This window comes from Anser brachyrhynchus (genome assembly GCF_964034855.1).
Source record: "Anser brachyrhynchus genome assembly, chromosome: 7".
In the NCBI taxonomy this organism is placed as follows: domain Eukaryota; kingdom Metazoa; phylum Chordata; class Aves; order Anseriformes; family Anatidae; genus Anser; species Anser brachyrhynchus.
This window is the reverse complement of record NC_137701.1, coordinates 35,695,883-35,766,624: the sequence shown is the minus strand read 5'-3', so window position 1 is coordinate 35,766,624 and position 70,742 is coordinate 35,695,883. Positions and strand designations below refer to the sequence as shown.

The window sequence follows — 70,742 nt, the reverse complement described above, 5'->3', positions numbered from 1 at the left end:
ATGACTTCACAGCCCTGTTGCAGAATAAGGTCTCTCCATCCACAGTGCTGCAGCCAAGTTTGTCGAGCAACACGACCCTGCAGCCCCAAGTTTGAAAGCTGGTATGTGTTTGCAGCTTGATAATTAAACCAGAAACATATCACAGTACATATTCTGCTCTTCCATGAGGCATTGATATCCAACCAACAGTCCCTTGATAATTCCCCCATGAATAATGGGCAAAGTGTTCCGGTGCATATAAAACAGAGGAGCATTTCATTACCAGATCCTCTGCCTCCTTGCCAGAAGCTACCAGCCAATAAAATGGAAAGGAGAGATATAGCTTGTGGCATCTGTCAGTGCAAGTAGCCTTTGGTTCAACCTGGGCAGTTATAAATATTATATTAGAAGTATTAGCAAGAGCAGATTGGATTGCGGCAGGTCCAGAATGAGACAGCCCGAAGGCTGGCAATAAAGCAGGAAGAAATGAAACGGTTTGGCATGGGTATCTTCTGCTTTGCACCAGGCAAAGAGTGAAGAGGAAAGGGGGAAATCTTTCTCCTTGATTCAGCTCATTCAGAGCGTTGTCTAGAGGAGCCACGCTCACCGCCTTGGCAGAGGTGAGCCGTTCGCACCAGGACAGGCAGGCACCAGCTAGCACCACGACATCATTCTTGTAAAATCGATTTAATTACACTCATCACTGCTTTGTGCTTTCCTGGCAGTATTTCTCTGTGTTTAACCAAGTCTGCCATTGATGAGGGCTCCGTTGGCACTTCGGGCTGGAGCTGGAAGTGCAGGCTCAACTGGCACAAGCTGTGTGGGTGAACCCAGGCACATTGGTGAGGGACAGAGTTTGAAGACATTCAGGGATTGAAAGATGAAAAAAAATAGCTGCTAACTCCTCTTGGTTTCACACAGTGAGAGCTCCTGAAATTGCCATTTAGCTTTTATACTCAGCTTCAGACACCATAACAATTTGTAAAATCTTGTTCGAGCCTCTGCATCTTGGTTCCCCACTTATATCACAGAGAGAAAATTATTTCTCTGGTGTGACCTTTTGTGAGGAGCTAACAAACTTCTGACACGGGCCATAAAAGTGCCTCAGCTAAATAAGAAAATTAATTATACACATTGAAATTCTGATAACTTTAAGGGGACAAATAAAATCAGGGAGCATATTTCATATTCCTTCCTGTCCTTTAATTTTAGCTCTTACTTGTAAATAAAAATTGTTCATCAGAAAGTTTTATTGTAAGGTTCATGGTGTTACTTAAAAAAAAAAGAAAGAAAAAGAAAAAGAAAAATCCTCTAAAATTTTTCCTTCAGCAATGAGAGAACAAAGCTGGCAAAAAAGCACTGAAGAGGTGGACATTCCCACACCATTAAATAAACCCTCTGCCTTGCTGTGCACAAAGGATTAGGAAAGACAGATGCCAGAAATTGGTCTAGACTATATTTCCCTAGAGGCACTGGGGGATATTGAGGGAAATCACAATCATTCCATAACATGTGATTAAGGAATCAAGATATATACTTTGGTTCATTTTAAGGATGCAGCGGACTGGATGTGACCACCCGAGGGCCAGAGGAGTGGGGAGAAACCATCCCCATCGACACCTCTGTAGCATGGGCTTGCATCGTTTGCTCTACAGCTTTTTTACCCCAGCAGAAATGCTCCTGTAAATGAGAACAGCCTGCACCGTTTTGGACGGGAGGCTATTATATAAACAAGTGTACTGCACTGGCTCTCTGGAAGGACTTTCCTCCCATTTCCAGTTGGTGTAGACGCAGGAGCACTCGGCACAAAAAGGCACTTGGATGTTTCTCTCTAAGGGTGTGCACGAGCACGGCTCAAACAGGTGCTGGGAATGGCGAGCTGAGAGGCTGCATTACTGTTAGCTCCTACCTGAGGGTAAAAAGCAATATGCTGCCTGACCTTAGGCTGAGAAGAAACACTGGCTACCAAGCAAGAAAGCATCCCCGACCTCTCTGCTGCTGTTAACCCCCTCTGGTGTTGCACCTCCTTATAAACTGTACCAAGGCTAAGTTGTGCTTGCAGGGCTGCAGCCTCCGTAGGCAGGACGATGCTGTGCAGGGCAGTGTCGGTGTCCCTCCTGCAGCACAGGGTGAATACAGTCATTTCCCTTCTCTGACTTCTCCTTTCACACTAGGCACTGCTATTTGTGCTTTGGCTCTCTTCCTAATGACTATATTATTAGCTCTATTTTCATCTGCTCTCAGCTGTTTATTTTGCATAGAGTTATTTTGGCTGCTCTGCCTCTCACAAATTGAGTAGCTGAACCAAGTCCATCACCGCTGCCAGGGAAAGCACGTCGCTCTGTCCGGCCAGCATCATTTTCTGCCTCCCATGTGCTTCTGCTCCCTGCCCACACCAATGTCCCGGCCACCACCCTGCTGTGCTACCCAACCCACGGCAGCACAGCGAGGAGCGCAGTGACCATATGGCCTGGGGCAGCTGGGCCACACGAGTCCCCATCCATAAACCCCGCCTGCACTTCTGAAGGCGCAGAAGGTGTTTAATATGTTATGTGTCACTTTATGGGCTATGCCAGTCTTAATTACGAAGCCTGACATGGAGCACAGAAGCTGTCCTATTGAATGCGCTCCCTGCAGGAGCAGGAGGCTGTGTCCCTCGCTCAGAGCATGTTTCCACTGGCGTCCAGGACATCTGAGCAGAGCAGCTGATGCTCTTCTCTTTTTGAGTTGTTTGGTCCTTGTTTGTCACCAAACCACGCAGCCTGCCAGTGCTCTGGGGAGGAAGGATGTCGGGCAGTTCCCTAGCAGCAAGCACAGCACAGGAATTTCCTCACTGCCTACGGAGAAGCAGAGAGGGATCGAGTGGATAGAAGCAGCAATGAGTGATTGCCATTCAGGTCTTCTCTTCCCACTGAATAAAGATAAAAGCTGAAATAAAGCTGCCTCAAATGGCAGTGACGCTGGGCAGCTCATGCAGCATCTCCCAGGTTTGGGGAGAGGAAGGAGCACAGGCTGTGAACAGGGTGGGCTGCTACAAGAGGGTCTTAGCTAGAAAAGAGCTCTCCGACACTTTCACCCCTCAGCATCCACCTGGGCTGTCTGGTGACTGAGAGAGAGCCCCCTTCCTAGGATGGAGAACTGCATGGAGGCTGCGTGCTGCTTTCAGTTTGTAACGACACAAAATCAGTTGGAAGAGCCTGCTGGCTTCCACAGTCAATCTAAGAAGATCTCTGAGAGAATGAGAGAAACTGGGAGAGTTTCCATTATCCCTGGAAACCTCATCAAAGATAGGAAAATGGTTATAAACAACCCTCTGACCCAATAAACACTTAATAACAATAACCCTGTTGCCACTCATTTCTCATGTCTGTGTGAGAGGATGCTGTTCTGTCACAGTAAGGGTATCTCTCGATCTCTGTTCCACCCTTCCTTTGCACAGACACACAGACCTGTGTGTGCTTTGGATTGCTTTCATAGAGCCAGCCCTGGAGCACAGCTGCTGGCTGCTGTCCGTGGGGTGGGAACATCCGAGGGGCAGAAATCACAGCGGGTAATTCCCTTTCCTATAGACTAAAGCAAAAAAAAAATAAAAAAATCCTAAAAAAAATCCTTTTTCATAAATGCAGGGTAAGAAGCTGGTGCCAGGCCATGCTCCCAGGCTGCTCGGTCAATGAGAACACGCCTGCTGATTTTGGGAAGCTGTGTGCCACGTGCCAAGCTTAATGCTGTGTGGCACCAAGTGCCCTTATTCTGCCCTTGTTTGGAGTGTGGTGCCTTCTGCTAGCTGTAATCTGATAAATAAATAAATAAACAAACATTTTTTTTTTAACATCTTGAAAAAGCCCAGAACAGAACAAAGTTGGGAGCAGCCCTTCCTGCTGCTCGATACAAATCAAGCTGCTGCTTTCACGTTTTTGCAGGTTCGCTCCAGGACTCCAGCTAAGTGAAGTCAAGGCAGGGTTTGTAATGCACAATTTAATCAGTGAATTTGTAGATCTCAAAAGGTGTGCTTAATTTAATATTGTTTCTAACGGCTATTGTCTTCATGCTTGCTTGTTTCCCCGGTGTTTTTCCCTTTTGTAATTATTCGAATGGGCATTTCCAGGTGCACTGCATATATTAGCAAGCACTTTCTTTTTACTGAGTGAGATGCTTTAGTGTTTATTTCTTCATTGCCCTAATACTTACTTTATTGAAGATCCTAATTCTTCTAAAGGAGAAAAACGAACACTTCTCACCCATTTCTGCCTCACTTTTCTCTTCCACCTTATGCTGCCCTTGAAAGAAGAAGAGCTGAATTCCTGGCCAGGGTTAGACCAGATTCAGCTTAACTGAGAAAAGCAACACTGCAACGGGCTGCCTGGTGAGCTCCAGGCAAGGGGCTCATTGCCTGTCCTCCCCCCTTGCTGGGATACCCAGCTAAGCACTCCTTGAGCTAAAAACCATTCCCCTGGCTGTCAGGAGCTCAGGGCTACTCCAAGCTCTCTTGAGGCGCCCACAGTGCCCATTTCCTGCACCCCATTGCCATCCATTACTTTTCATGTGCATTTCTCCACTTCTTGACAACTCTTCATGCTGTCACCAAACAGTATTTCCATACACGCACAGCATCCCTTTACTGCATGGTAGGCTAATTTTCAGACTAGTTTATTAGCGTTATTACAAACATGGCTCTTCATCATCTATTAAATGGTCCTGCAGTCACCATGATCCTGCACAAAGCCTGTAAGGAAGCACTTGTTTCACTAAATTACCCTGCAAATGTCAAACTTGCTCTGTATTATTAGCTGTACATCTTACATCCTCTTTATTAGGATTTTGTGTCTTGAGGGTGCCCTGTGGCGTATAGATTTTTTAAACTACAAACCAGTGTCATTTCGCTGTTTAAAGGAACATTTAATTAAACTGGATTCATTGCTTGCATGGGGCAAGTTAAATGAAAACTAAATAGATGGCATATGATTACATGTTATTAAGAAGAGCGACTGCTCCAGAGACCAAACTCTTTTAACACAACATTAAGCTGAGCTCATTTCATATGCACAGGTTAGCTCCGGCCTGTGAGGGGACCATATTTCGAGATCAGCAGAATGGTTATGGGCACTGAGCAGCTTTTAAGAAAATGCACGTTTCAGGGAAGAAACCTTTTCTAAGCTCGACTTCAATATGCTAATGACAGAAATCAAAGTTTCCCACAGATTCTAGGTAACCTTTTTTAAATTAGCACTTTTATAATATCAGATGGAAGTAAATGATAAGATTGGCTTTATCTATTATCTCACTAGCTGTAAATTAACAAAGAGCCACAATGAGTATAAAAATAAAATTGAAAGTATTTTGTAAGCTTCAGTCATTTGATCACATCATGAATTTTTAATGGTTTCTAGGAAAGTAAAAGAGGAATCACAATTAAAACTCTGTTACACAGTTACTCCATTTATGTTGATACAACCAGGAACACACTGTTATTTTTAGAAGAGCACTCACAAAGGCTCTTTTTCAGGTGTCCTAAGCTGATTTTTGAACACTCGCCACCCTCCTGTCCTTCTCCATCCCCATCCCCAGTATTCACTATGGCTGTGAGCCTCCAAAGCCTCCAGCAGTGGCATGGGATTTGGTGGGCAAAAGCTGCCATTTCTTACGCAAGTCACAGCCATTGCTTTGCCATCATCTACCAGCTGCTCTGAGGTTAGGATTGTCTTTGGGGGTTTTGCCTTTCTTTTTGGAGGGTTTGGGTGAGTGTCACTGCATGTCACTGGCCAGGTGTCATGGCCCAACAGACCAAAACACGTGGAGACTTCTCTCCCTTCCCTCCTACGCACACGCCTTGCCCGCTGACTTACCTGCTATTTCCATTAAAACCACAACGGTGACCAGCTCCAGCTCTCTTCAAAAGCCACATAATGACACCACATCTATTTTCTCTGCTTTGCAAGTGAGCATGCATTGCCAGAGCTCCCGCGGTGCTGCTCTCAGTGTGGGGTTCACAACAGAAAGGCATTACACCATTGAGATCTTATATCTAAAACTGGAATTGCCCATTTCCTCCCAAAAAGTAACTTAAAATCAGGCTGCTTGGCATGGAGGTACTGGTGGGATTGGCACTGCGTGTCTCTTGCTACACGTTTCCCAAGCACAGCTGTGTTTTGTACAAGCTACCTGTGTCAGCAGTGGGGACATTGCTCTTTGGGCTCACAGGGCTACTCCGGGGACCGTGCTTGCCCCACAGAAGGCGAATGCTCCCTCCAGGCCGACCCCCCCTGCCCTCTCTGGGTGAATATCTGATCACCCGGCCCTGCCCTGCTCATTCACTTCCAGCAGAAAGATTTTAAATCCCCTGGGTGTGAAGATGCCTAAGGATCAGAATAAATACCTAGGTCCTAAAACCATCAGGGCTCAAATCTCCTGCTCAGCCTTAGCCACACACGGGTGTGAGCAGTTCATCCTGCTGTCCTCAGCCTCCTGGCACGGCCCAGGCCACCTTCCTGCCCTGAGCTGCAGCCCTGGGGCTCCTCCGAGGGCTCAGACTGCAGAGCTGCGTGTTGCAGAGGGATAACCAAAACAACGCTCACCCGTAGCCATATAGACACGAGAAACTGAACTGCAGCACCTCTCATTTTAACTAAAAGATAAGTAAAAATTGAAACAAGTAACACAGTCTTAGAACAAGTCTGCCTTCTAAATGGAAGTGCAATCGTCCAGAGGTTGAGCTTAGCCAGCAATAACTCCCGGGCTTTGAAACAGGCTTTTTAGACTGAGACCCCATGTCTCTTTTGTTCGTTAGCACAAGCCAGCCCTGGGCACATCATATGGGCACAGCTCTGAGGCGAGCTGTAGCCAAGCTGGTAATGAGCAGGGATGTAATTAGCAATGTTAGAAGGGCTGGATTGGGCAGATGGGAGCTGAGAAGGCTGCGCTTGCTGTGAGGCAGCCTTTTATATGTGTTGGCCTGGGACCTACAGCAACATGTGATGGATGACCCTACACATCGATAAGCCATTTGAACAGTAAACCAGGACATCTGTGCCCCTTGTCTTGCTACAGGGTGGTTGTACCCTCTCCATAAATCATGCCAGAATGAGGTTTCCCTGGGTAATTTGGGTTACCCTCTTCTGCCATCTGGGCCAGCTCACCAAGCTTTAAAACAGCTAGGGGAAGTGAGGTTCACCTGCAAGACAAGAAACCTCAAATTTCTTTTGCCATGGATCTTCGCCTCCCAGCTTCTGGCTTCTGCCTTAGAGCAAATGCTGTCTCCAGACACAGCCTCAAAGCCTCTGTGGGGTGACAGGAGGAGTTGCCAGGCCCAGACTTGTAGGAAGCAGAAATACTGTAAATTTTGTGCTGCAAAGCCTTGCCTTTGCCAGAGTACAGGCTTTTAGCATTGTGGGTTTTTTTAATATTTTCCACTGTTATCATCCCATCTCATCCCATTCCATCCCATCCCATCCCGTCCCATCCCATCCCATTACCTGCTGCCAAACATTCAGTGTTACAGCAGCCCACAGGTAGCTGCACATCTATTTCATGGTTTGCCTTCTGCCCTGACAGCAAATCCATCTGATCAGCAGTTCACCTGACTTATTTTGGGAAAGATCCCAATCCCAGTAGCAGCTTCCAGTGGAAACACTCTGAGACTTGTAAGTCTCAAGCTTTCTTGGATTTTGTTTTCAAGAAAGCTGTAATTGCATCCAGCCTCACATCACAAAACCCAAGAGAACCTGTTTAATATACACGGATAGCAAACAAACTTTTACTCAGAATTTGTTTAAAGTGTTATACCAATGCACCACTGCCTGTGTCTTCCCTGGGACTAAATGCAGGATGTCAGAGCTCATGGTCCCACGGGCTGTGCAAGCACAGCTTCAATTAGCCAAATGATTGCCCTGTGTTAGATACCGGTCGTTATTAGGAAAAAAAAATGAAATTCAGAAAATAGAAATTTAGTCTGTAAAACAAGTGACACTATTTATATGCCATGATGTATTATCTCTAGCAATGGTCATTTCTGCTTGGGCTAAACCAAGCTCTAAATGGTTAGGCAGTCACAGTTATTTAGTTAGTGTTTCTTCAGCTGTGGTTACATATTGGGACCTAGGAGAAAGTGTCCTATATCTCACACATGCAGGGCAATTGAGTATGACTGTTTTCCCCAGTATTCTCCCAAATACTTCAGGTCAGAGACTTCCCGTACTGGATGTTGGATGTTCTTCCTCAAAACACTTCCCATCCACCACATCATTGCCTTTTCTTGGGGGGCTCACCCACCCTCCTTCTGGGTTTCACAGACCTGAACAACAGCAGCTGTGGGGGAGGATTTATTATTATTGTCGTTATTATTATTATTTGCTATTTTTACTACAGGTGCACCCAAAAACCACCAACCAAGCTGAGGACTCAGTTGTGCTAGGTAATATGAAAACAAGCAGCAATCCCCAAAGTTTTTAAAGTCAGAAACTGATATCCTATGAAGACTAGGCACAGTGAATCTTTCAAATACATTTCTATGCAGAGCAGGGAAAGTTGTTCCTGCTTTCATTCCTCTTTGTTCCTGATGGCAAGCACAAAGTGCCAAACACAAAAGCTGGGTGTGACTGTGTAACTTTATCCCAGACAGAATATGTGTGCAAATCCTGCCACATCCTGACAATGACTCCTGAGCAGTAATTCCTTTCTGAATCAGGAAAATGAAGACCTGGGCAATGCTCATTATTTAAAATACCAGCTCTGGGTTGGCAGAGATAACTGCAGCAGGCTCATAGAGAGGAACAACCCCAAACCCCTACCATCAAAGGTACTTTGACTTCCTGACAGTGCACGGTATTCACGGACATGCCCCAAACTCCTTTAAAGCAGTTCGACTCTTGAGCTTGGCTGAGTGTGCTTTGAAGCAGTTTGTTCTAAGCAAGTCATGTTCACTGTCCTAATCTGACGTGAAGCCTGATGGAAAAATCTGTGATCGATTATAGCAGCAGGACAAAGAGATATGAGAGGGAAGCAATGCAAAGGAACAGATATCAATCACTGGTTTGCAACGAGCCCAAAGAAGGTAGCTGGTGGTATTACAGAATTTGTAGGCAGTGTAGCACATCTTTTTGCTGTGTGTAGGTAAATACTCTGGGCTGCAGACTGTTTGTCTTACAGACAGACTGATTGGGTATGAAAAGTGGATTTTGAAGCATGGAATTTGTTGGAAAGGGACAAAATAAACCATTGTTTTGTTACCTTGAAAATACTGCTGCACGTAATGAGTGTTTGTAGCTGTTTCACAGCTGCTTGTTGCAGTTATTTTTTAAGCTTCTACAATATTTTTTTATATATTTAACATTTTTAAATGACTGAATACGAAATACATGTTGAACAAATTTGTGTTGGATATGAACTAGTAGACATGATTAACAAACTCTTTAATGATGAGTTAGCTTTTTCCTGTTGCTGGACAAGATCAGACTTCAAAGCAAATTAAAAATGTGAGTCCAAGCACTGATTGCAATGTGGGCAACAGATATCTTCCTGTCAGCCTTAATAAAAGCAGTTGTAAGCTTTCAATGTTAGTCCAGTCCACCCAGTTCATGTGTCTTTCTGTCTTTATCTAATCTAATATATAGTCATGAGATAAATTACAGAAGCATATGATAAATTGCATTGCTATTCATTTTTGGCAAGATCACCTATACTCCAGCCACTAATTCATCTCTGCCAGGATCCACAGTAACATACCAGGTCCTTGGAACAGCCTCCAAAAAACGTCATTTCATTTTCTTTAAGAAAACAAAGAAATTATATCTGTTGGAAAATATTCTATTTATCTTCACCAAAATAAGAATCTCACTGACACTTTTGCAAAATCACTCTGGTATAAAACATCAAAAAGTATTTATGGCATTAAGAGTCTCAAATATTAGGTCTTATTCTATTAGAGTGGGAAAGCATGATACAATTGAGGTTTAGGGATTTCAACACAGGAATGACATCACCAAAGGATGATATGGTTTAGGGAATTCAGCAAGTCATGAATCGGTTATTTTTTATTTTATTTTATTTTATTTTATTTTATTTTATTTTATTTTATTTTATTTTGATTGTTTGGTTTTGGTTCTGTCTAGAGGCTTGATAATTCAGCCAGAATACACCAGACTAAGAAATCTGTGACTTGCCATGTTCACTTACAGCAGTTATCCACTCTTGACCAACAGCACCATCCTGAGTCACACCAGGACCAGCCCAGACCAGCAGATTCATGCATCGCCGTTAACCACCATCCTCATTCACCTGGGAGTGGGAAGAGGAATGAAAGCTAAGAAGGAAGATACCTTCTTTTCCCTTTCACCCATCAGATCCAGCTCTGCCTGTCATACAGACTGGTGGGTAGTGAAGGCCTGTGGTGAAGTGTCTTTTGTTGCGCAAAGACATTCTGAAGACTTGAACATGAGGTCTTGGGAGGTACAAAGCAATGAAGGCTGACTTTATGGGTTGTAGGAGAGCCACCCATCACCACCAGCAAGATGGGGCACACAGGTAGGACTGCACCACAAAAGCTAGTCTCAAGCCCTCGTTCCCACACCTGGTGTGATCTGTGGGACCTGCTGGGTTGTCCTGAGATGTCCCTCTGGACCAGCCCCACATCCCTCTGCTCCACCACCAAGGAAGAGGGAAAGCATCAAGATGACATCAATGTTGTGTGGAGGAGACATGTTAATGCCCACACCCTGGTGGGGTGCCAGCCCCAGCAGTTGCTTTCTGCTCCTTGGAGTTGCTGCTTCCCCTGCTGACAGCTGCCTCTTCCTCACCCTGCTGTAAATTGCTGTGAAATGGTGCCATGATCCAGTCAACAGCTGCTGAATCTCACCCAGGAGGCTGCTGCACCTCAGTAGTAAGTGAACTGGGTTTGCATATCAAGATTGTAAAGCAATTTGGAGCATTTTGAGGTGGAAGACGCTATGGATGTGGAAAGGTGATCGCTATATTTTCTGCAAAATCTGTTATCAACCCCATGAAAACACAATCAGTACTGCAAGACAGAGCATGAATTGAAGGATGATGTGAAAACCTGGCCCTGATGGTGGGAAGGAAAGTTTTCCTGGTGTTTTCAGGGAGTCAAAGGCTTCATCCTACTGTATTTTGGAGCCATTGAGGCATAATGGTTACGTCCAGATAATTAGATGTATTGCTATAGGCACTAGAGAAATGTGATAGACAGATGCATTCAGCTAGCTAGATCTCCCCTGGTGTAGCGAGCTGAAGTCAATTACGGAGTTAAATTGGGAAAGGTTTGACCTGATGTCATTTATATCTTGAGTCATAATTAACACTTGAAGTTCAACTGTGTGGCAATTTTCTTTTAATAACACTTAAACCCTATATAGTGCTCAAAGAATTGCATAGACATGATGAAGGATGGCTTGAGTGGATGCCAGAACTTCAACTTTAGTAATTAATCCTTAAAACCCCTTTGCAAGGCATATGGGCAACATCATTCCTCTTCAGTTTCTCCTTTGAAGAGAAGCAGGGCTCGTCCAGTGTCCCCCCAAAGTCCTGCAGAGAAAGTCTGAGGCTTTTTCAGCTGCTAAACTCAGCGAGCTCCCATCTTTTTGTCTTGCTATATTTTTAAATTATACCAAAATCTTAAGAAAGATTATGGACAAATTGCTTGTCAAATTGCCTGTTTTTCCAATTAGAAGCTGAGCAAATGCAGAAGACAAAATCTTCCACAAACACGGCTCCGGCTTTTAAGACTTTCGTGTGGATGAAATAGGAATGGTGCCGAGGGACAAAACGTGCTCTCAGGCTGAGACCTTGTAAGCTGAGTTTCAGCTCACTGCAGATTTTTATGGTCAACTTATAACTCCCTGAAAAGCGGGGGTTTAAAATGGAAGTGCTGACAAAACTTTTAAACTACAACAGTGGAAATGGCGCTGCAATAATTTATAATCTACAGGCAGCTCTTGGATTTATTATCACAATGACAAATGCACTGTCATTGTTAATAGGATATTTCCCAGCAAGGACTTCTTGTTATGCAAGCCAGGTTCACTATGTCATGCAGCATGATAGCAATAAAGTCTACAAGAATTTGTAATGAACTTCAATTACTAATAGATTATGGTTAATGGGAAATATGTGCAGTAAAGATATGGGTTTTTATATGCGCCTTCTGGTACTCTACAAGGCAATGATTTATGCTACAATTTATGTTAACATTCTCCAGTTCGAAAAAAGCCTAAATTGGTGGAAAGCCACTCCATCCATAACAAATATTTAAGATAATTTTGCACATCATGTAAATGAAGATGTAAAATTAGATATTAATCCATTTCATTTTAGCATTTGTATTTTTATTAAAAATGAAGACTTTGCCCTACTGTGTAACGACATTAAAAATCCTATCATGGGTTGCAAGCATGAATTACACTGATGCCGAAATGGCGACAGCAACTGAGCTGTAAGTGCATTTGTTTAGTTTGCTGTTGTAATTAACGGAGCGGCAAGAGTATTTTTCTAGGTATGATTTAAAGGCACAGTTCTGAAGCTGCTCCCACAGATGTATGCGATGTGGGAGGGATGTACATGTGAAGACCAGGCTCTGTCGGAGGACCTCAGTCTTTTCCTTGCCCACTTTTCTTTCCCCCAGCCCTCCCATGTGGAGAAACTGCTTGGAGCGATGCCTCCTCCACCAACACGGGGCTGACCCCTTTCTGCCCTGCAAACCGCCCATGGAAAGGTCCTGGCACAGCATCAGGACCCCCACTTCTGCTGGGTTAGCTGTTTCCATGAAGAGTTGTTTCTCCTCCTCCTTGTCCTCCTCCTCTTCCTCCTCCTCTTCTTCTTCTTCCTCTTTGTCCTCCTCCTTCTCCTCATCCTCATCGTCCTCCTCCTCCTTTTCTCTCCCTCTAGCTTTTTCCCCTGAACCCCTAATATAATGTGTTCAGTCCAGGCTTATGTGCCTGTGAGATGAAAAGAAAGAAGGATGTCTTTCCTTTATTTATTTATTTAATTAATTTTTCAGAACCAACTCTGACAAAAGGCACGTATAGATACAATGTTTAGGGTTATATTTGCTGAGCCATATTTCTGTAAAATGTTTACATTTCATGTCTAAAACTTATTCAGCCAGAAAGGGATATCCGTGCACAAAGAATATGCAGGAGGATCCTTACTGGTGTGTCTTTAATACAAGTAGCACGATACCCTTTTTGTTTCAGTCTGATTTATGCCAGTTTAAGGCCATTGCTCTCAGTAAACCTCTGCACAGAGCACATAAATACCCCCTATAGGTATACATTCACCTTATAGGGGTGTGAGTGAGGCAGACCTGGCCCGTTGGCCTCCACAGATTTGCAAAGAGCAAGATCTGGACACTTGCCTTTGGAATAAAGTTCTGCAGGTTGAGGTAAGACAGGCTTTTGGGGAGGAAAACAACTAATTCAGTGTGGAAAGCACACAGGTAAGCTCAAAATTGCCGTGTGAATTGAAGTCCGTAGTGGGTCTGGACTCCCCAGACATGCTCTGGAGCGGCAGCATCTTGCTGTACAATTAAGGGTGATTCTCGCATGAAAATGTGGCTCTTCAGGCTATTATGAAGTCGTTTGAGAGATTTACAAAAAATCCTTCTTTTTTTATGGTCAAATGAGCATAAAATTGTCCTTCCGCACACTCATTTCCTACTATGTAATACTTGCAGCAGTTACTTCTTGAAAGTATGTGTGTTGCAAATTTAAAATTAAAAATAATGTATCCCTTAAGGGTGCTATTCTAATTCAGTTTTTCCCCAGCCCCTCAACAGAAGCAGATGCATACACAAAATGGACTTCACTGCATTTCCCACTGCCACCCTCATCTTTTTAATGAAGTTATCCTTACAATTCAAAGTCATGGCAGAGGATGCCCTCCTCAATGTAGATAAGGAGTTTTCTTCTCCAGCTTGGGGTGAAAGAACCTTTTCCCTAGTGAAATGTCCTTTTTAAAAAGGCCCCCATGCAATACCATGCACTCAGCAGGCACTCCCTTTGTCATCCTTTGAATCTCCTTTTTTATTTTTTTTTTCCTGGCCATAATGTCCTCTTTTCTCCCCAGATCTTCTTTGTTGTCCTTCCTCTCTCCTTCCCAGGCAAGAGGTGGGACCATTGCCAAATCTTTGGAACAAACTTCCCCAGAAAACTCTAAAGCATTTGTTTCTGGTGTTTTGACCTCTGTTAAACCATAAAACAACAGGCCACGCATGTGCATCCTGTTGCTGGCTGTAGTTCAGCTTTTCCTTTTGTTACGGCCTTTCTGTGCCTCCCCAAGATACGTCACTTCTGACAGGGCTGTGTGGCAATATTCAGAGGTCACTGCCTCCACAAGCACCATTAACAAGAGGTCGTTGACAACACAAAAGAGCTATGGAAATAACTGTAAACTTTAATGTGCTTTCCATTAGAAATGCGTGCAGGAATCTGTCCTAATGAGAGATTTTTCTTTCTCTCCCTCACTGGCACATCACTGTAGCAGCTTAGAGATATGCCGAGGTCTCCTAATGCAAGAATCTGTGCACCGGGCTGTGTAAAAGTGGCAATAGATTTTCTTCGGCTCAACAGCTGAGAAATATTGTGGAAATGTTCTAAAACACACTGGAATTAATATTTGATCACTAGGAGAATTGCGTGTTTCAAATAATTCACTCTAAAATGAATATAAATGGCTATTAGTGCCTGATGCATTCTCTTGTAAATCACCTCAAATCTTCAATAATCTATATTGTTTCAGAAATGCATATGCAAAACTAAAACATCACTTCATGCTACTAAAGCACTGCCTAAATAAACCATTTCTACCCTGGACCAAATACTTTCAATGGCAGAAATCACACCTGTCTCACTGGATACACTGAGTATTCATGCTATTAAAGTCGTTCTATGACTGTATTGTATTCCATTATGCATTGTGCCCCGTAGAGAGCACAGCACTTCTTAAACCCATGAAATCACTCAACAAAACAAATGCATCAGCTCTGGGAGCAGAGACAGCCCTGAAGAGAGAAGGGGCTGAGGAGGAGAAGCACCTTCTTGCTGAACCCCTTACACGATGTGCCGGGCAGACCAACCTGATGTGGTTCCACTGGCAAGGAAACAAATCCCACTGAAACTTGTCACTTGACTTCAGGGTTTATTTTTACATCTTCCAAGCTAGAAATCTCACAAGGCATGCACGGCCATTGCTGCCAGGCTAGTTAGAGGCTACAACCAGAAGGTTTGTGTGTTTAATTAAAAATTAGAAAAGGCCCCGTGTAACAGCAGCAGCTGATTCCTAACCAAGGCTTTGTATCAGGACTTGTCAGCAAAATCCACCTCTCGAGGTTGATTGTTACCACTCCTGTGCCACAACCACCTTCAAACCCTTCCCTCTTGCAGTACCAGTACAGACCTGGTACCCAAATCACTTTTATGACGTCTTGCAAGAGTCACTGAGAAGTTGAAAATTGTGTATTTGGTCTGTAGAGAGGTTTTAAATGAATATGACCTAATCATGTATTCCTGGCTATTTCTTATCCATCAGCCAGAAGAAGTGGTCTGGTTTCTGCAGTGTTTGAGTTGGTGGTCCAAGTTACATCTGATTACACAACATCCATATGATAAAGCACAATTTACTGCCGAGTTACAGGTTCATAGATTAGTACAGAATTAATCTCACTATTAAAGTTCACGTATAACAACAGATGTTAGTAATGACTTCTTAACAGGCTACAAGAAGTAAACTAAGTAGAAGTAAACCAATCCATTTATAAAGAATGTTTTAGAAACAAAATGTGTTAATTCAGGGCTCAATCACTATTGCACTCAGGTTGTTATTGAAAAGCACCTTCCCATTTCTTTTTTCGCTGCATCTGGGCTTTTTTAATTCTTCCATTATCTGATGCTTTAGCTCAGGAGGAGCAGTTTTAGAAAAGTTACATGTTTCTGTCAGGAAATCCAGCAACAACTCCCCATCTGCGTCCCCTTCGGTAAAGCAGCTGGTTATGTCCATGTTGGATGGGAGCTCGTGGAGCTGGTACTTCAGCCCGGCTGAATCCAGCATCCTTTTGATATCAGCAGAGGACACATAAGTGCAGAGGTCATCTAAAGGCAAGGAAGATCCGTACTTCTTCCACAGTGTTTCCCAACCACTGTTTTCTGAGAAATAAACCATAACAAAAAAATGATCAAAAAATTCTTCATAGTGTTTTTTTTTCCTGAGCATTTGTTTTTTCCTGCAGCTGTCTGCAGAGTTGGGGCACATGTCCTGGGCCAGAGGGGAGGTGGCTGCCTGGCTGCCCCATGCCTCTGGGCTGGGGCTGTGGGAGGTTAGGGACATGTCACCAACCCCCAGCTCCCTCTGAGCCCCCAGCTCAGTGCACACAATCTTCCCCCCTTCCTCTCCCAACGTGCTCCAACTCTTTTCCATGCATGTGTGTCATTGCAGTGGCAGACACCTCTGAGAGGCATGCTTCTATAGTACACATATTAACCACCAGATATTTACTAACATCTTGATTTAAGCTATTAAGTTTAAATCAGCCACCAATTTGGCAGACCAAATACTTTCCCATTCCTTCACCCAATTACTTCTTGGTTGAGCTACATGAGAGCTTCATTAAAACACCTATTGCCAGTAAACTATCTACCTGTAACATGAAATGCATGGGGTGCAAAACCCTGGTCACATTAACCATGCAGCTGGACGTGTGGTCAAAAAACCCATCCTCCTGGCCTGCAGCTTTCACTCCCATGGTCAGCTGCTGTCAGGCATGGGCAGTGAGCAGGGCTCCCCTCATCCCAAGCAGACCTCCCCAGTGGTGCCAGAAGGACGTCTGGGCTGTGTTTTATTTGGGCTGCTCAAAAATGAAGAGTCAGGGAGGAAAAGGCTCCTGTAGCACCTCAAGCACCTCCAGAAGAGAGCCCATGCTAAGCCCACACACATGCTCACTCCTCTTCTCAAGAGAGATTTCACGAAGAAAACCAGCTGGGTAAGCTAAAACCTTCCCAGAAGCATCTTCGCTTCTTTGTTTTCCCTCACCCTGGATCTGTGCTTCAGCACTTCTGCTACAAGCCATTTATAAAAGGATCACCCAGAATGACTGGACAGGATGAAAATAACTTTGAGCCTAATGAGCAGCTCTTGAGAGTTATGACTATAAATCTCCATAACTGCTAAAACCAGTTGCTCGGCGGTTTTGCAAATGCTTTATCTGCAAACAGTTATTTATAGTCAAATAAACAGTTTGGTGTTTAGAAGGGCTACAATATTTTCTTTCACCTGGTGGAAATTGAATGCAGAGCGTTAATTGCAGAAAATTTGCTGGTGTCAGTGTTGTGTGACTCAGTGCCATCTCTGAGCCGAGCAATTATACACTACCTGAACGAAGCATTATTATAATAGCTCTCGATAGGCTCAGCATATGGCGCTACTTTTGTTTTCAAGGCGATGTAAACACATTTTTTAAATGTGTTAAAAATAACACCATATAGCTCTTGCAACTCGCCTGCTCTCCTGGCAGGGATGGAACAGGAGGCATTGCAACCTTCACTGACTGACCAAACCCTCTCCTATCAATCCTATTCCCAGAATGGTTTTTAATTAACATATCCTAATGTGTTTGTGTTGGAGACGACATTACCTTCATTTTTTGAAATGAGCTTTGTTCTGCTTATCTTTCATTACCTCTTTTTGCTTCAGTGCTCATTTTGGTAGCAGTGTCTTCCTTCCCTTCTCTATACACTTATTTCCCTCAAGGTTTTCTCCCCTCATTTCCCCTCTGCTATTCTGAGCTCCTCTCCTCTCTCCCATTTTCTTGTTGGACCCAGCAATTTCCACACCACTTTCTGCCCTCTTTCTCTATAACGGGCACATCTCTCCATACAGGTTATCATGTACCACGTTATTCAGACTAATTCTGACTTTCACAGGGACACCACCCTATCCATTAACCATATCTGCAGAAGAAACAGCCATTAGTGGGCACTTGTGTGTCTAACCTGCTCCATCTGAATGCAAAAGAGATGAAATTATTCATGCAACCGTGGGGCATCATGTGTTGAAGGTGCAAAGAGAAGAAACAGGAGGAATGAGAAAAAGAACTGCCTGGCCTGGGGAGGATTTCAAATAGTTTTCATAAATTCAATTTTTTAATCAAATTAATTTTGAATAGACATGTGTTCCTCCCTGTATTCACATTTCACAAATATCCAGAGGGACAGGTTAAGCAACTGGAAAAGTGTTTCAATTAACTACAGGCAAGTAATCAGCAATAAACTGATATTATGATCTATTCTCATTACTCAAACAACAAGAACAATAACTCAGATCATTTAAAATACAGAATTCTTGTAGTGTACTGCTTTAAACCAAAAAAATTTTGAAGAAAAATATTTTGAATAAATTCAGGTTGGAGAAGTGCCCTTTCTCTGCAGACACTTCATGAAGACAAAAAAAAAAAGGAACTTCTTCAAATACATTACGGTTTGCAGATATGGCCAAATTCAATAAAAAATAGCTTAAACTTCTGAACAAATGGTACTTAACAGCCCTGAAAAAGACTGTTGGATGTGACTGTTTACACAACTAAAATGTCTGTAGTTTACATGAGGCAAATTAAAGGCTTTCTAGAGTCAAAGCAGACCCCACTACTACCATACCTCTAGCATACCTTGCCCACAGTATTAAAAGGCAGTAGCCTTCTCCACTCCCACATTTTCCTCTTGGATTGACCACAGAGCATTTCTTTCAGATCTCAAACAGCCTGAAAACGCCGTTTTCCACCCAAAAGGACTATATTAAGGAGATGGGCAGTTTGAGAAGAAAATGAGCCATATGTCCTCTAACACCTGCTGTACAGCGCAGCCGAGCCCCGCTGTAGCTGTTTGCTTAATGCTGCACATCTCCAGGAGCGAGACAATGCTGTGCCCTGCCTGAAGAGCCTTTTACAGGGAACAGCTGTAGCTGAGGCTAAAGGAGATCTTGCTCTGTCACTGGCCTGGCTGTAGGATGGGGAAGGGGAGAAGGTGAGAGAAAAGTGTTTTGTGCCCATGGCATGGGTTTACTGCCTCACAGAGCCTTCCGCTTTGCAACCTGCAGCACAGAGCTGGGCAAATGTAGACGAGATGCAGGTTTCCATAGTCGCAGGTGAATGGGCACCGTTTACTCCAGTTTCCCTCTATAGGCAATAAAGGGATATTTAAAACAAAAATACACGTTGTTTTCTGGCCAGCCTGTGCTGAACTCGCAGGGACCCCAGCGGTGCCCGCGGCTCTCGCCTCACCCAGCGCGTTGTGGAGCAGCTCTCACCTGACACCACGATGATGAGGAGCTTTGCCTGTCCTTCCAGGAGGCTGTGGAAATACCGGATAGTCGCTGGGACGTCTTTCACATAATACAGCATCTGGGAAGAGCAGAAATGCTTACAGAGACATGGTGGGGTCCTAGAGAACATTATAACTTGTAACACGGAGCAACCCGGACAGGAGAGCAGCGAGGTGCCAAGGCCCATCCGCAGGGTGCCGGCCTGCTGGCAAGGACAGTCCCGCGGGCTCAGACCTACCCTCCCCATCCCCAGCACCGAGCTCGTGTTCACTCATTAACCTGGGATAAAAAGTTTTGCCTTCCTCTAGCAGCGAGGATGGCTTGTAATGGCTTCAGTATACTGGGGAATACAAAGGCAGTTTCACAGAGAGGACAAGGAGCTTTGAAAACACTAGTTAAAATGTATTTTTAGTTGACTGTCGCCCACATCCTGGTTAATAGGACTACTGTGCTCAAAGCTGCTTTGCTGTAACTCATCTTTCATTTTTTTGCAGTTCACTTCTGCTTAAGTACTTTAAATTATAGAGAAATAAACTCACCTGTCTCCCCCTTAGAGTGGATAATGAGGTCACATACCTCATGCACACTTTAAACAGCCAAACCTCTGACAACAGCTACTCTGCAGACTTTTACCTGAATCATGTGAATGAAGTCCCATTTTTTAGACTTCTTTTCTGCATTCATTCGACTTTCATATTCATAAGCTGTCTCCTTATGCCAGGTAAACTTTACATTCTCGAGGTTTGATGTCGCCGCCACACGTTCTGAAATATGGGAGAAGACAGGACAGAGTTATCTCAATTGCAAATATGGGATCGATCTCCATTCAGAGCTTTAATAACACCCAAAAGTCATATTTAGGCAAAGTGCTTTGCTACCGATTTAACACAGCAATGGAATACTTAAAACCTTGAGGCTGTGTGTAAGAAGGCAGCTGTCCAGGTCTTTGTTAGGTGAAACCTTAAGAGGGTCTGATTCTTTCCCCTTTGAACCCTCATTTAGTCTCCTCCAGTCTTTACCTGATCAAAAAAAAAAAACGAAACTTTCTCATGGCTGGCTCAAGCTCCATTTACCACGGTAAAGGGTTTTCCAGAGTCTGACCAAATAAATACAGGAGCTTGAGGATTGATCAAAGGGGCTGTGTTGGAGACAAGCACAATTAAAAACTTGAAAAGAGCAGAGGAAACAAGTGGCTCACCCAGAGAGAGCATCATGAGGATGAAAGGAATGGAGCTTTGCTTCATGAGCAAATCCCCATCTCCTGACCTTGGGTTTCTGCTGTGTTCAAATACAAGAGATTTTCAAAAGTCCAGAGTTTTGGCCAACCACTTCAGGTGAAAGGGACAACAGTGATTTAGAGAAAAGACTTTAGAAAGAGTGACACATGGTGTGTTTTCAGACCTTGATGCAATGCACATCTAATGGCAGATGAAAGCAGAAAGCTAGAGGAGTGGATTCAAAGCATAAGTTATACCAAGGGGCCTGGCTCACCACTGCATTTCGTTGCTTTTATAGTAGCAACACTGAGGGACGATTTTGCATTTTAGGAGATGCTGGAATACAAATGTCCATCTGCTGGCATATGGAACTCATTTTGCTGTGCGCCTGCTTGGGGCTCAGGATTGCTCCAGGACAAAGCTATCCCTGATGCGATTCCCGTGCTTCGCTGGAGTTAACATAAATTTAAAACTTAAATGGCCCAAAGGCAGACTGAGCCTTAGCTACAGAACACATGCTCAAAACAACATGATTTGCTAACACCAGTGCCTTTACTCCGTTAATCATAATGTTCCTCCTTTTGGGCTCCGTTAGGATATATCCCTGTTGGAGAGATGAGAAATGCTCCATCAGTGCTTATCTCCTCTCTTTTGTGGACGGAAATGGGCCACCCCTTTCTGCTGCTGCTGTTGCTCTGCTTGCTTCCATTTATCTGTCACTGGCCCCAGCACTTGCAGTTCAGGTTTAATTTGCTGTTTTAAACTCGGGCTTGCTTCAGCAGCAGTTCATATCACCATCACACATAATCTGGTGCAATCTGCTCCAGCTCAATTGCTAGGCAGTCTGCAAGGAGACGCTAGGAAGGGAAGTGAATTGCATGCCAAAGTGGGCTTTTAAAGCCAACATTTCAGAAAGGACAAACTCATTCTGATTATGGGAAGTTGCTGTCTGAAGATTCATCCGAACCCAAAACATATCACCCTAACAGCTTTGAAAAGTTTTCCTTAAATTTTATCCTCATTACAACCCAGATTGCTGTCTGGGCCAGAAGCCATCCGCACGCCCTTGACTTGATGCTGGACTGAGCACAGCTGCACTGTGATGCCTGGGCATCAGCAGCACGGCTTGTCATGGTGCCACCAAAGCCCAGGCCATGGTAACCAAGGGGCTTCACCTGGGCACTGGACATAGGACTATGAGAGCCTCTGGCATACGCCACGGCCTAGGAGAAATCTCATTTTGTCATCACTGTGAGTCCCAGGAAGAAAGTTTCTCCTTCCCAAGTTTCTCCTTCCCAAGGAGACAGCAGCTGGTTAGGCAGAAAACATAGCTACCGAATCCTCAGAGGCACAGATAATGCTTCCAGTTCTCCTCGGAAAAGGGGCTCAGAAACCTAATTAATGATACCTACTGGGGCCATGATTAATTACCAAATAAGAAAGTTTAAAGAAAGAAATTCAGATGAATATTTCATTTCCAGTTTAGCATAAAATTTAAAATACGGACAACATCTTATATTTTCTTTAACTTTCTGCTGGAAAGAAACTCCCTGAAATAGAACGGGACCGCCAATTAATTGATGGCAGCCAGTGAATCTAGTGCCCAAATCACCCAATATACAGAGCAAATGCTCTTTTGCCCATTCTTTACCATCTCAGTCTGGAACAACATAAAAGCTGCTGGGAAGCTATCTTTTCAGAGATCAGGTCCATGTAATACAGAGACAGGTATCAAGAAATGATGCATTTCCTCTGACTGTTGCTTTTTTTTTTTTTTTTTTCCCTTTAGCTTCCTCAAGTGGCTTCATGCTGGGAATGCTTTGTTTTCAAGGACCTTAGCAAGAGTAAGAGTAAGATTTACAATGTGGTTTTATAATCTGGTATTTACTCTGGAGCATTTCCAATAACGCAGACCACTGACGAGGTTCATTCATTACTGCCACATCCATTCAGCAGCCGTTTTCTGGCAAGCTGGGCTCTGCCCAGGGCTTCTCATGGCCTATATGATGTGATGGGTGTAACCTCCATACAAGACCGTAATTACATGCTAGGTAAAGCCTGGTAGGTGTTAATACAGTGATAAACCAGCAATGTAATCAAACTGTGGACTGATATTTAACGTTCATTTTGTAGGACAATCTAACCAAAACATCCCTCCTTATTCTCTGTCCTTTTAAAATGCTTTGCTTTCCCCCATGAGCATAGCTCAGATTGTCAGACTGATGGAAGGAAACGAACTCTAAGCCACTGAGAGCAGACACACAGCAAAAACCTCCCGTATCCAGCTTGTTTTCCATGCAATGTTTTCTAAATCAAACTAACGCATTTCACACTGTGGGGATTAGCTACTCGGAAACTGTTTTAAGATATGTAAGAATTACCAAGAGACACTAAAATCAGTGTTGCTGCAGGATCCCAGCACAGTGCAAGCTGAAGGAGAATTCTTTCTGAAATACGTGGTCTTTGCTCCGTTCCCGTACAGTCACACACCACTTTCCACCTCGCTTAACTTTTAAAGTCTGTCTACCTGCAAGCTTTTGCCATGTTCTTTGAGTTCTTTGCAGTGTAAGAGACAAAGATGATAATGAGAAGAGACAAAGATTATAATGAGAAAGCAAATGTAGAAAAGCAGTGATGTCAGAAAAGCATAAAATAGTGACTTAAGTTTTAAGAGCCAATTCTGGCAAGAAAGCCTTTGAACGTGGGGTCGTCCAGCGTTCAACTCTTTTAATGCATTTAGCATACTTAATGTAAATTTAATTTATTTAATGTCAAAATACCTTTGTACTTGAGGATTTGTTCGGCACTTGGCTCTACCACCTCGTTGTTGATGGTGACTCCTGGATATCTGGCTTGTACAGCTGAGAGGATCTGCAGGTCAATCTCTCCTAGGGAAAGAGGCGACATCGCACAAGAGATGAAAGCAAAGCTCAGGCAAACATCATCTCCAGTACCATCAGAAGGCCAGTTTTGAAGTTTTATTCCTGCCCTATGGGTACCAAAAATGTACCAGACAGGTACATGTAGGTGCTTTGAATTCTCAGCAGATTACCACTGAGGGCAGAGCTGTAGGATCTAATAAAATAAACAACAGTCCCAACTATCTATTTCTCCTCTCTGACCACCAGCACCAGTGCCAAGGGGAACCAGACGCAGTCATGTGGGCAGTGTGACTTTGTGTTTTCTAGACATGGACAAACCTCTTGGGGAAAATGCTAAATGACCATGATGGTACCGGTTTGGATGGTCCCAGCTCACCAGGGAGTCAATAAGAAAGGTTTGGCCTCAGTGGTTAATGTGTCATGGGGGTGAGGGAGAGGAGAATATGTAAACACACTGAAAGTATGAAAAACATGTTCTTGTCCAGATTTAGCATACTGTGACTTTTTCTGTAAGATGAGTAGTGCACATACCATCTATATTTACTTAATCCCCTGCTTACAGAATACCCCAGACCTATTTTCTTTGTATGGAACAATTCTCCCTGGGCACCACTCAGGCCAGCTGCAATTATTCTCCCGATGGAAGCACCCATACATGTAAGGTTTTAAATTTAAACAGAGCTGCCATTGCTCTTGGCCACCTCTCCCCGTCTGCCATGTAGGGAGCTCAGGGAGATGATGCTGCTGACTGAGGCATCGGTCTGGGGACAGCATGGGGCTGGCTTGGTTGCCTCTTGCAGGGCTTGCTTCTGCTTATTCCGACAGAATAAATGTAGGTGAAAAAGACAACAGAAGAATAAATAAATGAAAATAATGAATAGAAGAAGCAGAGCCATGCCGGCTGTAACATGTACCCTGGAGCTCAATCCAGCACATGGTCCTCCCCTTGGAGGGTCCTTCGCACCACGAGGAGCTCTCTGCCTGCTCCTGGCCCCACCATGAGACACTCCAGCCCGAGGGTCTCACCTGCTCATTTATGCCCCCAGAATTTCACATAAAAAGCAAGGAAGAGTTCAATCTTTTCAGACTTATGTCTTTCATAAAGCAACTAATAACACCAAAATTTATGTGACATCTGGGCAAGCACATTCTTTGAGGGAAGGGAAATTGAATTTCTGAAGTAGCATAAATAGCTGTGGCTTTGCTATCACTGCAAACCCCGTATTTTGTTGGAAATTCAGAGGAAAGTCTGTCATTTGCAGGCTGCTGTGGTAAACTCTGGAAACACAGAATTTGTAAGTTCCTACTGCAACATTTTTTTATTTTTGGTTTCTTTACCAACTTTCTATAAAATGGATTAGCCCTTTGAAAAGGCTGTGCAGGTCCTGATTAAAAAAAATAATAATTGAATTTTCCATTTCCATATGCAGGTAGGTTAATATATTTCCTTCCACTCCTCTGCGGCCAAACCACCCTTGTATTGTTTTTAACCAAAAAAAATAACTTTGATTCATAATTTAATCCACAGCCTTAATTGACTTCGGTTAGCTCTTTTATATGCAAACAAGTGTCCTGAGGCATTTTACAGTCAAATCTGTGGCAGCTTGCATTATCAACAATTTGGCAATTAGGCTATCCGAATTATTTAAACTCTCCAACACAATTACCTTTTAAAGGCTACCACTATGTTCGCCATTAAGTTTCTAATTAAACATTTTACGTAACGGGATAGTTTATAGCACAGTTGCTGCTTTATAGCGGCGCTGATGACTTTTATGGTTTTTAAAGGTACAGAGTGCTGCGCGCTGGAGTGTGAACTTAATAAGGCAGAGGCTGTAGGCAAAGGCAGGAGCTTGAGATGGGCGGGGGTAATGGGATATGATGCTACATTAAATGGTTTGCTTTTCCCTCACAGTGGAAAAAGTGCACAGGAGGTGGAAAAGTGGAAGGAAAGCATCCTTGCCTTCCATGCTGCCTCCCTGCGCAGTGCAGGGGATGGGGCCACAGGGGCTGGTGTCAGGCAGGGTAATTGGATCCCCCAGGTTTGCTCCTGCACAGGTCCCCAGGGACCCGCAGTGGGGACAAATGAGCCAGCAAATGGGCTTTGCTGGTTCCTGCCCGCACATCCACCATGCCAGGCTGGAGTGCCCCTGGTCAGGGAGTGAAGCACCTCGCTAACCGAGCAAAGTGTTCCTCCTAAAAGCAGTATTTTTTGTGGCAGAGGAATGGTTTTCCTTGCTTGGAGAGAAATGTTCGTGCCCCGTCACACTGTTTTATAACTAACACCCACCATTTACTTACATGTATTTTTTACTTATTAGGAGAGATTAACAAAGCTGAGATTAGTCTTTGGAGTTGTTATGACTAAAGCACTTAAAATGAATTAACTGTTCGTACAAAATTTTAGTCTGATGGCTTAATGGGCAGAGCAGAATTAGGAAACATAGGCTTTAATTAAGGGGGAACTTAAGCAAGAATTTAATGAAGAGAAGCACTCTCTGCTGTTGGTATTGTTTTTCCACCCAGCTAACTTCAGAAAAGGGACTTACTTCTCCTGATACTCCGGATCCCAGTGAGACCTGGCCAGAAGACACTCAGCCCTTCATAGGGCTGGAAATACACCGCGAGGTGCCACTGGGGTGGGACGGGGACAATGAGGTACAGACAGGGTTGGCGGTGTCCCCCCGTGCCATCAGCAGGTGGCACAGAAACCCAATGGGTAGCTGGAGCCTCTCTGAGCTCAAGGGGCAATGTGGCAAAGGGGTTTTCTCCTGGAGGAGACGCAGGAGTCAGGGTGTGGGGCACAAGCTGGTTTTGCACTATGGTCACGCACCGGCCACTGCCTTCTGCCCCCTGCAGAGGACTTTTAGAGAAAAGACTTTTCTTCCCTCCCTACTTTTCTCTGCAACTTGTAATCCTCTAGCCGGAAAAAAAAGGTTAAAGCTTATCAACAGTGAAGCTCATGGCATACCTGCTCCGCCACCAACACTTAGAATATTGATTGCAGGCTTCCCATTTCCAATACTGCAAAACATTATTTTTAAATGTTAGCAGAGCTGCCCGGCAGATAGGGTTACATGTATTACGTGAAGAGCCAGAAGCGCTAAGAATTAAAACCTGCAGGACAGACCCAAAAGCAGTATGTGCAGGTACATGCATGCCCATGAGCAGGCAGGTGGGCTCAGATTCAGACCTCTGCTCTTCAGACATGTCAATTTCTGGTGATTTGGGCAATCTGCAGAGGTCTCCACGTGCATTATTGCATTTTTCATGTGCCAAGGCTTATCCGGGGTGAGCTACATTTGCATGCAAAGAAACCACCCAGCCTTATCTCCTCCCTGCTAGGCAGGCTCTGTGCCGCAGACAAAACCTCCCCTACCGCGGGTGGCCGAGGCCACCAGCAGCCACCTGCCACCACCACGGGACCGTCCCCAGCACCGGGCAGGGCTTTCTCCCCGTTACCTCGCCAGCACGCCAGGCAGCTGCCGCTCCACAAACTCCTGCATGCACTGATGCTCGGTCGACTTCGCCAGGAAGACGCGGAAGGACCGGAGGTACCTGCTGGGGTCAGCCATCAGGCTCCGCATGGTTGAAGCCATGCCGGGTTTCGGGAGGCTGTGCACGGCAGGGGGACAGCTAGTTCTCCACAGCAATCCCCTGCACCCAGGAAAGAAACAGCAAACAATGCTCAATACACACTGGGATAAACCCAAGGCACCTCGCGTGGCTGAACAGGGACTTTGGATGGGAGCAGGACTTTGCTCCCATCCTCCGCCAGCTAATTTACATTAGGGATGGAGTGCTTAAAGAAATATTACGCAATGTTGCGATAGAAACCATAAATCAGGTCTGAGCAGCAAATGGTCATGTATCATGGTTAATCTTTGCGAAGGAAACGCCAGTATTTTTTAGCGGTGCTGACACAGGGTACTCTTACTACCCGGTGAAAGGGTCCTGAGACACTTCTTAAGGAAAAGAAAAATTCCCCTATTCCTTGAAGGCATGGAGAGGCTTGGACTGGATTAGAAGAAAGAACAGCACACTTCTCCAGAGATGCTAGCAGATGTCTTTATCGTGTTTTTCTTTCTTTCTTTTTTTTTTTAAATCTTTTGATGTGCTTAAAGAGGGTGCTGGCAGTGGGGTGAAAACAATAAAACCCTTTAAAACGCACTCTGTAATTTTTAGTTCCTCTAAAGATAATGGTGCAACTCCCACAAGCAAAGCAGTTACTTTCCAAAAGCCACGTGGGTTACTGGAATGGGTGCCGTGAGAAACCTAGCGCGGGGAGACACCCAGGGCCGGGGAGGAAGTGGGCGCTCCCGGGGACCACCAGGCATGTGCTGGGAAGGACCAAAACCACGCTTTGTGTCCATCGGGTCTTGTCCTCACCCACAAGGAGGAAGAGGAACCCTCTGCAGATGCCACACACAGGGGCCTGCCCGTGACTCCCCCCTCTCCTCCCTTCCCCTGGCCAACCCCCTTTTAGCCCCCCTGGTTATTTTTATTGCTCTCGTTGGACTTCTGTCTCTTTTCAATGATAAGAACAGCTGCCTGGCTTTGCTCAGCTTTCCTTTCTGCCGGTGCCAAAAACAACGTCCAGCTCGTGACAAGGCTTTATTTTTGCATCCCGTGAGCTGCAGCTCCCCACGTGCTAAGGACTCCAGCAGGAGGCACTCCTGCAGCTCCTCTTTATCCGAGGACACAGCGAGTGCTGCTCCAGAGCTCGAATACAGGCTGCCACCATGCCACATCAGCAGCATCTCCTCCTAAGGACCACCACCAGGGCAGACCCAGCACCCTTCCCGTGTCTCACACCCTCTCACGCAGCAAACCTGCATGTATTAATCAGAAAAGATGGAAGAGATGGCAGAAGAGCATTAAAAACTGCTCGCTCCCAGATGCCCATGAGGGCTGGCTGGTGCAGCAGGGGAAGGTAATGGGGCCCCCTGGCCATGGAGCTGAGCCCCCCCTGCAGCCTGCCTGGGGCTGATTTAACAAGTCTGGCTTCCTTAGATAAGAGAGGCAATCCAGCCTGCATATTAGAAAGACAGACCAACAAACTGCAGCTAAATCGACTCCATTACCTGGAGGGCCATCACTCAGGGGACGTGCACAGAGAGCCCGCGATGTTGCCTGGCTGGGCAAACCCTCCTGAGCCCTCCCACCCACCTGCCAGCAGACACTGACTCTTTTCCAGGTGCCTGGCACTGCAATCCCCAGCATTAACTTGGGGAAACCAAGCACAGACATTGCCTGAGAAAGGATGCCTACACCTGGCTGTACATGGGGTGAGAATATACGCTGCCAGCCCGAGAAGCAAGCGGTAGCATCCGTGTTTACCCATTCCTCTGCTCAGCTCTTTGCTTTTCACTTTAAACACACAAAGAGGCTTTGGCACATTCCGCTGAAATATTTTACAGCCTTCCATCTCGAAAAAATATTTTGCAGTTAATGAGAGGAGATTTAGATAATCAACCCTTCTTGTCCAACTCCCCGTGCTTCCTGTGATTTAATTTGCCCACCCCCGGCTCGGCAGTCTCTAACAAACAGCCGAGATTCATTTTCATGTTAGGTGCAGTTCGAGGAATTTGTCTCATTTATTTCATTCTGCTTTTGGCTGCTCGAATTTGCCCCATTTATTCCATTATGTGTTTTGCTGTTTAAACTGCGGCTAGTTAACTTTAAAAATGAGGAAAATAATAATAATCAAAAGAGACTGAGAGAGAAAAAAGGATTTCTTTTAGTCAGGCTGATATAGAAACTTTGGGGTAATAATGTTCATTTGGACATTTCCTTCAGTGACAACCCAGATTTTTATGTAGCTTCCTAAAAAGACTGCAGCTTCAAAAGCTGTTTCTGTGCTTACGCTGCAGTGGTTTGGACCAGGTTTGCACCGGCACTGGCAGAATTAAGCCTGGTTAAACCCACTGACGAACTCTTTACAGCTTCGACACGACCTCTGGCGAGACAGCTAGTTTGCCTTCGTGCTGCTGGATGCCAACGAAGCTGAAGATGCCCGCGCAGCCCGAGCCCAGTACTTACGTGCGCGGTGGTGCCTGGTGCAGAAGCTCCCTCGGCACGATGCCGCGGGTGTTGGGGACGTGCCGTGCTGACACCCCCGCGGTGCCCCCGGTCCCACCCCCAGCCGGGAGGAGGCCCCCCTCTGGGATCCGATCTCCAGGATGTGGCTGCTGCGGCAGCAGGGAGTGGAGGGGTCTGGCTGAGCCCCGCGTGTGGTTTGTCCCAGCTCACCAGCTGGAAAAGGGTGGGGGGAAAGGGTAGGAAGGGGAAATGAGGAAGGTCCCCTGCTCACACCACTGCTGCGGTGCCACTGCTGTACCTGTGTGCGGTCTCTCTGAGCAGTCTCCGAAGGCTCCAGGATCCACTCCTGCACCCACGGGTGGGTGACAGCCACCCACTGCGGTGGCAGACACCCTGCCCTGGCCTCCCGGCGTGGCCGGCACCAGCGGGCTCATGCAACGTGCCTGGCACAGCTGTGAGGGCACCGGCAGCATTCAGACCTCAAGGTCTATCAGCGCCTTGATTAGCATCCGGATGACAAATAAACTCTGCTACGGGTACAAAGGAAAGGTGACTCCTGACAAATTGGAAATGGTTATCTCAGCATGTGGCACACGGTAAGGTACAATACTTATATTTGCTTATAGAAACCTACTGGTACAGGTTACTTTGTTTTTTAGGTGGCTCTTTTCCAAGCAGCAGAGATTTTGCTTATACACTACTTTCAAGGGCTCAAGCTTTGCTATAAACAGTTTTAACCCAGGGAGTGCAAGGGTAGAGAAAAAACATCAGCCCGTGTCTGTTTTCACACTGCATTTTGGTGCTCATAGCATTAATAAAATATTTGCCTTCTGTGTGCCCCAAATTATTGCTCCTTCACGTTTCAAGTTTTCCTTCTGGACTCACAGGGAGAAATGAACGGTTCATGGAGAAATGAACTGTTCACATTGCACAAGGTTTATCAAATCACACCAGTAATAGCAAAACTCCTACTTTCAAAGACACAGTCACAGGAGGGGGAAAAAAAAAAAAAACATCTCGTGGGTTGACATTTAGCCCAAAGTTTACCAAAATAAAGATTTCCTATCAGCAGCTGCAATCGCCGAGGGAGCAGCTACGGCTGGGGACAGGTAGCTCTTGCTGTACTTTCCCTCTGTCCACGCACAGCCCCATCCCCAAAACACTCACAGCAAATTGTCAGTGCCTGTCACACAGCAGCCAGCAGGACCACAGCAACGTTACAGATGCAGACAGACAGCCCCAACTTTATCTGCGGCAGGAATCAGAGGGGCTGGCCCTGCAAACGCCCGCCACCTGTGCCCTGCTGGGTGGTGCCATTGGAGCAGCTCCTTAGCTCTGCTTCCCATGTATCTGGGGGAGAAAATGCTTAGTTTCAAGGTACTTTCATTGCATTTCCCTGGCTTTTAGCTCCTGTTTTATGTAAAACTCCACTTGGAAAGGCAAACAGCACCTTTTTCTCCCTTTTTCTTGGAGTTGAATAGCCTTGGCCTGGGCTGAAGGGGAGGAGGTGCCCACAGGCTCCTGCACCGCGCTCAGCGGGGCCGGCCTTTCATTTTAAGGACAACGAAGCCCGAGCTGTATTTTTCAGACAGCCACAATCTGGGCCAGCTTCCCTGCACGGGAGGTGCCCCAGCGAATGCTAATGCTGCAGGAACGGCTCCCTGCCAGGCTGTGGGTGCGGGCCCTGCTGCAACGCCCCTGGCAGCGCTGCCCCGGCTCCCAGTGATAAGCTCTGCTGTTCAAACAGACCTGAACACCGAGGGCAGCGGTGTTTTCCCGGCTTCCTGAGCATTTATCAAAAATAAAATAAAATAAAACCAGTGCGTCTGGCCCGTGCTTTCCCCACTCTGTAACCCACAAAACAAATGGAAGTTTTTCAGGTACCAGTTGCCATTTAATACAAAAGCCTAAGTTCAGAGAGCCAAAAATAAAAACTATCTGGTGCTTGTGTATGCTTTATGAAAGATGTTGGTGTCGATTTGCTACTTAACTCCCCACGGAGCCATGTTCTGCAAGCTTTAAGCCCAGTCTCAGGCACTTCAGTTTGACACGGGCTCGGACTGAACACAAGACGGGGGGCTGGCATTGCTCTGCAAAAAAATCCCCTGGAGAAGCTGGTCACACCACCCCCAGGCAGACCTCCTGTTTTGTTCATCGATGTGGCTTTACTCCGTTTAACATCAATATTCAAAAAAAAATATTTCACCTGCCTGTGCCATTTTACCCTGAGCATGCATCCAGCACTGCCCTAGAAGGAAAGGGGCTGCAAGGAGTTATTGAGAGGGGATCACAAAAGCCTCAAGGGTATCAATAGTTGGAAAATAATAGCTGTTGTGCATTAAATAGCTCTCAGTCATGACAGCTTGTGGGACAATTCACAAGCCTGCAGATAGTTGGCCAACAGTGAAACGGGACAATGTTAAAACATAAAATTGGGAGTGAGAGGAGTCCACCCAGGAACCTGGCAAGGACCTGGATCATTGTCCCTGTCCCCTTAGGCGAGACGAGGGCTGGGAACAGTCAGCATCTGCAGATTATTTCCTCCTCTGAAGTGCATCTGCAGGGGTTTGGGCTGAAAATCAGGCTTGGGGTTCCTCTGGGTACACCAGGTGGCCACGGGCATGATGTCTCGGCAGGGCCAGAAGTGCTGGAGCAGCCTGTGGGCAGCAATGACCCTGGCTGGGCGCAGATTTGTCCCTCTGGTGTGGGACCAGGGCCTGGAGTCAGAGCCCAGCCGAGCTCCAGGAACTGGCAGAGGAAAGATCCATGGACCAAGTCCCACCGGCATTAAGGAAATCTGATCATGCCCTGTACGTGGGTCAGGTCCAGGAAACCAGATTTTCCAGAGGCAGCAGGAAGGGGAAGGCTGGGTGAGAGAGACCAAAGTTCTGGCCTTTCACCACAGCTTCTGTAGATGGACCAAATATCCGCGCCCAGAGACTGCACGCATTTATTGGGCTCACCTCTGGATCTGATTTAATCATGCTCAGCCAGCCCGATAACAGCAGGAGCTAGACATTGCTTAATGTCCAAAGAATTATTTCTGCTGTCTTCTAATAAAGCACGTCGATGTAGGCTGGAGTTGATAACATGATTGCTGCGCTAGGGTAGCAAAATCTCATTTTACAGGACAACTGAACTGTCAGTGCCAAAGAGCAGACAGGTTATTGCTCACGCTCCTCCAAGGTTGCTTTTATTAAAATGGAAATTTCCAAAGCTTTGCATGCACACACGCACAGCCACGGGTGCTGAAATCCCTCCTGGGGGGAGCAGGGCCGGTCACAAGTCTTTTTGAGGATTTTCTCTCCCTCCCCAAGCCCCACGTAGACATCATCACCTTAAATTGGACCTTTTATATTTTGCCTCTCACACCATCAGAGCAGGTTCCCTAAATGGTGCTGTGAACCAGCGAAGGCAACAGGCAGGCTCACTGGGGGTTTGGGCACGCTGATTTTTCAGGCTGGTGAGAGTGCTGGGAAGGGACACGCGTGCCATCACCCCACCTCCAGCACTGCCTGCATCAGAACCCCTGCTCCTGACCCCTAACATGGCAAAAATTAGCATCTGGCCGTATTTTCATCTCTCCATAGTTATCAGTCAGAGCAAATGTGGCTGGGACGAAGCCATATCTGGGCTTAAATCAAGCCAAAGCTCAGCATCTCTCCCCACAACAACACCAGCACTGATGCAGCACGCTTGGAGGAGCACGTCGGCTGGGGCAGCATGCAGCAGCACAGCATTTGTGCCATGGGTGCTTGGGTTCAGTGCATCCACATCGCCCAGCTGTGAATTGCAACGGTGCTGAGCCACCGCTGCAGTTGAGTTTGGCTGCCAAGAGCAATTCATTCAACAAGCGGGTCGCTTTATCTTCCCAGGTACTTCTGAGGAATGGATTGGAATTTTTATAAATGTGTGCCTCGGTTAAAATAATTTTGCTTTTCTTCCCCTCCCCAAACTTAATTGAATCAAAGATTGTTTGTGAAATATCTCATAACGGAGCGCTCCCAACTTCTGGCTCATAAGCAGTGAAACAAATTACTGCTCTGTTCCCAGACTGAAAAAAAAAAATAACTTTTAAGGGGTATTTCAATTAGAAATTTGAAACTGCGATACTTAATTAAATTAAAGTTGGAAAGAAATTCAAATTCCTAAAAGGCCGGGCAGGGAGTTTGTTATTGTGTCTCTGTTTGGAGGTGACGAAGGGTGCTGCACACCTTCACAGGCCAATAGTCATTATCAGAAAGAGCCGGTCAGAAGTGGTGGCATTAGAAATCAGGTGCAGTTCTTGTCCTGCAGAGCCGTAAGGCGGTCATGGACCAGACCCCTGCCTCACGCTGTACCTGAGCAGCTTGCAGCTCACTCTTTCCTGGGACTTCATTCTCTGCCAAGAAGCTAGTTTCTGCACTGGGGAAGCGTGAAGGACTCGGCAAAGACCAGGCTGACGTTATGGATGTCGTTGGAAAGCAGAATAGTGCCAGGGAAGAGGAGCTGGATTTTCCTCCTTGCCACTTGTGCTGCTGATTTAGATTTTCTACATGGGTATGGATTTTTGAAAGCAAAAATCATTTATTATAAAAATGCAATTTTTAGGGCATTTTGCCTATGTATGAGAACAATTATATTCTCTTACTCAGGATGCAGCAGTATGAGGCAAGAACTGTTGGAAAAAGCCAGCTACCTACAAATGAGAGCCCCCCTCTTGAACATTGCTTTTCAGAGGCGGCCAGGTGAGAACACCGGTGCCACACTCACCCTGCACAGCTCCGTGCCCACTTCACGAGGCTGCAGCCTGCTGATAACACCACCGCATCTTTTGAGATCCGAAGGAGCCACACCAGAAAGGCAACCTGCAGAAATTAGAAGAGCTTTCTTCTGGCCTGAGTTTTGGACGCCCTCGCCCCCCGCGAGCACACAGCTCCAGCGCGGACATTTCGATGCAGGCAGCCCAGCTGTGTTGGTTTAACGGGGCCGCCGCCTTCAGAGAATTATTTTGACAACTGAATATTCCTCTCGCATCTCATCAGCGTGTTTCACATTCCTCCTAAATCTCTCTGCTCGAAGTGTAATATTTTTGTGCCATTCATATCTCTTCCTGTGGGAGCTTGTGATAAGCTTTTGAAACGGCTTAGACACACACACTCCTCTCAGATTGCACTAGCCTCATGCAACTCTCATAGTCAAAATCTTAGCATTAAGATCACAATAAAACCACGTATTAGGAACACTTTAGACATCTGTAATCCTTTGGTTGTGCCGAACCCCAGCACTTAAATTACCCCGACCTGGTAAAGAGTTATCTCCCTCCTTGGAGATATTTCCCTCTGCGGAGATCTTCAAAAACCGCCTGGGGTTGGACCCTGCGACCTCAACCATTTGGAGATTTTGCAGTCCTGGCAAAATCTGATTTATTATCTTTAAGCTCGCAGGTTTCTGAGCACGGATGGCAGTGATCAGTACCAAACAGAGAGGCGGTATTTGCACCAGGGATCTGCACAGCCCAGCACCCGCTCACCCCTTCAGACTTTACGTCACTGTAGCAACCTGTATATGCTATCTAACACAGCCATACACCCGTACCCTCCATACCAGACACTCTCCTTAGCCTATATTTTGGTTCCAACCAAGACTTTCTCCCATCTGCCAACCTCATTACAATGATATTAAGTTCTCACAGGTCGCTGGTGGAAACATATTTGGTACCAGGGGCCTGGTAAGCACCCGGACGGCTGGTGTGGGAAGGTGGCTCAGCAAACCCAGACTTTCCCAGTGAACCCCAGATGTTCCCTCAGCTCCAGACACAGAGGGGAGCAGAGGCTCAGCTGCCCTGATGCTATTAGAGTTGCTCTTCTCCCAGGCCTGATGATGGGTCAAAGGTGGAGGAGTGAGGAAAAGCAGATCAAGAACCGCATGCAGCAGAGGATGGACACCGAGGGCTGCTCACCACGCAACCGTCACCTCTCCAGTCCCTGATTTCCAGCACATCTCAGCAAAAAAAAGTTTTAAGGGCACTGTGTAACTCAAAACCACAAGGCTAGATGCATTTAGGAGCACATAAACAGGCTGAAATTTTTGCACAACAGAGAGATTAACAAGGATCTAACTTAAAACAACAGCAGCAACAGCAGCAGTTGTTATGGCCAGCTACTGGCACATGCAATCAGACCCTTGAATGCTGCTACTCAGGGTGGAAAGTGAGATGGTTTGTGACCTGTCAGTCCTTGGGTTTCCACACTCTGGCTTGAGTTGTACTACACTTATACTACAGTTTGAAATAGCGTATTAGTTTCAGAGCCAAGCTTACCACCCACTGCCAAAAGAGTTGCAAATGTGGGATTTCACAGTGAAATATCAGCACACAAACAGCGCTCCCTGGGTAGCACTTACCAGTGCTAGGCACATGGATCATACGGAAGCCCTGGAAGTAGTAGTACAACATTGCTCAAGTGAAAACATACAAGAGTTTTTCATGGATAGCGCTGTCATTTTTCCGTTTTGTTGGAAAAGGAACTTTTGGATGGGTCTGGAGGGGTGTCTGCAGGTAGCCTGGCCATCGGGGTGTGCCTGCAAGGAGCAGCTCCCTGCTGCCCACAGCCACCCGTGATCCCCCGTCATGTCCTCTGGGCTCCTCCCTGCCACATCCCAAGTAATTGCCATTCCCGCAGCGGTGCCCTCACCTTTTCACTTGCCCTCCTTATCTACCGCAATGTTTCTGCTCTCTGCTCCCTTTCTACCCTGGAGGCTTGCAACTGTTTCTTGTAATAATTTTTTTTTATATACCGTTTCTATCTCTCGCCTCCATCCAGCCGGTGCCATTGTAGGCAGTTTCCATGTGTCACTGCTTCTTTCAAGCATCATATTCTCACGCAAGATAGCGAAACATCCGTCTCAGCCTGGCCACTCTCCCCTTTGTGCAGGCTTTATATTGCAAGTTATTTAAACTCTCAGCTATTTTCCTGATTAAATAAAACCAGGACCAGTTACTTTAAAGGTAGCAGGGCTTTATTAGAAAGCTACATTGCCGCCTTGTTATTTTGATCCCCATTCACCTCTCATCTTCCCACAGACAAAGGGCCCTGAGTTTCTTTATAGATGTGTGTATTCACTCTTTTATTGGGCAGGAATCCTTTTTGTGATCTCTGCTATGAAATGATAGTGTTCGGCAGGTCATATTCAGTGGTTTACTTGGTTTTGATTTTGTCTCTTCTCTGACAAAACCATGGTGAGGTTAATGGTGAGAAAAGGAGGAGTAGGTAAAGGACTTTGGGATCTGGTGCCAATTTCAGTGTCAGGAGCTCACCTCCTTGTCAGGCTACAGCCGCTATCTTCTCCACTGTATCCATGTCCAGGCTCTGGGGGACACATTTCAGAGTAGGATACACGAGGATGGGTATGAGACATGAAAATGTGGAGAGAATGGAAACCTGTGGAAGTGTAGAAATGCAGCACCTTGCTCTGGTTAATGGGCTCGAAGTGTGCAGGGCAGAGCCAGAGGAGGGGACGCGGTGCTGCTGCTTCCTGGTGGTGGGATGGCTCCTGGAGCGACACGGGGCTGGTGCTGCAGCCTCCAGGCATGGAAACGTGAAATTCATCCATCTTTGTGCTTTCCAGAGGCAAACATCTGCACCGCCGAGGGTGAGTAACAATGTGGGAACACGCAAAAATCATCAGAGGAACCGGGCATTTTTCTGTTTTATTTTATTGCTATTTTAGCCTGCAGACAGCATGCCCTGCTCTGACAGCCTGCTGCACTCACTGTCTGCCACAGGCAATGCCTCATCCAGACCAGGGCTGCACCAGCACCCAGGTGCGAGCTCCAAAAGGACATTACTCTTTTGGTGGTGCCTCCAAGTCCAAGCTGAAAGAAGTGAGCCAGTTGTGATGATGGAGCCCAGTTGTTATCCAGGCCAGCAGCATGGTCCAGGCATGACCATCCTCTTCCACCACATTGTTTTCTGGTGGCTTAGAGCAGAGGGTTTTTTTGGGGGGAGGGATAGTTCTCACCTCCTCCTCCCACTGTCACAGCCTCCTGAAAGCTTTCTGGAAAGTGCCATTGGAGCACTTCATTTTGGCAGCCTTCTTTGCCTGAAAGGAAGGTCTGAACATGATGCCCGAGGTTACAAATACACATCAGCACAGACCTGTGGGTGCTTCTCCCTTGCCCTGAGTTGGAAAACTTGTTCTTAAAACTCCTCCTCCCCAGCAGAAATAAATCAAACAGAAGGGCCTGAACACGCGCTGAGGGAAGAACACCTCATAACAGAGCCAACAAAATATATCCACAGATCCCCTCCGTGCACGCTGCTGCTGAAAGCAGCCCCACGAACGCCGCGGCGCTGAAGCCCTGGGGTGCGGGCTCGCTGCAGGCCGCAGCACAACAGCCTCCTCCAACGTCAGTGACCTTTAGGCTAGCCAGAAAACAAGAATTTCATTTTGTGAAACATTCGGGTTTGTTCCACTGGGATTTAATTGCCTTTTGTTTTGCTTTTGTGCAAAAATGAAAGCTCTCAGCAGAAAGAAATACGCTGCAGATAAGTGTATAAACCAGGGACTGAGACGCTCACTGGGGAGGCGAGAACCTTGGCATCAAATATTTGATTTATTCCAGGAACTGGGCTCCTGTTAATCATCTATTTGTTGGTTCATTGGCCTACTCATATTTTGGGATGAATGTACCTCTTTGTCATGTCAGAAATGGAATGTTAATAGGAATGTGCTGTTAATTTGGAGGATGCTTGTACCCGCTGAAAAGAAATAAATGACGCTGTAATTAATGTTGAAAAATAAGTCACTCAAAAACCTTGAAGCATTTACAGAATGCAGAAATGCAATGTAAATTTTCTCGCTTGATATAGTCCTAGACGGTCTGGTGAGTCATCACGGCTACCTGTAGGCAGAGACGAAGCAGATTTGGAGAAACCTGCAGCCACTTCTCATGGGCTGCAGCATCAGCAGGGCTCGCGACGAACCTCCTGGCTGCCAGCTAGTCCTCAACAGGATGAAGGGCCAACCTGGCGTTAGTTTGGGCCCCCCAAAATGCAGACATCAAGCCTTTCCCCAGCACTTCCTTAAAAGCTGTATCCACAGTACACAGAGGCTTTAAAAACAGCTGAATATAAAACTTTGGAGCCACCTTTTTCCAGATGAAGGTTTTGCAACACAGGAGCAAGGCAAAAAAAAAAAAAGTTCAGAAGATAATTTCTTTAGTTTTTTTAACTCAATGTCATTTGTTGTGAGTTGCCTCAAGGATTTTCTTGCTCCAGAGCAAGGCAGAGCGATCTTTGGCAATCCTTCAAATCCAGGGGCTCGCCTCCGTTTCAGGGCCTTGCAGCTGAGGTCGGTGCCACAAGGCCAGAGCAGCCCTCTGGCACGCAGGGAGATGCAGCTGCGCCATCCGAGCACTTGCGGAGCTGCTGGGCATAGCAGGAGCATGATAATGCCACGAAACCCCCTGATAAAAACACGCCTTTATCCTCCCTTCGACTGCCTGTGTTTAAGCTGGATGCTCCAGGTTTACTGAGGGAGGTAGCTTGTCAGATGCTCCAGTAGTGACTGCTTAATTTTGCTAAAGTTAATGGAGAGTGCCGTAAGTGCACGTGGCCTTCTGCGACTTCCCAGCTTTCGTGATGAAGTAGGAGACTGCGGCGCGACACTTACGGGTATTGATTATTTAAACTAATGGACTGCGACCGATCAAAGCTATTACCGCAGCCAGGGGATGCTGCCTTGTTTGTTCTTTTATAACCTCGATGGAAAATGTTTCGCAAAGTGCGGGGTGAGGGTACAGGGTTGGGGCAGCGAGCACTGGCCCCAGGGTGCTCCCCATCCAGATGCCTTGAGAGCAAAGCTGCTCTGTTCATCCTCCAGCTGCTGGCCTAAAGTGGTCTGAAGTAGGTGTTTCGGGGTAATTTCACGTTCAGCTGCAAGTGGATAGTTAATGCTGAAGGCAAAGCTGATTGGACTTACTGTGATACTTTTATTCGGGGGGGGGGGGGGGGGGGGGGGAGGTCATTACTGGGACACAACAAGTCCAGCCTTCAAATTACTTGCTTTCCTTAGGCATTTTTACCCTGCCATTACAATAAATAACATGAATCAGAAATATGGCAAAGAAAAGTATTCAGGCAGAATTCAGCTTCTTTTGTACGTCCTGGAGGGCGATGGGAAAGGTGTGAAGCTCTGAAGTTCTTCTGTCTCCCTCAACCCAGGCCAAAGACAGGCCAGTGCCTTGGCCAGCTGTGTGCAGCTGTCAAGAGCCATAAAAACCCTGCTGCTTCACAGAGGTGACGATGCTGTCCCCATTCAGGCTTCCAGAAGGAGCTTTGTGCTGTTCCATCTCCCTGTTTCCAGAGGACACACTCAGTGAGTGCCAGCCAGCATGTGCTAGGAACACAGATCCTGTCAAGAGCCTCTGGGGTTTATTGTGAAATTAGGGTTTGGGTTGATGAAGGCAACAGTGCTGAGGCAACCAGCTTGAATTGTATAGCCACTGACTTGGTGATGTGAGACATTTTGATTGTGCGCTGAGAATGATAGAGCATTATCATGGTGCAGAATACCTGGATTTAAAGCTGCCCAGCTCAAAGCATAGGTGCAAAAAACGGAAGCTTCAAAATAAAGACCAGGTGCTTTTCAGAAAGATTAATTTTCTAGCTAAAAAAAAATAAATAAAAAATTATTTAGAGACTTGGAATGGTAAACCGAACGGTTGGAATAGCAAACTGAACGGGCTGCTTGGTGCCAAGCTGGTGGCTCTGAAGATGTGTTTGGCATTCAAGTACTTCTGCAACGCTACACTGGGTTCCTGAGAGCAAGGGAGAAACCCCCACAGGCTGGAGCTGCAGAGCAGGCAGAGGCAGGCAGCAGAAAGGGACGGCTAGGCAGCCGGGAGTTTATACAGGCAGAACACTAGCCCTCATCTGCCAGAGAAGCCCTGTGCTAAAGGCACAGGTTACTGAGGAAAATGTGTCAGAACTTTTGAATCTGGAAAAAAATAAATAAATAAATTTAAGTAAGCAGTTGCAATCTACAGCCTGTGTTGGTGTCTTGCAAATGTTACGGATCTTTGTGTTTTCTTGAGCAGATACTTTTAATGACCACCAAGCACAAACACCAATTTTCTGTGTTCAAAGACCCCAGTGACTCACAGGTTTCAAAGCTCATTTAGAAATCACACATCCAAAACCAGGTATCTCCATCACTTATTCCATCACTTACCTGCCTTACGCTAGCTTGATGCACAAAGCTTGTTTTTAGGATCAGAAGCATGAACACATCTGGCCACTTTGTCCCCCCACACTGGCGGCATCAGGAGAGGCCCAGGCACTCCTGTCACATCCCTGGGGCCACGCAGGTTTGCTGCTACCTCTCCCCCATGCTCAGCCCACCACACGTCCACCCACCGACTCAGCCGCAAGCAGGGCTCACATCCACCCCTCAGCAAGGCCAGCACTGCTCCGTGGCTGGATCCCACCACGGGCAGGGGCATTCCCCACGGGATACCCAGAGCGGATAACCCATTTAAATGTAGTCCGACATGAGCAGGAGAAGGGAAATCCCCAGCACAGCACAGCTGGCTCCATCTCCAGCCCATGCCTGCCAATATTGGTGGATCCGAGGGTACCCACCTCTCTGCTGCTGCCTCTCTAGAGGGACACAGGCATCCCACAGGGCTCATGACAGCACCCTGAGGACACTCAGCTGTCCGCAGGCACCTTGAGCATCCCGTGAGAGGGGTGAGGCCACCACACAGCCTTCCTCGCCATCTCCCTGGTAGGCGCAGAAGATGTGACGTGTCCCCAAGGGAGCTGATGTGGCGAAAAGCCACAACTGAAGCTCATTTCACTTCAATAAAACAAGGACGGATCAAAAAATGATCTTTGCGATGTTTTGGCCGTTCTTGTAGGTGGGGAGTCTGGTTTCCCATTAGCAGGGCAATGCTGACCTCTGCTGCTTGCAAGTAAAATGACGAAAAACCACCTGCAAAACCACCAGCTTGGCCAGGCGGCTCTGAGTGAGCTCAGGTGCAGTACGGATTTCCTGTCTGCTGTCCTGTGTGAGCTCAGGCTGTGTCCCTGTGCATGTTCTGTGCTATGGAAATGAAGTGTGTGGTGATAAAACCACGCTGGGGACACCTCCAGCATAGAAGCGGGTTGGGATATGAAAGAATAAGTCATTTTTGAGAGCTGAAGACAATTTGAGACAGCGCAAGGTGACAAGCAAGGGATTGCTCTGCTGCAGGAAAAGAGCTGGGTCTGTGGTGCCACAGGAAGACAAGCAGGTGGAAAAGGCAAATGCAGTCCTAAATGGCATCAGTCAGTAGGTGTACTTCCATGGAGGCGGGGGAGCAATGCAGTCAGTTTGATGCCATTTGGGGTCTACGTTTAACTGAGTTACATTATTTTCCTGCAGATGCTGAGACACTGATGTGCTGCTCCGGAGGGGTCAGGTTTGCTGCCCCAAGCACCGTGTGGGTGTCCAGGGCCAAATCACCCCCCAGAAACCATTCCCAGAACCACTCCATAAGGTTTCTCACACAAATTATTTCTACTGCAGCCAGAAGCAGCTCTGCAGCCGCCCAGACACACACCTCCCCCAGGGACACAAAAATCCATCCCACAGCCCCCATCTAATTTTGAACAGCTAGAAAATAAGGGAGCAAGATGGGGTAGAAGCTCCTCCTGCTTCTGTCCCAATTCAGAGCCACCACATTTGGAGGAGGAAGAGAGGAGCAAATGGTTCAGAGGAGGTGACTCTGGAGCAACTGCTTTACAGAGCGAAATCCTTTTGAGCTCTTCTGCATCCACCGTATGCCAATTGCAGCTACAATGAGGACATTTTGCTAGAAAAACTCCTTGCATTCATATACAACACAGAAAACCTTCTACTTGCTACCAGCTGGTGTACAGGCAACACCGAAGAGGAGCAAGGTGCTTGTCGTTCCCAAGCCAGGCAGCAAGTAGAAAGAAAGCTCATGTGCCACTGCATCGTGCTGGGGAGGTTTGGGCCATCAGTTGTGCCTTCTGGTGTCTCCGTAAGGTGTATTAGTCCTGCTGCTAACCTGCAGCTGGGCAAGCAGAGACACAGAGGAGTGATGTGTCTGAAACGTATCAGGGAAAGGGGACAGGCAGGGACACAAGTGGCTGCTGACTCCTCAGCACACGCACAAACCCAACAGCCCTCCAGCCCGAGTAAATGCTGCCTGAAGGATACGCCGTGTAACCCTCTGCCACTCCTAATGAGAGGGAGAATTATGTCTGTTTGTGGTCAAGGTGGTCTATCCTGGGATGTGTATTTCTTAGTCATTGTCACAAGGGCTAATTTATCTTTGGTAATTAGTTTCTGTGCCTTGGAGCAGTGAAGCGCAAATAGGCATTTAACATTGATCTATTGCAGCACTTCCCTGGGTAAATAGATGGCTTGGATGCTGATGCATCAGTGTCTTTTATGATCTGAGGACTCACTCAGGCATTAGCCCTGCCACAAGCCAAGAAGCATGTTTAAGCTTTTAAAACCAATCTCATCTTCTCCATCTTACGTGTGCTCTGGAAGCAACAGCAGTGTTTCCCTCCTCCTGCTCCAAGGCAGAAGCCCAAAGCACTCCCTGAGGGGAGATCATATTGACAAGAAATGCAGAAGCTGAGGGGCTAGGGCAATCAGAAATGCCATTTGCACTTTCATACTTCACAGTTGTTTAGGTTCAGGTTTCAGAGTTGCCACACAACCTGCATGGCCAGCTCAGGACAACAGTTTGCCCTAGTCAACCTGTTGCCAGTTTTCTAGAAATTATATGTGACTGTACCTGTTTTCAGACGGAACAATGTAATGCTACGGATCTATGAGGAAAGATCTGTAACAAATCTAAGTCAGGAGTATGGCTATGGGACTGTGGACTGAAAAAGTTGATCCAGGATCCAACAGGCTAGCCTTGGAAACCCTAAACGAAGAGGTATAACAACAGGGGATAGGGATCACTTGAGAAAGAAAGCAGCTGATTTTGAAGGTTTTGGTATCAGAACGCATCACCAATTCATGCAGCTGCAGCAATGGCCCCTAATGGAGCATCTGCTCCAAACCAAGCTTGTTGATGCGACCACCAGGGACAGAAAGATGGGGTACGCTGCTGTTCCCCAGCATCCACAACAGATGCAGACATACAAGGTCTGGCAAAAATGAGCAAGGAGAATGTAATTCTCTTAGAAACAAAGCTGTGTTAAGATATTTATTGAAAAGAATAGATGCTAACCTACATGGAACAGAAGCAGAAATAAGAAAAAATAAAATAATTATTATACATTAAGTGAGGTGGGCTATAAAATACCCTTTAATACAGAAATAAGTTATAGACACTAAAATCTGTTATAGCTCGTATAGCTTTTTACTTAATTAAATATGCCATTATTATTTGGTAGGAAGGTGCTTTATTCTACAGTACCCAATTATTTCCTTGAAAAAGCTGCATGTTCGTCTTTATAACTGTGAAATTAAAAACAGGCCATAAAGTCTCACTTTGATTGAGAGGCTCTTCCAGAATACGGTAAGAAATAGTAGTTCAGTGCCTATCACCTGGACACACTGGCTCTTCTGCAACCATATTTAATGAAGTGCAATTTAGAAACTATTCTTTCCTGCCACAGGGGCTGAGAAGTATTATCTGCTTGCGGTGCTCAAAAATGATCCCAATTCACAGTTTGAGGTATGAAACCAGGCTGCACAAATACAAAGTGACTAATTTTATCATGACTCCAGAAATGAGTAGTAGCTGGAAAGTAATTTCTCCCCAGCCATTAACTCTATTGTCCTCATGTCCTCATTAATTATTTTTTCTTTTGCTGGTTAGATTGGAGATGGAGAAGACTGATAGTTGCCTTTCATGATTATATTACTGAATTGTTTTTAGCAGAAGACAAGTTGCAGTGGCCAACATTTAAAATTTGGGTATTTCAGTTTATAAACTTCAGTCCTAATTTTTGGGCACATTTTCTTTTCCAAGACTGCAAAATACTCACCAGCATCTGTGAAAATCTGATCACTAGTACAAGTCCTTAAAATAGCAGTAGGAGTTAGGTGGCTAATTTGGGAGCCCTCATCTGGAGATGTTCTCCCAGTTTTAGCTACCAGTTCTAATGGCAGTGACCAGTAGCTTGCAGTTTTATAAAGGAATCGATGCATCACAAGTATATGATTTTTAAAGTCTTCTCATCAATCCTTCTGCCTTTCTTCCTCCCTCTGGATTTGTTTTAGCCTGAGACTGCTTCATTTGAATTTTCACACTTTTCTCCCCCCTCTCTAGCACTTTCTTTCTCTAGATCTCCAAAGCACAGCAAAAATTTTAAAAAACAAACAAACAAACAAAAAAAAAACCTTTGCCGTTGGACTTCCAAGTTTATGTGGTAGAAAGACAGACACAATTAAATAAACCAGTTGAGAGTCTGGTAACTGACGAATAAAACATGCTTCCATAAAAGAATCTGCCTAAGTGCAAAGTATCATTAGAATGCATCTTGGCTGGAAAAGGGCTTCTTTCCTCAGTCAAAATCTCTCAGAGCCAGAAGAGCACTTGCAGACCGCTGTTACTGAAATAACCACCAAGGTGTTCTGTTCAGAAAGCAGCTATCCACCTCAAAAATACAGGTTATCAAATGAAAGTCTATTTCCAAGTGTGTCAAACATGGAATTTTCTCAGCTGTAAATTCAAACGGAAACACAGGTCTAGGAGCCTTATTATCATTTGAGGAGTTATTAGAGAACAGAAATCATCAAGAGACAGCACAATAGCATGTCTGGTTGAAAAGTACAAACCTTTTTTTTTTTTTTTTTGACAAGTAAAATATCAAAATAAATCCACTTCGGGCACATTCACATCCGTTTTCATCAGCATTCTCGCAGGACTTTTATTGGCACAAATGATCACAGGAAGCAAACTTCACGCTGAAAGTGCTCTACCCACCTCTGAAGAGTAAGTTCATTAGGAAAGATTAATTGGGTGAAGGCATTATCTCCTCTGAGAGGTCTTTTTCATGTTGGCACTTAATAATGTTCACTCTATTCAAGCTGACTCTGGAGTGCAACTTTCCACTGTCACTCTGAATAGGCAAAACACCACACTTCTGTGTCAACTATTTTTATTTCCATTGTAAAGAAATAACCATCCTTTACTCAAAGAAAGAGACATGCCGCAGCAGAGGACAGAAAATGAGGTGCCAGAGGTTCAAAGGACACATTATATCTGCTGACATGACCTGCTCAGGGAACTTATCTCCGAGCATCTCAACTCAGACGCACAGGTTGGGCTTCTGAGGCCACCTTCTGCCATTAACAAAGAGCCTCAGTCACTTTTTGGGCATCACAAAGGGCCTCTGCACATTCATCTCTGAATAATAGCCTGGAGGAGAGATGCACGAAATCACGGTTTTTTTTTAAGCATCTAAAAGCATTGTCTCCTGTTGACTTCATCTGACACCATCTGCACTTAGGGCTGAGAAGATTTAGAGCTTTTGCATTTGTTGTTAAAGGAAAAAGAAAAGAAACTTTGCAACTCTTTAGAAAAGGATGACTTTGAAGCTGGTGCTGTGTTTCTGAGCCTGGTCGACTTTGCTGGGGTTTTACTCCTTTTTAAATGAATGACATTGCCAAGTGCTTATTTTATATTTGTCCAAGCATTTTAAGCAGGACAGGTCTTCTGCACTGTGATCACAGCATCACCTAAGATTCTGTAGATATTGCAATTTCCTTCTGTTTCAGGTAGGATTTAACTGACATGAGAAATGTTGTAGGAATAAAATAAAAATTTAAAGAACTCAGGCTTTTCTATTGCTACTTAGCAGGCTGCACTTTATAAGGCTTTTCTAATCTATATGATTATAACAGGAGAAATGTCCATCATTAAGGTTTTTGAACTGTTTGGATTCTAAATCTCCTTTTTCTATGTTTTAGAACTTGCCCCAAATTTTCATTGCTCAAGCTGAAATTTCTCAACCTTTCTTTCATCACGACTGTATATTTCTCTGGAATGCTTGAAAATAAAGGGCATAAACGGGATGGCTTTACATTTATTCTTTTACCTGCAAATAAAACACAAATACTTGGGAAAACATTTACTCTGATGGAAAAAAATCAAAAGAAGCAATGGTTCTCACTGAGGGAAAGGACTTTTCCTTGTTCTGCAGGAAGCTGAAGTTGAGTAACAGGGTTGTAGAAACCGTTGCAGAGGAAGCAAATGCAAAATTTATTTTGTTTTGTTTTTTACCCTGGATGAGGAAGGCAGTGACCATGGAGAGGCACTTGAAATGGGTTTATCTCTTGCCCATCTTTGCAAAATGTGTGAAGACAAATTAGGCAAATGAATGGGGAAAGGCAGTATGGAAGTATGATTGCCTGGAGGCAACCTCCTGTGCAGGAGGTCCCCAGGCAGTGCGTTGCATATAGGCAGGGGAGAGCGGGGGCAGGAGGAGAAAGATGTCATAAAGAAAAGACTGTTTTCTATATTCCCTATTTATTTCTTTCTATCCCTGTCCCAGACAGGATTCTGGTCAAGGTGGGTTTTTTTCTCTGAGCCTGAGTGAGTTCCATATATTCTTAAACTTTCAGGGACCATGGTGGTATATATATGTGAACATGACTTCAGTACTGGTACGAATGCTAATGATGTTCAAAACCAACTAGTTACTGGGTGTTGGAGGTGGCAGATTTATTTAAATTCCCACAAGTGTGGGGAATGTATTTGCCGAGGGGTGGCTGCTCCTCTACATATGCTGGGACCTGCAATATTGCTCACCCATACAGAGGAGGAAGCAAGAGGTTTGCTCTCCCATTAATACCCTGACATGGCTTGGTATTATAGGTTATATTAATGTCCTTACTTAACATTTCAAAAGCATCAGTGATATTAATAAACATTAAGCACTGGCTCTGGAATAATTTATACAAAGTGCAGTGAAGTCACGCTCTGGCAGTGCTTGTTGTTTTAAGGCATTTGTAATGGGGTGACATGTTCCTCGTAAAGTACCCAGACAAGCGCAGGTCATTTGTTTTGTGTCACCTTATGCTCTGAAGCAAAAAATCTGCATTAACTTTTGGCAGGAGCGGGTATTGAGTCGTGCTGGGAGGCTGGCCGCGACCCTGCGTCCCCTGAGCGCAGGAGGGATGGTCGCCTTCATTTGGATGCCTTGAGACAAGGCCGTGGAGGGGGGGATGCTCTGCTGGAGAAGGGATTTCGGAAGGATGAGACCTTGGAGGGAAGCCTTAAGAACTGAGAAAGTTCAGGAAGGACATCTAGGCTGAAATCTATATTCTTGTCATTGCTGTTTTTAAGCATGTAGAAAAACAAGTCCCATCACATGGGGGAAAGTTTGGGTGAATAAGTTTTAGACTGAAGGTTATTGACAGCTGAGTTGTTTGATTCTCCAGTGTTAACTATTTTTGCCTTCAGTCACAGGGATTTCTTTCCCTCATAAAATTCATAACCAGTATCTAAAATCAGAGAACAACCTGTAGTTGGTACTAAATAATGAAGGTTTTTCAGTTAAACGTATTAAATCTGTAGAAGTTTTTTGAGTTTCCTCAAATACCTTCCCCTTTTCCCAAGTAACAAGTGACATGATCTGCACAAGCACAACAAACCAAAGTCAACATTTATCTGTATGAAAACATCTACAAATCAAGTTTTCTCAGACCGTTTGTTCAGCACTAAAAGCGTATTAGCCCTTTTCCCAGAAATAATGAAATCAAAACATTTACCCTCTGGATGATTTAGGCACCTTATAAAGTAAAACTACTCTGAGCTGGGAAAGCATTGCAAAGCATTCATGAAAGCAAAGGGCTTGGTCTTGTCCAAGTGAAGTCCGTGGCAAAGTGCCCATCGAGTTAAAGCCTACAGAAAACAGCCGCGGGAGCAATGAACTCTAATCTTCTTTAGTCCGTAGTATCAGCTGTTTACAGACACATATGGAGTGATTAATACAATGCTAGAAAATGTTAACAAAGCAGTGGGGACTTAGAGATAGCTCTGAAAATTTCCTTATCATGTTTCTAAATAACCAGAGTTATCATTCTTATAATGTATGACAAAACATATGTTTTCTCTCCAAACTTGCTGGCAGGTCTAACCAAAAGCGTCATCAGACTATTGGGAACTGACTGGTGGAAATGAAGCTCCTGTTCTGCTCTTCCTGGCTCCTCCTCAGGGATGGAAGCCCCAGTAGGATCCGGCCATCTCACCTGTTCTACAAACCCAAGATCTTCCCAGTTGTAGCTTGTGCTCTCTTGCACTCTTCAAACATTTTTTTTTTATCTTTTTCCTCTCCTCTCCTCTCTTCTCTCCTCTTCACCTACCAAGAGCTCGCCAGGCTTAGTATTTCTGAGGAAGCGATTATAAATCCTTCATGGTTTCAGGACTGCTGGCAGGCTCATTTCTGGGCATAAGCATGCCCTTAGTGTTCCTGGGGTTTCCTATGTACAACCTGGTGGGAGCTGCTCTACCACATCTAGATCCTGCCTCAGCTTTCTTCTCCCAGGGTGGCTCCGGATCTAGCATCCAGAGCCTGAAATCTGCAGGGCTAAGCCTGGTGTCTCAGTAAGCACTAGTAACACAGACACTGTGTGGTTTGTGGCAATTTGAGATCCTACCTTACAGCCGTGCATTTATTCGATGCATTTATTCATGAAGAATACACGGGGTACACAAATATGTTCTTTTTTTCCTGATACAAACCTCAGCAGATTTCTGTGGGCAAAGATTGAAGGAAAAAAAGTTCAGCATCTGTATTTTTGTTTTGTTTCCTGATTGAGGTTAGCTTTAATCTTTTCAATACATGCTCCAGTATTTTACTGAGTTTGTCAGTTCATTGGTGAGCTATTACATTTTCCAGTTCCCACACTATAGTCATCCCCAGTAATGTTCACGTGTAGAGAAGTCTTAATGTGCCTTACAAAGGCAAAAGCTTTAGCCCTCAAGACTGAATACAGGCTAAGTAAAAAGCCAACTAACTACCCTTCATTGATAGTATAAAATAACTGTTTTCTCTCTTACTCCTGTACCATGCAAGGCGAGTAATGCTATACCATTGAAATAGATGTACTACGAACTTGAAATAATAAAATCTGCAACTGTTCTACTTAGAAATAATGCAGTCTGGGCTTTGTAGGCATTCCTTCCACCCCAGAGCACTCACAGCAGCTTACTGCGTGGCTATCCACGAGCTTGTTCCAACCACAGCTGGGACAAGCTGTACCACTGATGGAGCAGGCACAGACCTGAGGAGGTGCTGACCCAGCAGGGCGAGCGGAGCTAAGGCAGAGCGGTGTTATCCTGCCCGCCTGCTTGGCTCTGTTCCTCCAGCTCAGCATCTCAGGCGTTTTCAGAGCCAGATCCGATCCGCCGGCTGCTGCAGCCCTCTCGTGGTCACCTCAAAGACCGACCTTCTGCGTGGGAGGATGGCATGTCTCAAACAGCACAAGAAATAGTTAATAAATAACATATTAAAGCAAGAATAAATATATAAATAAATGGAATAGACACTTAGGACAGTATTTACTCCAGGTGTACAAGCAGACACGCTGTTAAATGACTTGCTGTTCAAGAATCAAGAGAAAAATTACAGCTAAAGCATTAGGCAGCAGCGTTTTAATGGGGTGCCCTGTTTCATCTCCTTGGGCTGGCACTGAACAGCCTGCTTTGAAGTGCTCATTTTCTTTGAGCATTTGTGCATTGATTTACAAAGACATGAGTAAAATTTCATCTCACCGATTTTTCTGAGCATCTGCTTACTGGAAATGCACCTGTCTGCTCGGGAAACTGCATGGAGGAATGAAAGCCTAAGTGCTGTTGGGCTGGGGAAAAACTGGGGGAACGTAGCAGGTAGGTGGTTCTTTGGAACTTGGAAAGCCTGCCTGATATTTGGTATAAATTTACCAGAGAGAAACAGAGACATTACAAACACCTGGAAATAAACCATGGGAATTAACAGTGGAAGGAGGACATAGACAGGAGCGTTGCTGACAGCCTGTCCGCCAGGCCAGCCATCTACTCCCTGCCCGGTGCTGTGAGCAAGCAAAGGAGGCAACTGTAGAATAAGAATGATGTGGATCAAAATGGAAAGCTTGTGCATAGGTACCGGGTACTCCAGAGGAGGCTGTCCAGTTTGGATTGATATTTCTTAGGCTGACAACAAAGAAAAAGCCAAATCAATAGTACTTACAGATGAGGGTGCCTCGGTCCTTCCAGAGATTATGTTATGCTACCATTTTTCTACTGCTTTACACTTTGATCCTTTTGGCTTTTTTCCCCCCATACAGTAGTTTCAGAGGAAAAGTCTCTGAAAAGCATGGGCCCGCACTTTCCAGCTTAAGCATGAAAAATCAGTTTATGGAGATGAGCTCTGCACCTGCAGGTATCTCCCATCTGAGGTGGTGCTTCCTGCACTGACAGATATTTGCAAAGGGGCCGGCAGGACCGTGGGCCCCTTCTGCCCTTGTGCCTAGCCCAAAGTCTGCCCAGCACCATGGCCCAAAATGCAGAGTGAGGTCTCCCTTTCCATCCAGCTGCCGTGGCAGCACCTCCTTCAGCCCTCTGAAAGTCTCAGAACCATGCAGAAGTAGTCTCAACTTACCTGCATGACCATCTGAAGCCCATGCATTGTATTTAAGTAATGTAGGTGCTGTGCTGCAGTCATCCTTATGGGCAGGCTCAGGGCAGGGGCCAGGCTGTGGAAACACGAGGGTGAGCTGCAGCTCAGCTCGGCTCTTCCACATCCTCAGGGTCACCTTTCTCACTTACAGAAGCACTTGGTGTTTCCATAAAATGGTACTTTGCATTTTTCCATTTTTTAACTAAACAACCTCTTCTCTCTTCATTTTCTGTAAGCCCACATAAACAGAGCAAGATGTGACATTCTTTGGTTTAAAGTGGCTTTTATTTTATATGGAGAAAAACAGTAGTAAGAAAGTAACAAAATTAAAACCTGCCTGAAAGAGTACTGGGCAAGTACTATCCTGTAATCCAGAAATTCTCCAAACAAAAAGGTGGAAAATCTTTTAAGACGTGTCTATATTGCGAGATGCTGAGATGTTCAGGGTAGTAAATAGCTATGCTGATTTAAAAAATAATAATAATTGAAATAGCCTAGTGCAGAGCAGCGAGCAGCTCCAGTCAGGGTGCACTGAGGCACATGTTTGGGGCAAAGCAGCAGGGACACCTTGGTGGTTTTGTCCAGGTGCAGTTGGAAGAAACAGGTGTGTATGCAGCTGGCATGGGGGCTGCAGCCTTCTCCCGGCACCTAGTCGTATGGACATGTCTTTAGGTATGTAAACATGCCATCTGTATGGAAAACTGGAAATCCAGTTGAGAGAGGATGCATACCATTAAAGAAAACACCTTCCACGCCGGCTTTTAGTGAGATGCAGCTCTTTACTTTCTGGAACATGTTCTCCTGAGGTTGGACTAGATTTCCAGGGTGAAAACTTGGCCCTGTTGACCTCAATGGGACAAAGAGCTCATCCTTGATGTCGCAGGCTGCTCCAGACTGGGAACAGGAGGCTGTGCCCCATTTTCCTGCATGCCCCTCTACAACCACCTCGCCCCACACTGCCCCGACTTGGCCTCTGCAGTTGGTCCGGACTCTAGGATTCAACTACGATCATACTCAGGTTGTTGCAGAAAATGACCCTCCCGTCCTTCTTGCTGCTGCATTCGGGCTGACAGAGAGCCTCTTGCAGATGCCTCCGCAGAGCCGGTGGGGCCGTGCCCAGGAAGTTTTTCGTCCCCGTCAGGAAATCCATCATTTGGCCGCCGGCCGGGTCCCCCTCGACAAAGCACTCGGTGATATCCCAGCCCGACGGGAACTCATGGACGCGGTACTGGATGCCGAGCCTCCTCAAAACAGCCGTGATGCCATCGGAGGTGATGTAGTGGCCGCTGTCAGTTGAAGGCAAGCAGTGCCTGTACTTCTTCCACAAGCTGGCCCACCCGCTGCTGTCTGCAGGGCGGGAGGAGAGGTCAGTCCTACAACGCCAAGGCAGCCCAACACCAGCCAGTGCAGTGACTGAATGGGGCTGAAATGCTTGCCGCTGGCACGGACCTTGCCAGGAGCAGTAGAAGGGCTTTCCCCTCACCAGAGTCCACTCGTAAAGATAGGCAAAACCACGACCACCTGCATCCCTCCCTCCAAAACTCTCCTGTTTCAGTGAAACTCCCAGGTGACCATTACCAGCATTGGGTTTGTCTGGAGCAGGGAGTGCACACAGCTATATCAGTGCACAGAGCCTGCACATGCATGTTACTCCTTAAGTGCCCCTTTGATAGAATGCTGCAGGCGTTTTTATGCACTGAACCTCATTTTTAACATCCAAAAGCATATACATGAAAAAGTCTGTCCCAGATAGCAAGAGAAACAGCCCCCCAGCAGTGCTGGAGGGAGGTTTAATGTCGAACATGGGGAATTGTGTTTTGTCCACTATGCCATGAGCTGGGAACTCATGAATGGCACATTGGAAAAAACACTTTTTTTTTTCTTTTAAATAAGTATGATGAGTTTAAAAGTGCCTCTTTTTCAAAGCCCACAGCTCTGGGCAGCTCCCCTTGTCCTGCTGGGTTTTTAGCCATCGCTGTGCAAAGTGCCCCAGAGTTCAGGCTGTCTTTGCATGGTGCTCATTTCACCATGAACAAGGACTGGCTTTCCTCCAGGAGTAGCCACACTTCTCTCTAGCCAGTAATTTCATGGCAGGAGGCCTCTGCGAGGTATGGAGTCATTCATCTACTTTTCATGCAGGGAAGCAAGAGCACACAGGTTACATCTGTAGTCTCATCAGACATCGGGGTCCAAGAGACTAAGCCCATGGTTGCATGCTCCCTATATAATACAATGTTTGTTTTGTTTAATTGTGATGCAATTACTGCTACTGAAATCCTGAGGCAATTACTGGTAGCTCTCATACTCGATAGCCCTTCAAAACACCAGCAATGATGCCAAAAATGAGATGCCCCTCTTACCTGACAAAATTATGATCAGGAGTTTACCCTGGTGGTCGAGGCAGCTGTGGAAAAACTTGATGGTATTAGGAATATCTTCCACACGGTACAGCATCTGGAAGGGAGAGTTGCATGCAGCCATTACTCCTCCTGCGTGGTGCAAGAGCCCTGCAAGGGTTTAGGCCCTCTCTATAGAGCTGGTGCTTTACACGACTTCCCAGTCGCTGCCCTCCCAGCGCCGCCCTTCAGGCCCAGCAGTGTTGTGGCTGCAAGATGTGTGCATCCCTTTAATCAGTTTTTAGGCAAGTTCTTCACTATTTTTGCTGACTTCCCACGGCCGAGGCCCCTGTGTGAGAGTGCAGATACAGATACAGATGTTCACTAATATTTCCATTCAATGCCATCCAAATTATTCTGATTAGGTCAAAAAACTCCAGCTTTTTGAAGTGGCAAAGCATAATTGTTGGTCTCTGTGTGATGTTTTATGCGTCTGTCCGACAGTCCTGTTTTATCACCCACCATACAGTTAAACCAGTGAAAACCAGAGACCAAAACCTGGGTGGATCAGGAATGAGGTTTAGTATTTGTACAGCTGCTGCAGAAGCTATTGCTTGCTGGAGAACTGTGTTCATCCCCGGTCCCCCCAACATCCAGCAGAAGGTAGTGTTGAAATGTAATACTCCTATATTAAAAAAATACTTCCTTACCTGAATCATATGTATGAAGTCAAATTTCTTGTTTATGCATTTCTCTTTCACCTGTTGTTCATACTCCGAAGAAGTGAGCTGGTGCCAAATAAAGGAGACACCCTGCAGATCTGGAGCTTGATTAACCAGCTCTGTTTAAAAAGTAGAAGAAAAAAAATCACAACAGCAGAACAAATCATCATACAAATCAACGGTTCTGGCTGTACTCCAGGCAGTGGAGGTGGCCCAAAGAGCCTCACCTTTGTAAGCAGCCACATGCTGTGGGTTGGGCTCTACAATTTCGTTGTTAATAAGGACCCCTGGATGTGCAGCCTGCAGGATCCTGATCATTTTCAAATCCTGTTCACCTATTCAATAAACACAAATTCATTATTTAAAAAAACACTCGAATGGTGATGAAAGGATGCCAGTGCACCTGCTGCTCGGAAATCCCCAAAGCAGAAGTGAGGCACTTTCTACCTTGCATGTTGGCATCTCAGACAGTAACAGCCTTATCTCGATGTCTAACTGCTCAAGTTAACATATACTTAGAGATAAGGCTAAAAACAAGGAAGAAATAAGCAACTGAGCAGAAACCTACTAATGGCAATACTCTGGGTCATGGGAGAAACAGGTTGAAATAATCGAAGATCAATGTTTAAAAAAAAAAAAAAAGGAATCATTAGTTTTCAAGAAAAACACAAAGTTAGCACGAAGGCAGGGAGGGATTTGGCACGGCTGTGCAGCTTTGCCATTGGCACTGCCCCAGGGAGATGGCAGCTGCCTTGCCTCAGGTGTGACACTGCTTGGAGACCTGGGGGTCTGCTAAAGGTCTGTCCTCTCTGGAGCCAGGCCACATGGTCCCAGCTCTAGGAACCCATTACCCAGTTGTTACCTTCGAGCTGCAAATATTCACTGATCTGTGGCTTGAGCATCATGTAGGTGCCCTGCATTTGGAGCTGTTGGTGCTCCTCTGTCACAGTCTGAGCTCTGGGGGAGCAAGCCTCAGTCTGTCTTTCTGTCCTAGAAAATACTCAGCCCCTTTCGAGGTGATGCAGGTCACCCTTGTTCTCTGTCAGAAGGGCTGTGATGCACCAAGTGTACAAAGTCCATCTGGTTTGTCTGGGACTATGGAAATAAACAGAGGTGACAGCCTTCAGTGGATCTCTGCGAGGATCCTGTCTGTAGCTGATGGCGGGGCCTAAAAATAGTCCTGCCCACGAAAATGTCACACACAGAGGGCTTGACATGAGATACTGCATCTTCTCTAGCCTTTTAATGGATGGACATGCTATGAGGAAAGCTGTCATCTTTGACAGGTGTTACATTAAACAGAATTCAGGGAGGGAAATACCAGCCATGCCGGCACTGCACTGACATCCAAGGAAGGACGTGTCTTTTGAAATTGGAGAAAGGTACCCAGCACCCCTGAAACATGTGGCAGTGGCAGTGCAGGGCTGGCCAGAGGCACAAGGAAAGAGGCTGAGGCTGCATCCATTGAAGGCAGTTTCGTTGCTGGCACTGGTGTTACGGGTGAGCTGGAGCAGAGGAGTTCCTGCTCTGAAACTCTGTATTTTACTGTGTGTTTTTGCTGATGCACGGGCAAGGGCATTATCACCTGCTAATTCAAAGACTGGATTAGGGAACTTTACAGAGTTTTAGAAAAAAAACAACAAAACAAAACAAAACAAAATCACTTTTAAAATACCCTTTTGCTGCTGAAATACACTTCTGCCACCACCAGAGGCTCCAGGGCATGGGGCAGCAATGCTCTGTGTGAGGAGCCCACATTTGGGAACTGCTAATTGCTGGTGCTCCCCAGCCCAAGGCACTGCCAGCTGGCATTTAGGACTGTAAATTGATTCAACCACTTGCTACAGGGATCTTCCTTGAACGAATGGTTACATAAAAATCTTTTTTTTTTCATTTTCTTGCTTTGCATGGTCACCGCCTTCCTACAGGTTGAATGCTTTTGTTGGTAGAGGCAGGTGGGAGCTGCTGGCTTGAATTTAGAGAAAAGATGCAGACACCTTGAGAGTCTGTGGATAAGACAACCATTTCACATGCTCTGTGAGGTCAAACAGGATATTCCCAAGATCTCTCCCTCCACCCCCCAAAAAAAAAAATAAAATAAAAATAAAAAGAGAGAGAGGGCTCAGAAGGTGCAATAAAATGCAAAGATGGTCCCTGGGGACTCACCATTTGACGCTGCTCAGGTTTCCCCATCCACAGGCTCATGTGCCTCCTGCAGAAAACTGGGGAAGCCAAGAGCAACGAACCACATCAGGGCACTGCCGAAATGTGGCAGCCCCACTGCAGCCGCAGCCCAGCCGGTCACTCGCCGAGAGCTGACAGCCAAGGTGCTTGCACCAGCCGCGGGGAACAAGGGCTGAATGAGCAAGCGTGGCCAGGACCAAGCAGCAGCCTTTCAGGATGCGGAGCGGGTCACATTCGCCTTTAATAGTTCAGTCGACAAAACTGATTTCAGCCGCGTGAAACTGGAGTCCAAGCCTGAGAAGGTCAGGGATCACACATGACCTTTCGCTCGGTGCCACGCTGGCTCACTCCCGTGCAGCACGCACAAGTTCGGCTCAGGCAACCTCGGCACGCTGCAGGGTGCGAGCCCGTGCCCCTGCCAGCCTGCCTTAGGGCTTTTCTTTCCCATTGAAACTTCTTCTGAAGAGGAAATAAGGGAAAATGAGGGCAGTGTAAAGGGTTCGCCTTTCCCTTGTGCTTTCTTGGAGTCAAACAGAATTTCGGTTTTATATTACTTAATGAGAACAGAGCGTAATTGAGAACTGAATGATTTCTTCCTCCTCACTCTCTTATATGCTCCAACATATTCCCAGCTGGAGAAAACAATCACTGCTATTTTCTTCTTACTCAGGAAAACAATCAAAACAAGTGAGAAAAAATCTTTCAGTAGGAAGTATTAACACTTATAATTCAGTTGAAAATACTTTCTAAAGCAAAATCAAACTCTGACAAATCAACCTGCTACTTCTTTTCTCTATTTTGTATTTTCTCCCGGTTTCCCTAGGAGCAAAGCTGCATTTTTTTTTCCAAAAAAATGCATTTACAACAGCTTTATGGTTATTTCTGCCAAAAGACTTTTCTTCTCTGTGGGAGGGGGAGTAAATACCATTCGCAGTTAAACCCCTCTTATCACCAGATAAAAACAATAATAACAAAGAAGCACATCTTGAAGAAGCTGATGAGGCCCCGTGGTAATGGTTGTGGCCAGCCCCTGTTCATCTCCGCTGGTTGAGCACCACCTGCAGCCAAACAAAGCCCAGCTTTCACCTCTGCAGACCCTGAAGGCAATGCACAATGGGAGGTGCCTTTGGGTGGGAGACCCTAAGACAGGACCTTTGGGTGGAACAAACCCCAGGTGTCTGTAATTCCTTCCGATGAGGTTTGATGGTGTTCTCCTACCTAACCTGGAGGACTCCTTGCTTTTAGACATACATAGTCAGGAGAGAATCATCAAGAGGAAGGTATTTCCATGAGGAATACTGTTATTAATGCTTGAGTAATTCTCCCCATTGCCCAGAACCTGGGTAGAGCTTTCCCTTACCCCCAGGACCCCCATCCCCCAGCATCAGCTGTGCTGTTCAGCTCCTTACCTGTGCCGCTCCCCACGCCCAGAACATTTATCATCGATTTTCCATTGCCGAGACTGAAATTACAAGTACACGTTACTCAACCACACTGTGTCACACAACTCTGTTTTAATTCTAATATCTTGGATGCCACATTGGCCCAGGAATTTTACTGAAATGAGTCACATGAATTGAGATGAAAATTCGAGCATCCCTGTGGAGACCAGCTATAACTTATTTCTTAGCAGGATCTGGCCCTGTGTAAGCAGGCTCATATTTAAAAGTACAGTAGGCAGCAGGGTATAGTGTTTCTCTTTCCTTGCCAGAGTTTTCTTCAAGCTGTGGCTGGCACCATGCAAAACAGCCTCGAGAAAACCTGGGCCTGGGGTTCGCTTTGCAGGGAGTGAGGCTGTGCTTGGCCAGGGCTGCGGGGACAAGGTGAGCCGGGGCAAACCTCTTTGTCCTCAGGAGACAAGTCTGGTTTTCTGACATTGGCTATAAATGCTCAGAAAAAAATCAAAAGTTGGGCTATCCAGATAACTGTAAATATTCTCTTTTCAATATTCACCTTGGTTTGAAATTGGGAGCAAAGGTCAGAATCTTCAATATTTTTGAAGATTAGAATCCCAGAATTAGAACCCAGAATTAGAACCCCAGATTAGAATCCTACTAAGCTGCAATGTTTTGAATTGGTCCAGCAAACAGAATTGTTTAAAACTCACATAAAAAAATGCTGCGTTTCAATTTTCCCCAAATAATTTCTTTCTTTATTATTGCTTCTATTACTTTAGATAGATAGTTAGGCAGACAGACAGATATAGATACAAGCATCTGAAGTTACCTGCCTAAGTGCTTTTCTCAAAGGAGAATACAGTTTCTACAACATCCAAAAATTATCCAGACTTGAAAGACTTTTCTTGTGGTTTGGATCTAGCCTGTTCTGAAACTATCTGCAGTCACACAGGCTTAATATGTTACATCAGTACTTCACAAAACTGATTATCATTTGGTACTTAAGCAATGCAAATCGACTTAGGATAGAAATAAGGAGGTCTTAGGGGATTGAGAAAAGCAAGAATTAGTCACTAGAACAGAATTAGAGATGTGTTTCTGTTTGGACTGATGTGTGATGAAGTCCCAAAAGCAGGCATAGAGCACAAGAGGGAGCTTTCTTTTGAAGAAAAAAAAAAGGAGGGGGAGAAAAAAATCCAAAAATCGTTAATCCTTTGAAAATCAGCTAATGAAAGCAGATGGACATGAAAATAAGGTCTTGATTCTTTCCCTAACATAAGCTGAGAAGCAACACAATATATTAATTGAAATTGCATGTATACTTGAGACATTAAACAGAATATCCTAAAGACCACTATTAAGGGACTTAAAACTGAAAAGCATTAAAAGTTCATTCACGCCCCAGAAAACCCTTAAACATGTTTGCTGACCCTCATGCACAGGTTGCCCTCCCCAGATAACAGATGGCTTTCACACCTCAGAGGACGCGCTCCTTACCCTGCCATGATGCGAGGCATTTCTTCCTTGTTGAACTCATCCATGCACTGGTGCTCCGTTGAATGATCCAAAAATGACTTAAAGGCCTCTACATACTCCTCAGCCGTGAGACTTCTCATGGAGGGGACCACATATAGCTCTTGAGAAACAAATATGAATTGTGTGTTAGTGACTTCCAGGCAAATAAAGGATCGAAGCACTTACCTTGTGGAAGGAACCAAACCAAACCCAGCCCAACCCAACAGAAGCCAGAGATTCGGGAAGACAGAGGACACGGAGCCCAGGAGCCATCCATGCAAGCGGGCTCACACAAAAACTTTCTGTGTGTTGACACTAAAGGTGTGAAAAATATTCTTTGATGCCCTTTGACACCAGTATATTTGTTAAGTCACCATCAGTACCGCAGGTTGCCCTGAGGAAATGGCCCCATTATTTCCTGAAGATGCTTAGCTGGATACGACTTGATTTGCAGAAAAGGAAGTGACTGAAGTACTAAAGGCAAAGAACGAGAAGGCTCAGCAGGTCCAGACCTGGAAGGGCTGTGGCTCTTGCACATACTGGACAGCGTAAATGAAACCGCCAGCTGCTGGCACCCTTGCTATTGGGGTGATGCAACACAAAAACGCACACCTGCAGCTGAAGCAAAAATAGTTAACGCCATGCGCCTCATTTCCGACTCTCGTTGGCGTGGGACAGCAGTGCTCTGCTGGGTAAGTGAATTCCCTGCTGGAAGTTTCAGCTCATGGCCATGAGGGCAGATGGCAGCAAAAGCATTTCAGCTGAATGGGCTCATGCTGAAGTGCAGGCCACCAAGACTAGGATTTGCAGCTCTGAACAAAGGCCCAGGGCAACTCAAGAAGATGGAGGCAGTTATCGCAAAAACACACTTTCTTGCTGTCTCATCCTAATGACGGTAGGGATGCAGTGGTAGTGCCAGCCTCAACATCTGAGATTGGCGTTAAAAAGGTAGTGTTTAGAAAGAAAAACAAAACAAACAAAAAAAAAAGCACAAAAAAACAGCTTCTCCTCCTAAACAAAATGAGAATGAAGGACAGGACAGGATTCAGCAGAGCATCTTCATCCTCATTTTTGCCTTTTGAGGAGTTGCTTATTGAAATTCTGCTTTTAGTTGCTATTGATAAAAAAACTTTGTGTGTGTCATACAGGACTGTGCAATCTTAACTGGACACCTATGCTCTTTCCAAAATCACATGTCCCTGGCTGCTGTTTTTCTGCAAGGTATGAATGGTGATCCAATGTATAGCCCTATTGGAGGAAAAGGTATCAATATCTAACCTCAGCACTTTGAACTATACCCTAGTATATATCGGACTTCCCCTGAACAGTATTCAGTGTAGTATCCTGTTTTTTTGTTTGCTTGTTTGGTTTTTTAACAACTTCCAACTCTGTTTCCAAAACAAGATATATTTGTAGTGATAGCAAGTGGAGTGGGTAGTTTACTTTAATCTCCTTTTTGTTTTTTTGATTTTTCTCCCAAATACCTGAATTATCGTGTGGAGCTGCCAGAATCTCTGCTTCAAAGTTCATGCTGGGGAACCTATTCCTGTAAGGAAAGTATAGCACTTCGGTTATTTGAAGAACCTGTACGCTTTTATGTAGCTGCATTGAAAATGCAGAACAAAAGGAAGATACTCCAGGACAAATTGTCCTTGCTCAATAATCAATAGTGTTTGTGTTCTTTTAGTACAATAAAGTCAGAACTTCTTGGTTAGCTGATCACCCAGAAGTGTCACCGATGGAGTGGCCACCTGCACCACTGCTTGTCTGAGATGTGCCGTGGAAGCTTTTTCTCCCTCTGAAGAATCATTAACCAGTCAATACAGTGGAAGGCATTAGATTAACTGATATTACACACTCTGTGAAGCCTTTAATCATGAACGGAGTAGAAGAAATAACAGTGAAATTAGGAAAAGGCTATAGTGAGCTTCAGCATCTGAAGTGAATTGATTGGCCCAATGTTTCAGTGTTTGTTTTGCTTTTGTTTTTTAACTTCAGTTTTTCTTGGATGCAAATGTTACTTGGGTGAATATTAGAAGACATAGGATTCAAAGGGCAAAAGGCAAAGAAGTCATTGTACCATTGCTATTTTCATTCAGGTAATGTTTTCATTCTTAAAATAGGTTTTTTGGTGGTTTTTTTTTTTTTTTATGTGTGAAGATTTCCAGCAATGAAGTCACATCTTCATTTTCCTATGATAATGTGCTACATCTATGAAACAGGGATGAGATACCATTTCAGGAAGTATGAAATGAAATTGAAGACCTCATTTCTACAAAGAAAGTTTTAGCATAAAGCTACCTATGCAAAGTCATCTTCTACTTAACTGCATTTCAATATGGAGAAGCGCAACAAGATTTAGGAGTGATATTCCTGTGTAACCTTGGTTTAGCCATATTGCTGCTCCCAAAGCTTTGTCATTACAAAATGCTTCATGACAAACAGTCTGCAAAAGCTGTAAGCAGCCCTCAACTCCCCTCTGCCAGGGAAAAGCTCTCACATGAATAGGAAACAAGCCAGGGGGTGGAAAAGAAAAATGGGAGTCTTGTAGTGGAGGCTTTGAATCACAAATACACAATGACTGTGCTAGCAGGTAGCATGGAAATGGGCGCGTGTGGAAATAATGCACTGCTTTGGTGAATGAAGGAAAGAAGAGACTAAGGTGTCCCAGAATACTTGGAGATGCTGGGGCAGTGCCAGGTTCCTTCAAGAACGGTCCATTTCATGAGTTCATGGCCAAAATCCTGTAGAAAGAGCTCCCCTGACTCCCATGAGGCAGATCAAGGGTCTCAGTTCTACCATCTTGATCTCAAATCTCCCAGAAAAGGCCCTGCAAAAGTTCAGCAGTAATGAGCCTGAACTCAGCCTCCCTCCATGAGCTCCAGCTTGGCTGCAGGCCAGTCCCTCAAATTTCCACTCGACCCTCTGACCTCATCCGTCTCTGCCTGTCAAAAGAGAGGACTATTTTGCCCTCCCTGCTGGCATAACCAAGCAAGATGGTTTTCAGAATAAATCTCCCACTAAAATGCTGAGAGGTGGCATGGTACCCCCTGCACAGAGATGGTCCGGGGACACGTATTCCATTTCTGACCGGTCAAATGTTTCCAGCCATCCCAGGAGACCTGCCAGGTGGCCCGGACAGACTGTGCAGCACAAGTATTCACCAAGAAGGATGATGCCAAGTTAATTCTTCCACTGAGGTTTTTGGTGTTTCTCCCCGGGCAGGGTTTCTAAAACTGCTTAATTCTTGTTGCTGGGAAGGTGGAACAGGCTTACTTATCACTGGGAATAAATGGACATTCTCTAACATCCAGATTAAAAATAGACTTGACCGTAACAATTTGGGCTGGAGCTGCCCATCCCACAGCTAGTCCAGGACTCCGAAACCCACTGGGAGCACTGAGCACGGCAGCCAAAGGCTCCCCCTGGCAGCAGCGTGGGCAGAGGCACAGGGAGCCTCCTGCTCCTGCCTCCCTGGAGGCTGACTGAAACCCCAAACCACGAGCCCAGAATCTCTCTAATTCCATCACCACTAAACACAGAGAATCTCTCCACAAATCCACCATCCCTCCCAGGGCAGGGGCACACGTACTTTCATTCCCAAATCACATGCGTCCCCATGTTGCACGGGGACGCCCTTCCCAAACCCACGTACCTCTTCATCTCGGGGGCCGGCTCCATGGCTGGGGCTGGAGTTGGGGGTCTCCCCTCCACCTGGCTGCGTGTGTGTGGTGGCAGCACCGTGTGTGGGTGCCCAGGTGCGGGTGGAGGCCAGCGAGGCTCCTAGGTGAGCATTGCCACCGGTGTCCTGCTCTGCGCCAGCCGCTCGCTCAGCCCGCGGGGACGTTGGCGGTGGCCTCTTGCCGGCACCTGTCGGGACAGACAGCGTCACTTGAGTGAAAACGGGAAACCCGAGCCCCGTGCGAGCGGTGACGTCCCCAGAGCCGTCCTCTCTCACAGGGGACGACAGGGGAAACGCTTTGGCAAGGAGCCGTGCTGTTTTTAAGGGGGAAAAAAGGGACAGATTGAGGCCTTTACAACTCCAGTGGAAGTGGATGAGGGACATCAGCCACCACCAGGCAGACCCGGGGGCTGTTTTATGCACTTTTTAATTTGCTTTGAACTCTGCTTCTCCTTCGTGCTGGCTGCCCCAGCCCTGCAGTGCCTCCCACCGCCATCCCCAGAGAGGGGGCACAGGGAAGGAGCGGGGACATGGGGACATGGGGAGGGGATGCTGGGTGGCCGGGGGCCAGCAAGCACAGCCTGCTCCTGCCTGGCTTGTTAAACCACAGCAGTTAGATCCTCTCCCTGAGCTAATGGCAGAAGGCACATAAATCCTGCTCCCTTTCTCAGCGTTCACCCCAAAAGCCCTGCGTGCCCCACCCCAAGGCGCAGCGCTCAGCAGGCCGGGCACCGCGCAGCCTTACCTTCCTGAAGCAACAGTGAACTGTGGGGAAACCTCCAGCGTCTGGGAGCTGCAGGGTGCTCGGAAAGCTCCGTGTGGGCTCACTGGAGGCTAATCCGCCCCTTGCCCGCCCCATCGCCCCCCTGCCCGCCGCCGAGCCGCCGGCATTAGCACACAGCAGCGGCCTTTGTTCCACGGCACAAGGGACAAGGGCGCCTTGTGCACAGCCCTGCTGTGCCGCCAGCCCTCAGAGGAGCCACAGCTCCGGGGGCTGGACCCTTGGCACGCTGTGCTTTTGGGTGTTTTGGCAAGCCGCTGACTAAATCCGTGCTGAACTGTGTGTTTCGTGCAAGTAGAAAGGTTGGGGTTTGGACTCCGGGGGGTTGCAGTGGGATGATGACTGAAGCTAAGGCTGGCCTGCTGGCAAAACAAAGCAGCACTGTTTCCCTACAGGCTGCAGCCAGTGTGGGGGCTGCTGGCCCTTCAGGAACAGGTCAGCCACTGTTCCTTAGGATTTGATATTACCCACAGTGTGCCTTGCCCCTTCAATGTCCCCTTCTCCATCAGCCTGTGGAGACAAGCCCCAGACCTGTGCCTCCACATAACTGCATTTGGTTACTTGGAAATCCACGACTGGTTTGACACGACGTTGCCCAGGCTGGGTTTGGGCTCACGGCACGGCTTGTCGAGCCACTGGCCTGAGGTGGGATGCACCAGGGACTCACCCCACCTCCGAGCTGCAGCTTCAGATTCAATTGGGACACAATGGGACAGGCGGCTGGGGATGCAGGGAGCGCGGTTTGGGCACATGTGCCTCAGGTGCCTGCTCCTGGTGCCCTTGCAGCTTGTGGATTCAGTTTGGGGCTGACCGCTGTTAGAAAATGGGGTTTATGTAATCTGTGCTTTGTTCCACTCCAGGTCAAGCACATACACCTGGATTGCACTGTTCCATGTTGCCCAGGTGCTGGGCAACAGCTCTACCCAGAAAAAAAAAAAAAAATTAAATCCCAGTTTTCTACGCCCTCTTGCTTCCCAAACAGTCCCACTTGGGATTTTTTGATATTCTGTCGTTGTTGTTATTGTTTAGAACTGTGAAGATTTTAAAAAATCATAATCTGGCCAATTTCACTTTGGTGAGTACATGGAATTTCAATGAATTTATCTTCTAACATTGGGCAGCGATCAGCTTTTAGGATGATGAATGTCAGGAAGGCTCTCAGCATTTTTACAGAGCTCCTCATGGTATTTTTAGCCTATTTTTAAAAATCTCTTAACTCTGTTTGGAACAATTGATTAAGGTCCATGTAAATGCAGCTTTTATTTTATTATGAGCAGAGCTCTTTTATTCCTTAGCATTTTTTTTTTATGGAAGTGTTTTCATCAGGTAGACATTTTCTGTTTTCTAGACAAAATTTCTAAGGTAAACCCGGCAGTTTTTATATTCTCCTAAGTGAAGGTGCACACGTGTTATTCTACATTAGGCAAGATCTGGTGCAGAGTAAGATAACTAGCAATTCTGTAGTTAATAACAAGATTTCTCATTACAGAATAAGTTTTATTTTACATTAATCCTATTAAATATTTAACGGATTCCAGGTAGAATCAAATCTTGGAGTTTAAAATGCACTATACGTGTATGCAAATTTTTTCCTTTAGGGAAAAGAATATGACTTCTGATAAACACTGAAAAAGCAAAAGAAGTACTGGTTGTAAGAGGCAATTGTCATAATCCACCTGGGCCCTTGGGGCAGTGCAGAGCCCTGAGCTTGGGCAAGAACCCATCAGGTTCTGGCTGAGTTAAAACCTACATTTGTGGGAGCTACCCGAACTGGACTTAAACCTCGATTAGGACCACAGTTAGATTTCGGTTTCAGTATTTTCTTCGTTCAAGGAAACACAAACATATCTCAATGCCCCTGTTGGTTGCTCTGGATATTAAAAACATCTTCTCAATTTACATTGTTTCTCTCATTTGCCTGAAAAAAGCCTGGATGGGGTAAATCCCCATTACGTATTTTAACACACGGCAGCAGCATGTCCTGGTCCCTGCACTGCAGTGGTGACCACCTGCGTGATGCTTACAGAAGAGGCAGGGAGCATTGTACTGGGAGACAAGCAGCATGTGCCCATGCTGGCTGGGAAGAGGAGACACCCTTGTGCCTGCCCTGGTTTTTGCAGAGGGAGCCTCAGGGCACTCCTCCCAGAGAGTGCCCCTTTTCTGGAGGAAAACAAACCCAGTGGCATTTCATTTCAATCTATCTCCCCCAAAACTGAAGCTTCTAGGTCTGGAGATCAATTTTTTTTCTAACACAGCCCTTCCTGCCTTTTCATTAAATTCTGGCTGCTGGTGCAGTTCTTCCAGAGCTTTTAAAAAACCTTTTTTCAGACTATTTGACTAGAGGTCATATCTCATGTAGCTGTAATTATAGAGCTAAGGCGAGGGCAGAGGGGGAGTCTAATGTGACCGCCTCCAAAAAGGATACTTGATTCAAGGTGAAGACCAGCTTTTGCTCTACAGACCATAAAGCATTTAAAAAATATATCTCTGAGAGCAGAGACAGTCATGGTGAAGTGTGTCTTTTACCCTCAGTAGCTCACAGGTCTTCAACGGGGAAAATACGCTCAGAATTTCAATTTCCACGGCTGTACTTGTGCTGCTGCCAGCCCCGAGCAGCTGGAGACCGGGGAAGGGGCTGGGACCTGCTCACCGCACTTCATCGGCGGGATTCAACACATCTGACATGCAGTGCCCCAGAGCAGGGCATTTTCAAACACCTGTGTACAGAAGTGTAAAGGCTTGCCAATGGAAGAGCTCTTGGCCCTGCTTCAAAGTCAGCTGTGCGAAAGGTAAGGCCGTGGAGACTGAGCCTTGAGAAACGCTCCTTGAGCAGGGTTTCTGGTTCAAGAGAGCCTGAAAATAAGGTACATTTATGGGAAGTTGGAGCATTTGTAGCTGTATCGCAGAAATACAACGCATCTAGGAGCTTTGTCTCAGCCCGGCATTTCTGACACAGGTATAGCAATGTGCTTCTCCGTCACTTGGCAGGTTGCAAGGCATTAACAGGCAGGGGAGAAAACGTCCCCACAGAAGGACCTGTGGGCGCTGGATTTATTTTACCAAACACAGCGACCCGCAGCCACTAGATGGTGATGCAAGGACACTTTTCTGCTCTTCCTCTTCCCCTCGGCTCTCCCTTGGTAGTGCTTGAGGCGGCCTTTCCCAGTAACGTGGGCTGCTGTGGTCTTTGCTTTTTCTTTTTAGGCACTGACAGAGGTCATTTGGAACCATATCACTTGCTGACTTGCCATCCTGCGTAAAGCAGGCCGCAGGCAACAGTTGCGACGCGATTACTGCTGGCAGAGTATTTTTCTCTGCGTCACGGCTCAGCACCGGGAAGGGCAAAGGACTTGGCTTTCAGTTTGCGGATTAGCCTTCTTTTATAGGCTGTGGAAAGGAAAAGTACTTTATATTGAACACAGTGGGGAAAAAAAAGGGTTCTCAGGAAAGAGGTAATCTCTGAAAATGGCCATAGTTCGGAACATTTACCATGGAAAAAAAGTCAGGAGATTTTCCTCAGGCTCAGCAGTCAAATCTCCAGGCAATTTTTTCCTCCTGTGAGACTGGCATTTGCCCTATTAATAAGAAGAGAAACACGATCAAAAAGACTGGTTTGGCAGTGGCACAGGCAGGGTCAGCCCTGGTCTGTAGGGCACGTGGGATACGGGGACACGCAGTGCACGAGGGCCCCTACGTGCACCAGCCCTGGCCTTGGGCTGCTGCACTGAGCACCCAGCATCGGGATGTTGGTGCTCTCGTTAATTCCCAGCTCCCAGAGTCAGGTGAATGGGAAAAAGCTCTCCTAGCATGTTTTTAATGGTTAATTTCCATCCTCTGGGGTATGATGGGGCACCCTAAAGATGACTCGTAGAATCCTGGGACCATAGAAAAGCTCATGTTGGAAGGGACCTCAGGAATCACCCGGATGCTTTGAAAGAAGTCCAGGCACGGGTTCATTTAAAGGCAATTTCATGAAAGCTTTCAGCGGCTGGTGAGTAGGGAAAGGGGAAGGGGAGTCAGAGTGCCTTGGGCTGAAAAATCAGCTCCGACAGGGAGTCTGAGAGAAAAGGCTTTGGTAAGTACCCTAAAAGCAAAATAATCTTGTATCAGAATGATAAATCTAGAAGACCGGGAGAAGCATTCGCATATTTAAGTGACGAACTGTCCTTCTCACTCACTATGCCTCAAGCACGCAGATAAAGCCATCAGTTCATAGCAAGCCATGATTTCAGAACTGGGGGGCAGAAGGAGAGGAAACTGCTTTGTGTTTCAAATTGCTTCTCCATGAGCTGCTAAAAATTGATTGCTAGGTTCCATTAAAGAGAAAGAGAAGTGCTGCTGCTTTTTTGGGGCTCCCCACTGCCCCATGCTGCCCCCAGCCTGTCCCTTGGGTGCTGCAGGCGAGTCCTGCCCGGAGCTACCTGCAGCTCCGGCAGGGACTGCAGCAGCCACACGGTTTTCCTCTGTATTTCCCCCCCACGCTGCTTAGCAGTCTCCTCATGGTGACAACAAAATGTCTGTTTTCCAGGAAACCATTTGAGCGTTATGGATTAGCCATGGTAGGCACTTGCAGACCTCCATAAAGCAGGTTGACACGCTCTCCGGTGTATTACTAACTCGGCTGAAAAATTGATCAAAACTGATAGAGTTGCAGGGCCCTGAGTCCCTTTACAATCTGCCGCTGTGCTGCTCGGTTCTGGCAGAGGCAGCACAGCTAAACTGGGTGGAAACTCCTGCCTTAATGCACCTTAATCCTGCCCTTGGCTCTGGCACAGCAAGAGCTGTGGTCCCAAAATGGGCAATGTGCAGGATGCGCCCCAACAACCGCTGCTCCTCCTGGGGCCAAGCTCCCCACAGCTCCTTGGGAGAGACTGTGTGAATTACAGAAATGTCTGAGAAACTTAAAATTGTGGGAGTAGGCTTCCTGGAGAATATCCCTGCAGCACAGGAGCTGCAAGCCCCTGGCAAAATACTTTTTCTTTTCCTCTCTGCCTCCTGATGGCTCCCCTTTTGCTACCTGGGATTATTGGTTTCTGGGAGCAGAGTCTGTGTTTTCTGGGGTATTTGTGCTTTATTTCATCTCAAGATTTACTGCTCTTTGGGAAGGCAGACAGATATCCATTCCCCAGACATCGCCTATGTCCCAGTCCTACCAAAACTCCTCCTGTTTCTGTTTGCTACTTACAATTTGATTTTCACTGGAATCTCAAGTGAAGACTGAAAAGACTGACTTAAAGAGCTTCCAAATGAGGTGGCAAGGATACAGAGGATATTAAGATAACGTACAAAGGATCAGAAGTGGAAGAGATAACAAAGTTGAAGAGGCACTCACTGCCAGTCCTAACACTAAGCATGCAACCAGAGCCAAAATGGTCTTTTGTGCTCACTCTCTGGTGCTCTTTGTACTCATGGTACAGCTTAGAGACTTCAGCAATGTTGATTAAACATGTCTTTGATGCAATGTCAAACTATTAATATCATATATACTTATTAGAGGCAAAAATTGCCTTTGTGGGCACCGATGCAACAACAAGCCATGATGTCCTGGCCCCCTATCCATACCCTTGCTCTCCCACCCAGCCTCAAAACCTCATTTCCTTTTCCCCAAGCAGTTTTTGAGCTAATTCCCCGAGCAGGGGCATGACCACTGACCTGGGAGGTGGGGAAGAACCCAGGAAGGTGTGACAGAGCATGGCAGGACCAGCACCAAACGTCTCAGGAAAATCAGTGCTCGGCTCTGGCACCTGCTCCTCCTTAAATAATACATACGTGGGTGAGCTTTCCTATAGTGAAGATGTTTTCCATCTCAATTTCTAGTATCAGGTATAATGAGAAAAATTAAAATTCAGGTTTTGTTACCAACACTTTAATTATCCAGTGTTATCAAGTTGTCACCAGGCCTTTAATTATTTTTCAGTTTATGCCTATGATTGCTTTAGTGATGTTAAGGTAGATCTGCAACTGTAATAGAAAATGTCTGAGTTCTTTACAATGCTGAGGATTGGAAATGATGAAGTTAATAAAATTCACTCGTCTCCTGTGTCATGAGCTATCATCAATACAGTGTTCATCTGCAGCTGGCATGCTATTTAATTATGCCCTTTTGGTACCAATAAACACTTAATAATATATTCAAAATGAGTAAACAGGATATAATGCTGTCCGTGATTTTGCATCTACTTACAGATTGGGCACAATACCATAAAGCCTCACTGCCAAACCTTCTCAGCAGTGGACTTCGCATTTTGGACACAGGCGTGACGCAGGGAGGTTATTTGTGTGCAGGATGTGTGCGCTCAAAGCACCTGTAGCACTCCGGAGTTGCAGCAGAGGTTTCACAACTGATTAACACCATTTCTGTGTAGAGTTACCATTGTTTACAGGTGTTTTACTGGGCCAGGCAATTTTGACTCAGCAGAATATGATGCAAAGAATGAAACTTTGATTACAATGATGAAGCTGGTACGGAAACTCTTACAAACCTTGCTAGAACAGCAAAGTAAGGAAATCATGTCCTGTTTTACACCATGTTTGAGCACCTTGAAGATAAACCAAATAGAGAAAAGCCTCAAGCACCCAGCATCTCTTGCCCGATGGCTCCCCATCACCACCCAGCTTACTCATCCCACTGGAGGTGGTGACAGTCCCCTCTGCTGCTGCTCAAACACGTAATTTGGCAGTGCTCTTTCTTACCATACAACAACACTTCTTTCCCAGAATTAATGAGCAGCTGTATGAAATAACATTGCTAACCAGCACCTGCATTTCCATCCCGGAGTACTTTCTGCAAACAAATTTTACATGTTTGAGATCAAAATTCTTGTCTAATTGCCAGTGCCAATGTTCCTGAGACTGTGAAGCAAGGGTTGCTAACATGCTGCCCGTGTGCTGGAGACCACTGCATGCTTTACACCACTCTTCTCTCTGCTAATTGACCTAATACCACACGGAGTGGTGAGTGTATTTGCATCCCCTGAAGGACCACAGCACTGAGCAGTGTGCTTTTTTGCATGCCAATGTACGGCTCTTCCTGACAGCTTGGCTCACAACTGGTTCCTCCAAAAAACAACT

At 45.9% G+C, this 70,742-nt stretch overlaps 2 protein-coding genes across 9 annotated transcripts; both read right to left on the bottom strand.

Annotated features, from left to right (window-relative positions):
- Positions 1-12,944: 12,944 nt before the first annotated feature.
- Positions 12,945-30,698, bottom strand: LOC308198118 (histamine N-methyltransferase-like). 6 transcript variants are annotated; one of them, XM_080599785.1, is made up of 10 exons: positions 30,599-30,672; positions 29,730-29,987; positions 29,432-29,644; positions 27,330-28,221; positions 26,852-27,046; positions 26,361-26,413; positions 23,288-23,395; positions 19,924-20,054; positions 19,276-19,369; positions 12,945-16,124 (listed from the first exon to the last, which is right to left on the bottom strand). In XM_080599785.1, the coding sequence occupies exons 5-10, from the start codon at positions 26,986-26,988 to the stop codon at positions 15,769-15,771; spliced, it is 879 nt and encodes a 292-aa protein (XP_080455911.1). In that variant the 5' UTR covers positions 26,989-27,046; positions 27,330-28,221; positions 29,432-29,644; positions 29,730-29,987; positions 30,599-30,672; the 3' UTR covers positions 12,945-15,768. The 6 variants fall into 6 exon arrangements, with proteins under 6 accessions (XP_080455911.1, XP_080455910.1, XP_080455913.1 ...); XM_080599784.1 differs by lacking the exon at positions 27,330-28,221; XM_080599787.1 differs by lacking the exons at positions 27,330-28,221; positions 29,432-29,644 and having other exon boundaries at positions 29,730-29,958; positions 30,599-30,698.
- Positions 30,699-51,320: 20,622 nt separating this feature from the next.
- On the bottom strand, positions 51,321-64,466 carry HNMT (histamine N-methyltransferase). Of its 3 annotated transcripts, XM_080599278.1 has the most exons (9): positions 63,636-64,423; positions 62,864-63,078; positions 60,693-60,754; positions 59,191-59,329; positions 57,706-57,758; positions 54,340-54,447; positions 54,101-54,231; positions 53,415-53,508; positions 51,321-52,401 (listed from the first exon to the last, which is right to left on the bottom strand). In XM_080599278.1, the coding sequence occupies exons 2-9, from the start codon at positions 62,887-62,889 to the stop codon at positions 52,046-52,048; spliced, it is 969 nt and encodes a 322-aa protein (XP_080455404.1). In that variant the 5' UTR covers positions 62,890-63,078; positions 63,636-64,423; the 3' UTR covers positions 51,321-52,045. The 3 variants fall into 3 exon arrangements, with proteins under 3 accessions (XP_080455404.1, XP_080455403.1, XP_080455405.1); XM_080599277.1 differs by having other exon boundaries at positions 60,693-63,078; positions 63,636-64,466; XM_080599279.1 differs by lacking the exon at positions 60,693-60,754 and having other exon boundaries at positions 63,636-64,388.
- Between the last annotated feature and the right edge of the window lie 6,276 nt (positions 64,467-70,742).

Excerpts from the sequence above, each read along its gene's own strand:
- LOC308198118 (XM_080599787.1), bottom strand. The coding sequence starts at position 26,988 with ATGGCTTCAACCATGCGGAGCCTGATGGCTGACCCCAGCAGGTACCTC. Across the intron at positions 26,414-26,851 it reads CTGCCTGGCGTGCTGGCGAG|TATTGGAAATGGGAAGCCTG; the intron begins GTAACGGGGAGA and ends AATGTTTTGCAG. Across the intron at positions 19,370-19,923 it reads ACTTCATTCACATGATTCAG|ATGCTGTATTATGTGAAAGA; the intron begins GTAAAAGTCTGC and ends TGCTCTTCCCAG.
- HNMT (XM_080599277.1), bottom strand. The coding sequence starts at position 60,816 with ATGCAGCTACATAAAAGCGTACAGGTTCTTCAAATAACCGAAGTGCTA. Across the intron at positions 57,759-59,190 it reads ATGCCTCGCATCATGGCAGG|TCTCGGCAATGGAAAATCGA; the intron begins GTAAGGAGCGCG and ends TTGTAATTTCAG. Across the intron at positions 52,402-53,414 it reads CCTGATCATAATTTTGTCAG|ACAGCAGCGGGTGGGCCAGC; the intron begins GTAAGAGGGGCA and ends CCCGCCCTGCAG.